The sequence below is a fragment of the Eumetopias jubatus genome, unplaced genomic scaffold (assembly GCF_037043125.1).
Source record: "Eumetopias jubatus isolate StellerSeaLion01/CBP00866 unplaced genomic scaffold, mEumJub1_p1.0 scaffold_11, whole genome shotgun sequence".
Lineage (NCBI taxonomy): Eukaryota > Metazoa > Chordata > Mammalia > Carnivora > Otariidae > Eumetopias > Eumetopias jubatus.
In genome coordinates this window covers 42,777,115-42,848,894 of record NW_028274817.1, presented here as the reverse complement: position 1 = coordinate 42,848,894, position 71,780 = coordinate 42,777,115, and the positions used below count along the sequence as shown (strand labels likewise).

Sequence of the window (71,780 nt, the reverse complement as noted above, 5' to 3'; positions counted from 1 at the left end):
TCAAGAAAAGGTTGGATTGCTGTAGTTTACCTAGCTTTTGTCTCACTCTTCGGCTCAGAGTGACACCATTAACCGGCTTCTACATTAAAATCAAAGGTCATTTAAAATTTAAGAGTGCACATGGAACACAAACCAAACATAACAAAATAGTGGGATTTCGTACAACCTGTAACAAATTTCAAAGGATTGAAGACCCCCCACCCCAGCCCTACAGTGTGTTCTCCCTTCACAAATATATAGGACGCTAGAAATCAATAAAATGGAAAGCACTTGGATAATCACCAACCACTTTGAAATTCAGCATGTACCTATAGGAAGAGGAAACAATCAAAGGAAAAAAGTCCATGCGCCAAGAAAAAAAACACAATGAGTGTTAAAGGGCATTACCGTTATCCTATGTCCTCCTAACCATCAAATCACTTGAGGTAGAGGAATGAGTCGCCTTAGTTCTCTTAATTGCCAAGCAGCCTCCGCTTATTTTGATGCAAAAAGATAGGGACAGGTCCCACTGTGACATCTGCATGTTGACACTTCCACCACCCTGGTTCAAAGGAAGCACTTCAACAGAAACCCACAGGCAGACATGTCAACGATCACGTCACCTTGCCCGTCAATCTCTAGGCACAGGAAGGCTATTATTGGTTCAACCCTGGTCACCCCACCACACATTGGGCTAAAGGCCGTGGATGCTGCGCTGCCAGTTGCTTATTGGCGGCTGCCAGCGGAGGCTGGGAGCACAGCTGCTCTCATTGGACGACCCCGTCATCCAGGCGTAATTGCCGGGCAAGAAGGCTTTTGTGACAAAATGGAAAGATGGTAAGCTACCAAGGCAGAGAATCAGATAAATTTGAATGAAATAAATTATGCCTTTCTTTTTTTATTTCATTTTATTTATTTATTTATTTATTTTTATTTTATTATGTTAGGTTAATCACCTAAAGTAGGGCATTCACAAGGTCGGGAGCTTGAGTAGGGCACGTGTCTAGATAGGTTGAGTTTTCTGCACGGTGTTTGTGTCCTCTTTTATGTATTTAAGTGAAATAGGATGAGGGGATACTTTGAGGGAATGTGAATGGGGTAAGGGTGAGTTTTGTATCTGCTACAGTGCTTCACTTGTTGCATTATAAGCACACTCGGAAATTCTCTATAAGACATTACTCGACACAAGTTGGAGAAGGAGAATACAAAAGGCAAGTAAAATTATTGTGGACCCACCTGTGACCGTAAAGATTTCCGAAGGCGCTGACCTGAAGGAATGGGCCATTTAGGAATGTGATAAAATGCGACAGGGTCAAGGGAAATCATAAAAGACTGCCCAAACACATATATTAAAGGGACTTTCTCATGGTAAAGGTGTTTTCACGATGGGCAGAATGGCACAGGTCCAAATGCTAGAGTAGGTGACACTCTGGAGGTATACAGGTCTCTTGTGCCAAGTGAGGTGGCTCTGAAAAGAACCTTTGTTTTGCGAGGTGGTCAGGCGGTCCAGAGGCAGCTCATTCGCGTCTGCTGAACATGATGACGGCCTTGGTGGCCTCGGACACAGCGTGCTTGCCAATCTCCCCGAGCAGCAGCAGGCACACGGCTGTCTGGATATCCCTAGTGGTGATGGTGGAGCGCTTGGTGGAGCAGGCCAGACGAGAGGCCTCCTCGGCGATGTGCTCAAACATGTCCTTGACGAACGAATCCATGACGCTCACGGCCTCCTGCAAGAGGCTCAAGCCGTCGTGAACATGCCTCTCAGAACACTGGCGAAGTAGGTGGCTTAACTGTCGGGGCAGCGGCAGCGGCGGCAGCAATGGGGGCGACCTCCGCGCCTCAGCTGCTTCTGCTTTGGGCTCTTTGGGTCTGCTGCCGTGGGCTCCTCGGTGCCGAGGCTTTTCTCAGAAGAGGTCTCACAGCCAGGTTCAGCCATGTGAGACTCCCTTTCCCGTCAGCTCAGAAGGAAGGGCACTGACGGCGGCTTGAGGGGTGCCGCCCATTTATAGTCGCTGCATTTCCTGAAGTCACTGGCAAGTCCTATCTGATTGGACGAAATGCAAAGACAAGAAGCGAGTCACTGAGCCAAGTCTTGTCAGATCTAATTGCTTCCCTCAAGCTTGACATCGAAATCAGGCGGCTTCTAATTTTCTTGTGGCGGCCGCCAGAAATAGGTTCAAACATTCCATGTAAAGGTGTAGTTTACCTCCAGATGTTGGGTCACGTTCTTAGGGTTGTGAAATACAGAGCAACAGCAAGCTCTGTGCTGAGGTTGGACCCCGCTTGGGAATCACTCCCTCTCCCCCTGCCCATTCCCCTATTCCCCTCCCTGTCTCTCTGACTCACCTTGGAAAAAACATTTCCATATTGAAAATCTGGAGGAAACTACACCTTTACATGCAATGTTTGAACATTTTTCTAGTGGCCGTCACAAGAAAATTAGAGGACGCCTGATTCCGACTCTGACTGAAGAGACGTCAAGCTCGACGAGGGCAAGCAGTCAGATCTGACAAGACCTGGCTCAGTGACCTGCTTCTTAGAGTTGCATGCTGTCCAATCAGATAAGACTTGCCGGTGATGTCAGGAAATGCAGCGACTATAAATGGGCCCTCGCTGCTCAAGCTGCCGTCAGTGCCCTTCCTTCTGAGCTGTTGGGAAGGTGAGACCCACATGGCTGAACCTTGCTGTGAGACCTCTTCTGAGGAAAGCCTTAGCACCAAGGAGCCCACAGCAGCGGACCCGATGAGCCCGAAGCAGAAACAGCCCAGGCACGGAGGCTGCTGCCAGGGTAGTAGCCGCGGCTGCCACCGCCTTGTCTGCCGCCGGCGCTGCCACTGCCCCGACAGTTTTGCCACCTGCTTCTCCAGGCTTCTGAAGCATGTTCACGAGGGCCTGAGCCTCTCACAGGAGGCTGTGAGCGTCATGGATTCGTTCGTCAAGGACATCTTCGATCGCATCGCCGAGGAGGCCTGTCGCCTGGCCCGCTTCACCAAGCGGTCCACCATCACCACCAGGGATATCCAGACAGCTATGCGCCTAGTGCTGCCTGGGGAGATTGGCAAGCACGCCGTATCCGAGGCTATGAAAGCCGTCATCAGGTTCTACGGACGCAAATGAGCTGCCTCCGGACCGCCAGACCACCTCGCAAACCAACGGCTCTTTTCAGAGCCACCTCACTTGGCACAAGAGACCTGTAACTCTCCAGAGACCCATCTATTCTAGCATTGGATCTGTGCCATTCTGCCCGTTCTTTTTTTTTTTTAAAGACTTTTTTATTTATTGAGAGAGCAATAATGAGAGAGAGAGAGCATGAGGGGGGGACGGTCAGAGGGAGAAGCAGGCTCATTGCTGAGCAGGGAGCCCGATGTGGGACTCGATCCCAGGACTCCAGGTCATGACCTGAGCCAAAGGCAGTCGCTTAACCAACTGAGCCATCCAGGCACCCCTGCCCGTTCTTAAAACACCTTTGCCGTGAGGAAGTCCACTTTAATATATGTGTGTGGTGCAGTCTGTTATGATTTTCCTTGACCATGTTACATTTCATCACATTCCTAAGTGGCCCATTCCTTCAGGTCAGCGTCTTCAGGATTCTTTACAGTCACAGCTGGGTCCACAATAATTTTAATTGCCTTTTGTATTCTCCTTCTCCCACATGTGCCAAATACTATCCTATAGAGAATTTCCGAGTGTGTTGATACAGCAACAAGTGAAGCACTGTAGCAGATACAAAACGCTCACTTACCCCATGCACATGCCCTCAAAGTATCCCCTTATTCTAATTCAGTTAAATACATAAAAGTGGACCCAAACACCGTGCAGAAAACTTAATCTATCGAGAATCATTACCCTATTCCATCTCCTGACCTTGTGAAAGGTGATTAATGTAACAAAAAATAAATATAAATAAATAAATAGATAGATAGATAGATAAATAAATTAGTAAATAAATAAAATAAAATAGTAAGACATACTTCACTTCCTTCAAATTTATCTGATTCTGTGCCTTGGTAGCCTACCATCATTCCCTTTTGACACAAAAGGCTTCCTTCCCTGCAATTATGCCTGGATGATGGGTTAGTCCAAAGAGAGCAGCTGTGCTCCCAGCCTCCACTGGCAGCAGCCAATAAGTAACTGGCAGCTCAGGATCCACGGCCATTGGCCCAAAGTTTGGTGGGGTGACCAGGGCTGCACAAATAATAGCCTTCCTGTGCCTGGAGATTGAGGGGTAAGGTGGTGAGATCGTTGACATATCTGCCTGTGGGTTTCTGTTGAAGCGTTTCCATTTAACGAGGGTGGTTGATGTTTCAACATGCAGATGTCACAGTGGGACAAATTAATGATATCAGGAAAACAATTCAAGAACAAATCTGAGAAGTTCAACAAAGAGACAGAAAAAGAACTAAGCTGAAAATTTGAAACTGAAGAACAAAATAAACTGAAAAATTCAATAGAGAATGTCAACAGCAGACTTGAATGAGCAAAAGGGAGACTCAGTGAGCTCGAAGACATATCAATTGAAATTATACAACTAGAAATGAAAAAAGAAAAAAAACAATGAAAAGAAATGAAGAAAGCCTATGTGAATTATGGGATACCATCAAAAATAATAATGTAGGAATCATTGGCACCCCAGAAGGAGAAGAGAGGGAAAAAGAGTACAAAGCTTACTGAAAGAAGTCATGACTGAAAACTCCACAAACATGGGGTGAGATGTGGACATCCAAGTTCAAGATGCTAATAGGTCACCTCAAAATTACAATCCAAAACATGCTTCACCGAGACACATAACAATCAAATTGTCTAAATCCAAAATCAAAGAGAGAGTTCTAAAAGCAGCAAGAGAAAAAAATTTTTTCTCTCATACAAAGGAAGCCCCATAAGGGTATCGGTGCATTTTTCAGCAGAAGCCTTAAAAGCCAGGAGAGGATGGGATGATTGATATATTCAAACAGCTAAAAGAAAGAAACTGCCCGCCAAAAATACTTGACCCAGCAATGCTGTCCTTCAGAATTGAGGTGAAATAAAGACTTTCCTTAATAAATAAGAGCTGAGGGAACCTGTCGTGACTAAACCTGGATCACAAGAAATGCCAAAAGGAGTTCTTCAAGCTGAAACAAAAGGACACTAAATGGTAACACCAAATATATGAAAATATACAACACACTGGTAAAGGTAAGCATATAGTCAGATTCAGAACACCCTAATACTGTGAATGCGGAGAGGGGCTGACCGGGTAACCTGAGAATAAAGGATAAAAGATAAAGGTATTGAAATCTGCCATAATATCAACAAATTGTTAATCGATATGCACACAAACACACATAGACACACACGTAAACGATGATATAAGAAAAGAAAAAGGATGGGCAATAACAGAATGGAGTTGGGGTTGTGACCAAAGTTAAGCTGTTGTCAGTGTAAAAGAGAATATTATACCTACAGGATGTTGTATGTAAACCTCACGGGAGTCACAAAGCAAGGATCTACCATAGATACACAAAAGATAAAGAGAGAGGAATCAAAGCACACCAGTATGGAAAATGGTCAATTTACAAAGGAAGTCAACAAGAAAGGAAGAAGTGAAAAGTAGAATTACAAAACAGCCAAGAAACAAATAATAAGGTGGCATTACTAAGTATATCAATAATTACTCTCTTAATGGAGTGAATTTTCCAATCAAAAGACCTGCAGTGGCTTAGTGATCAAAAAGCTAGATCTAACCAAAGGCTGTCTACAAGAGACTCACCTCAGCTCTAAGGACACACAGAGGTACAAAGTGAAGGGATGGCAAAAGATATTCCATGCAGGTGGAAACCAGAGAGAGCAGGGTTAGCTATACTAATGTCGGACAAAATAGACTTTAAGCCAAAATGGTAATAGGAGACAGAGATGGTCATCAGGCAATGACGAGGGGGTCAATTTTTCAGGAAGATATAACAATCATAAATATGCACTCCACACTGGAGCACCGAAATATATTAAGCAAATTCTTAAAAAACCGAAAGAAGAAATAGACAATAATATGATAAAACAAGGAGACTACAATACCCCAATTTCTTAAGATGTTATTTATTTATTGGACAGAGAGAGTGAGCAGAAGCAGGGAGAGTGGCAGGTAGAGGGAGAGGGAGAAGCAGGCTCCCCACTGAGTAGGGAGCCCAACATGGGGCTCTATCCCAGGACCCTGGGATCATGACCTGAGCTAAGACAGACACTTAACCGACTAAGCCACTCAGGCAAATCCAAAAGCCCACTCTCAATATTGGATGGGTCCTCCAGACAGAATATCAACAAGGAAATATTGGACTTGAGCCATACTGTACGCAAAATGGTCTTAAATGGATATATATCGAACATTTCATACAATAGCAGCAGAATACACATTCTTCGCAGGTTCACACAGAGAATTCACCAAGGTAGATCACAAAAAAACCCTTAGCAAACATAAGAACATTAAAATCATACTATCTTTTCCGACTACAAGCCTATGAAATATCACTAACAGGCAAAAAGTTAGAACATTCACCAGTATGTGGAAATTAAACAACAGGCTTCTTGATAAGAGTTGGGTCAAAATGAAATCAAAAGGGGAAATCCAGAAGCAAATGCAAATGGAATCACAGCATATCAAAGCATATAGGTTACTGCTAAAGCCGTTCTAAGAGGGAAACTTACAGTGACAAACACCTACATTAAGAAGCAAGAATGACATCAACCTAACTTTTCACCTCAAGGAGCTAGGAAAAAGAAGAACAAACTAAACACAAAGTCAAGAGAAGGGAGAAAGTAACAAAGATGCGAGAGGAAATAAATGTACCAGAGACCAGAGGAAAGGATGGACAAGATAAGTGAAACTAAGAGCTGTTTATTTGAAAAGAGAAATAAATCGGTGAAACTTTAACTAGGTTAACTCTGAAAAACAGAGAGAGGACTCAAATGAATAAAATCAGTAATCAAAGAGGAGACATTACAACTGACACCACGGAAATACAAAGGACCATGAAAGATTACTACAAATGGTTATATGCCAACAAATGGATCACCTAAAAGAAATGGATAAATTCGCAAAACACACAACCCACTAAGACTGAATCATGAAGAAACAGAATGTGACAGGCCAATATCAAGTACAGAGATTGAATCATTACACAAAACCTGCCAGAGCAGAAAATCCCAGGAACATATGTGTCCCTGGTGACTTCTACCTAAACATTTAAAGAACCAGCACCAACACTCTTTCTCTATAAGAAAGAGAAATCAAGAAACCAATCCATTTACACTCGTATCATAAGGAAGAAAATAACCAGGATTAAATTTAACCAAGGAGGCAAAAGACCTGTGAACTGAAAACTATAAGACGGTGAAGAAAAAAATTGAAGAAGACACAAATAAATGGAAAGATATTCCATCCTCGGGGACGGGAAGAGTTGGTATCGTTAAATGTCTATCCTACCCAAAGCAATCTAGAGAGGCAGTGCAATCTCTACCGAAATTCAATGGCATTTTTCACAAGAATAGAACAAACAATCCTAAACTTAGTATGGAACCACAAACAATTGAGCAATCAAACAAACACAAACCTGAAAATTTGCAGCGAAGTCTTGAGAAAGAAGAACAAAGCTGGAGGCCTCACACTCCTGGGTTTCAAACACTTTTACAAAGCTATAACAATCAAAACCGTATGGTATCAGCATAAAAAAGAGATGCCCAGATCACCCGAAGAGACTATAGAGAGCTCAGAAAGAAAGCCATATATATACAGTCAATTAATTTACAAAAGGAGCCAAGAATATACAACGGGGGAAAGAACAGTCCCTTCAGTGGTATTGGGAAACCTGGACAGCCACATGCAAAAGAATGGAATGGGATCACCGTCTTACACCATGGGCTAAAGATGAAACGTAAGACGCGAAACCATAAAACGCCTGGAAGAAATCATAGGTGGTAAGCTTCTTGACACCAGTCTTGGTAATTTATTCATTTATTTATTTTTGGATCCGACACCTAGGTGAAGGACAACGGCAACAAATATAAACACATGGGGCTACATCAAACTAAAATGCCTCTGGACAGCAAAGGAAATTGTCAACAAAATGAAAAGGCAACCTGGCCAACGGGAGAAAATACTTGCAAATCATGCATCTGATAAAGGGTTAATACCCAAAATACAAAATGATGTCCAAAAACTCAAGAGCAGAAAAAAGAAAAATCAAACAACTTGATTAAAAACCGGGCAAAAGATCCGAATAGACATTTTTCCACCGAAGCCTTACTGATGCCCAACAGATACGTGAGAAGGTCTTCTTTTCACTAATCAGGGAAAGACAAATCAAAGCCACAACAAAGTAAAACTTCCGACCAGTTAGAAGAGCTAAAACCAAAAAGACTGGGAATAACAAATGCTTGTGACCGGGACGGATGGAAAAAGGAAGTCTTGTGAACTGTCGGTAATGTCTGGAATGTAATTGGTGCACCAATGAAGAAAACAGCATGGAGGTTCCTCAAAAAATGAGAAGTACCATATGATGCAACCATTCCACTTTGGGGGTATTTACCGGAGAAACGGGTACAATGAATGGGCACTAAAATGTTCATTGCAGCATCATTTATGACAGCCAAGATATGGAAACATTTTAAGTATCCATTTCAGTCCGCAGGATATGGCATGGTTTTACATGATTTGAAGTCAGACCGTCCTGGGTACAAATCCCAGCTTTAGTATTTACCAGTTGTGTGCCATTAGGCAAGTTCCCTGTGCCTGTGTTGTCTCATCTGTAAAAAAGGGAATGAAAGTAGTACCCACATCAGAGGGTGGTTATGAGCATTAAATGAGATGGTGGAAGTAAAATGCTTAGCCCAAGAGAGGTAATGAGCACTCAATAAATTTGGTCTGTATCATTTCCTCTCACATGGCACAGGAAGGCAGCCCATTCAACCAGCCCTGAACTTCCTCTCCACAGTCTGGTTAATTTCCTTCAACGAGGTGCCTGGGAAGGGGGTATAAGGAGGGCTTTGTTGGCCGCTAAGCACCCTCCCACACTCCCTTCTCCTGTGAGGTTTTAGCTTTGGCAGAAAAGGTGTACATGGCATGCTTTTGCACTCCTCGCCACACGTGTTTTACTGACAACTGTGGTGGGTTGAGATCTCTGACATGTCTTTTGAGCACCATCAAAGGCTATCCTGCCAACTCCGGCAGGCCTTTAACCAGTTGGCACCTCCTGTTCTTCAGCACATGTTTTAATAGAGAGCCCACTCTGCTACTCTTCTCCTTCCTAAGACAGCAGTGTTTTGCCACAAAACTAAAACGATCTAAAAGAGTTGATCAGTGTTTTCCTTAGCTCTGCTGTGTACAGTGAATGATTCCCTGGAACTAGCCGTCCACCTCCACTCACCAAACATCACTGGAATGTAAGTAATGTTCTGACCAGTGGGTTGTGAGCAGCCTAGGAACTCCACTCAATGTACGTCTCTCTGAGTCCAAGAAGGAAATCAACATCCCCTGTGGTTTTTAGGAAAAGGGGTTGAACAGAACTTTGGGGATGAAGGGTGGGCCGTGGGTGAAAAGTATTATGGAATGCAATACATCCCAACGTGTGGTATACGTGCCTCTGCAGGCACACGAGATGTTTTTAAGTGACACACAGATATTTTTTCTTACACTTAAGCAGTTTAGTTAGTGTGAATTTAAAATATATGAACACCATGTTATCCTGTGATGTTGCAGATATTATGGCTTAGGAAAATGTTTTCAAAAACCTTGAAAATAAGTTCCTTAAAATAGCTCTATTCAATAAACAATTGGATTGGTGGTATGCACATGTAGCAAAAAGCTTGAAACTGTTAGAGGAAGGACTTTGCCTGCAATCCAAATGGTTATAAGCTTCCAAGTCAGAGAAACCTCATTCAAACCTGGTCTACCACTTACCAGCTGTGTGACTTTAGGAAAGTAACCTAATTTCTCTGAGCATCAGGGGAAATGGAGGAGAATAATAGTAGCAGCTTCACTGGACTGTTGTCAAGCTGAAGCCAGGAGCTTTACAATGTAGTGGTGTGAGGGCCAAAAACCTAGCACCGGGTGTTCTGGTTTCCAATGCTACCTCTTCTGCTGACTAGCGCATTGACATTGAGCAACTTACTTCATCTTTCTGTGCTATGTCTCCCCGTCTGGAACATGGGACTCTTAGAGGGTTAAATGAGTTACCACATTCGAAGTGCTTAGAAATATTTCTAGTATATATGAGGCATTATGTGTTTCTTAGATTAAAAATACCTGCATATAAAAATGCCTGACACCTGACTCCTAGTAAGTTCTCGTGAAATGTTCCCCATTGGTGGTGCTTTGTGTTGCCACCGCCTGGAACAAAGAAGTCTACAGTCAGAGTTTGATTAAGAAGCAGCATTTAATTGCCCAGGACTCATGCAGAATTGACAGGGTCCAGCAGCTCTCTGCAGTAAAAATCAAAACACAGGGCCATGGCCATGGAGGCTGGGCCTTCTTAAACGACTGCCAGGAGTGGGGTTGGAAAGAGGCCCCAAGCCAGCTTTCTTTATCCTGTTAAAATAGGTGTGGGTCATTCCAATGAAGAGAAAAGGAAATTAAGTTTCTGAAAAATTAAGCAAGCCGCCTAATGCCACACAGCCTATAAATGATAGAACTCGGAAGGGTGCTATCTTGATGCAGAACTCACAGCCCAAGTGGAGGAATAGAGAACTGGTCCACTGGGGTTCTGATGAAAGGGGTATTTTACGGAAATTCCTATGGTAGAGGTATGGTGATGATGATAGTAATGTAACAGCAATACCAGTAACTGAGATTCAGCCACTATTACTACCTCTAGACATTGTCCTATCTCCCAATCTAAAATAAAAACCCTCCTCTATGATACCATTAACACTCTCTTCCTACATCCTGACCGGTATCCCTTTTCTTTGAAAGAGTACCCGATTTCTATCTCCATTCCTCATCTACCTCATCTCACTCCTCAACCCACTGCGGTTTGCCTTTTCTTTCCCAACCCATCACCGCCTCTTCTGGAACTCTAGAACATCTGCTCTCATCTGTCTTCCCGTATTTATTCAACGACTACTGAGTCCCTACGAAGCGCCATACATAATACTCCCTCCTGATATATGACAGCAAAGGAGACAAGGTCTCTCTTCTCAGGAAGTTCACATTCCTGGTAAAAACAAAAAATTGGATCTGCTGACTGAGTGCTCTCTACAGCAGTTCACTCGATGATGGAGACGATCACTAACAGCGGGGCACATAATGGTCATACCCTCAGAATAGATAATGTCATCAGGGCGAACCTGTTTGCACACCTTCTAAAGGTAGGTAGAGCAGAAAACTCCAGGCAGCACACTGACATTCATAATCTTAGGGCATCTTGGAGCCCTTCCTGTGAGAAAATGCAAAATCACTCACTCAGGGATTGTGAAAACTCCTTTTGAAGAAAGAGGAATGATTTGGAGAATGAAGTAGGGCGATTAGTGTCGGGCTTGCATTTCAATGAGGTTAAGAAAGAGATGTGAATGCTCATGAAATTGGGAGGAATGAAAGAGCTCAGATGAACTTACAGCTTTCAGATCACTTCTGATTGGGGAAGGTAGGCCTAAACGACATCAGCAAACAAACCACACAATACGTATCTCCGGGCTACAAACTTCTCCGAAGTGCCTCCGATGAAGGGGTTCCCTTCCATAAATTTAAGGAAATTTTAATATTGGAACATCGATAACTTACTTAAATAAACCAAGAGAAAAGAGTGTTTGCAATGGCTGCTGAAACTACTGGAAGGGCATGTTTGATATCTAATAAGTTACATGAAATGGCTTAGAAAACCAAAATTGTCATTCTGAGCACATAGATCTCAACAAAATCTTCATACCACCTTTGCTGATGAAATGCTACTATCATTCTTATTAGAGCCAGAAAGTGACAAGAAATCTCTTTATCAGCATTACAGTCAAAAGGTATCTGTGAATATTTGCAAATTAAATTTTAAGAAGATATAAATGGTAAAAAAAAAAAAGAGAACCTAAATAGCTTTAGTTGATCTGATTGCCCTGCAAATGAGTAAATACCTAGGATAGCTTTATCTTGGGAAACTTTACACTCTTAGAAAGAAACAGGAACCTTAGCCAACTCTAAGCAAATGCAACTTGAAGTCAGGCATGGCTTTTGTTTGTTTGTTTACACATAGACATATTTGCAGTGTCTAGTCCAGGTATAGTAGATACAAAGGATTCTGTTAAGTGAATGAATGAGCCATATTTTCAATCTTTAGGTAGTAGGAATGGTGGGGGTGGGGTGTGAAGATAAAGGAGATGACGAATTTAAATGAGAGGTGGTAAGAAGTAACCGAATACACTTTTCTTCAGCACCAGGAACATTACTTCAATTGTATGACTTTTCTCCATATTTTCTTATGGACCCTGGTGGAGCGTGTCGATCTCCTGCGTTCAAGAACTGATCTTGCACTTATGAGTTTTGGGACTCTGTGCTCTCTAGATCTGAGTTGCTTCTGTAATAAACTAGTTATGATAGCATTGTTTTAAACACCAGATAAAATAGTACCTGTAAATATATGCTGTAAACTAACAAACATTGTATAGTGCTACGGTGATATTATCACAAATAGGACAGTACTGCTTTCTCTGCTATTGAAATAAAAGACCTGATTAAAAAAACACACAAAACAAAAACAAGTAAATGAATAAAGAGGAACCACTGAAGCTGTACTGTCAATAATATATGCCAATATTTACTGTACAAAATATTAAGACAGAAATGTTCATATGTATTCCAGAATCCATTTAAAATTTTAATACGAATCCATTATGTCACGTTAACATAAATTTCAAATGCATATGAAAAATATCTTTTCTATAAGAGCATAAAGGAGATTGACGTTGCTTCAGCTACTTAAAAATCCCTTCAATAACCCGCCTAACAGAAGTCAGACGGATTCTGATATCAGCTTCTGCACTTCATCTGTTGCCATATCACCCATAAAGAACCTCTGGAAAATTCACCACACGCTCATGAGAGAATGAGAGAGAAAAAGGTAAACATCATTATAACAAAAATAACCCGCATTGAGGCGGACCTACAGAAATATCGAACAGAAATGACCGTGTAGGAAAGCCAAGAAAAGCGGCATGTTTAAGCAGAGTCCACAGTTGTCCAAGGGAAAAACTGCACACAAATATAGATGAAAGCAGTGCCGATCATGTTTGGTTCAAAGTAAAACTACTTTAAATATCCACAGAATGCCACAACGAGAACAAAAACTCTAGAGTTTGTCCCACTTTTTAAAGCCTACAGGCCTTTTCCCGCCAAGTGAGGTGGCTCTAAAAAGAGCCTTTGGTTTGCAAGGTGGTCAGGTGGTCTGGAGGCAGCTCATCGGCAGACGGTGTACCTGATGATGGCTTTGGTGGCCTTGGACTCGGCGTGCTTGCCAATCTCCCCGGGCAGAAGCAGGTGCACGGCTGTCTGGATCTCCCTGGTGGTGATGGTGGAGCACTTGGTGGAGGGGGCCAGGCGAGAGGCTTCGTCGGTGATGCGCTCGAAGATGTCCTTAACGAACGAATCCAAGATGCTCACGGTCTTCTGCGAGAGGCTCAGGCCCTCGTGAACCTGCTTCAGAACCCTGGGGAAGTAGGCGGCAAAACTGTTAGGGCGGCGGCAGCAGTGGCATTGGCGCCTTGGCTGCTCGTGCTTCGGGCTCTTTGGGTCCACTGCTGTGGGTTCTTCCGTGCCCGGGCATTCCCCAGAAGAAGTCTCACAGCCAGGCTCAGCCATGTGGCACTCGCCTTCTCGACAGCTCAGAAGGAAGGAAGATGGTGGCTTCGGAGGGGGCGCTGGTCCATTTACAGTCGCTACATTTCCTGACGTCACGGGCAACCTCCATATCTGATTGGACAAAATGCAACGTAGGGAAGCGGGGCTCTTTGCCAGGCCCTGTCCCCTGTGATGGCACACCCTCGAGCTTCACATCACATCGGACAATCGGAGAAGGAAATCCGGTGCCCTCTAAACTTGTTGGGACCTCGGTCACAAAATCTTTCAAACATTCCATTTCATTGTGGATTTAGTCAGCTGATTTTCAACATCGAAACAGTAACAGACCTTAAGAGAGTCCTGATTTATTGGAATACTTTATATTGCACATATTACCTTATTTCTGATAAGCAGTAAGTGCCATTGGATCAGCACATGCTAGAAACCAGGATGCTCTGGAGACCCAGCTTCAGTGTGTCCATCTCTTAAAATGACACCAAAGGTAAAGTGGTGGTGATGGAAACGCATGAATACATAGGGAGAGAGGAAGAAAATGATGCCTGGGATTACACAGGCATGTGTAACAGGAGGTAGCAATATTGGAGTACCTTCCTTTCTATTCAATTGCTTTGTGTGTGTTGGGGGGCAAATTTTTGGCAGGTCGGGAGCAGCACACAAGAAACAGAGACATAAATTGGACCAGTCCATTTTCATTTATCTACACAAAGATAGTATATTAAGTTACAATTAAGAGGTTGGGGGGGATTTCAACTGGTCATAAGTAATTACACATCTCATAATAGCTCCTGGTGGTGCCTGTTTCTAAACGCTGTAAGGAAAGGCCAGCAGAATGGGATAAACCAGAGCTGAATCTTATTTCCCTGTGTTTTCTGCACAAAGCGAGAGGTGAGTATGTGAGATTGGGGTGGCTGCCTGTCGAAATGCTGAAATGCCTGGGGCCCTGGGATCCTTCAGGTGTGTCCACAAGAGTTAACCGGAGATCCCAGAAATTCTCAAGCAGAGCACTCCTGTGCATTCCTGGCATGCCCCAGTGGGGCAAGACCTAGTGCCCACTAGTGCCCAGAGTAGAATGGAGAGAAAGTCAAGCAGCCACGAATCCCCAGCGAGCCTCCATTCTGTCACAGTCACTGGCACACCCTATCTTTTTTCTTGCCAAGCAACCAGATGCTGATCTTCACAGATGGCAAAACCACTACTCACAAATAAATCAGAACAGGCCTGGACACGCAGGCCAGTTTGTCAGGACCGGTTTACGTACCTTTCCAAGTCACTACTATCATTGTCAGCTGCTCAGCCTAACCCAACAGGTGCCACTACAGGAGAGGAGAGGGAGAGGACGAGTCCCAGAGGGCCCATTCCCAGTGTACTGCAAAGTCCTCTTCCTCCTGACAGCCTGGAACTTGCAGCTAGCACAGATGGGTCCCCCTGAAGATCCTTTCCCCTCTTCTGGCTTTCCAGGCATCGTATCAACTAATCAGAGTTGGTATTAACCTTCCTGTTGCCTCTCTCAGAAATACTATAAAAACACGCCAGTGAGAAGAAAGGTCAACCAACAACACGTGTTCACTGATGCCCCAGCAGGGGAGATTCGGGAAGACTTCACCAGAAGCACCAAAATTGTAGGCTTTTCAGCTTTGACTTACTGAGAGAGTCTGACCTCCATATCCCATGCCCCTAGATCCAGAGGAATGACTGGCCAATTTGGGGCCATTTCTCCTACCATTCAGAATGGACTGTTGTCCTGGGCTAAGCCACCATGGCTTGGGCAGGATGTCTCGCATGGCCAGCAGAGTGCTGGCGCAAATCAAGAGACATAATTGATGAGCCCCTGCCCCGAGTTGTGACCGAGACCCTCAGGAGAAATGGCAAAGACCATAGTCTCCAAACACAGCACACAAAGAGGTAGTCATACAGATAAAAACACCAGAACGGTTTTTAGTGTTTTTATCAGAATTTGCCAAGTTTAAAATTGTTTTCTTAACAGTAGTTAGGTTGAAAAAACAATACCCGCACACTAGAATTGCTGACCAAATATAAGTGTTCTTGGCTGGAAAACAAAACAAAACTAAACTAAACTAAACACCAATTTACCCAAATTGTCTAGGAAACCACCAGAGGGACCTATATTACTCAACTTTTGTTGATCAGACATTGGATGTGGCCATCAGGGGAAGTCCCAGAGCTCGGACACGGCAGCTCTCTGTAGTTGAGGGAGCCCCTAAAAGGACTAAAGTCTGAGGACTGCCAGCTGACTGCACTCTCAGCAGCTGAAGCATAGTCTGTCTCTGAGGAGAGTGCTGGTTGGAACATCTCAATGTCTATGATAGCCTCATTATGAAATGATACTCTGGCCACCCAGGCAAACGTAGTTTGACAGTGGTTTTCTCTCAGCACTAGCTTTGGCCTCCATTTCTTGGTGAAAAGAGGTATGTTATCACATTATTTGGTATTCCATTTTAGGCACCGTGCCCTGTGTCTGCTATCTTGCTCTCTATGCTTAAATCCTGGCTTTACTACAATGGATCCACGTGTGCTTCCTGAATCCGGGATGTCATGGCTGCCTTAAATTTGGGGAAATTACCAGACATTTGTCTTTGAATATTATTCTTCCAAAATTCATCCAAGTTTCTGCTTCTGGAATGCTGCTGAGATGCACTTAATAACTACTTACCCCATTCCTTAAGTCTCTTTGCCTCACTTCCATCCCATTTTTGTCTTTATCCTTCTATGAGGCATTCTGTCTTATTCCTTTCACCTCTCTTCTAGTTCACCCATTATCTCTCTCTGGTATGTGTCCTTTGCTCTGTAAACTTTGGTGAATCTTTTACTCTAGCAGTTACTATTTTCAAGCCTAGGAAACCATTGAAGACATTTTTGATAACGAGTCGCTTCCTACTCTCATTTTACATGTCTTGTAATTATTTTTTAAAGATGTTACTTATTCATGTGTCAGAGAGAGAGAGCGAACCAGCAGGGGGAGCGGCAGGCAGAGGGACAAGCAGGCTCCTCGCTCAGCAGGGAGCGCGATGTGGGACTCCATCCTAGGAAAGAGGGATCATGATTGGAGTTGAAGGCAGATGCTTAACCGACGGAGCCACCCAGGCGTCCCTCTTGTAATTATTTATATAAACGTTTTAACCGTGTTTGGAAGTTGGCATTTGGTAATAATACTTTGGAACCTTCCAGTTTGGTTTCTTGTTTGCTTTTGAGAGGGGCAGCTTGTTTTGGGATTGTGTGCTTGTGTAGGAGGACTTTATCTGCAGGAATCCTGTAACAACCTCAATTAAGGTTACTCCCCTAGGAAGGATTAGAAGTGCATTTGCCATGTGTCTGGGTTTCTGACCACTAACTGTTGGCATCAGGCTGGCAGTGCTAACCTGAAACCCAGAGCTACACCAGGACACTCATGTGAATGCACATTCTCAGGGAATTTTTTTTCCCCCTGACTCAGAAATAAGGACCGGGAATAGAAGTTTCATTAGCATCTCCTTTTCTCAGTAGGAAACAGTCCAGTTTTCTCACAGTCTGTAGTCATTAAAGCACCACTTCACACAAAGCCGAGTATGTAATGTGATGGGTCTTACTTGCTCAGGCCCATGTAGCAAGAGGTAAACAACAACAACAACAACAACAACAACAAAGTGTATATTCAAATAGCCTGAGTTCAGATACATGGTCGGCATCAAGGAAAATCGTTTTACTACTATTAATCTGAGCAATTCTCCTCTGAGCTGATGCAAGTGGTGAGAAAGTCATCCATGCACAGGCCTGGATTCATATCCTTCTCCTCATGGTTAAAAGCATACAATTAGTCAAACAAAGAAACAAACAACAGGTAAAGTATAATTCCAATTTCCCACTCAATCGCAGAGGCTGAGTACCCAGTAAGACTCTTACTGGTTCAGCCTGAGACACCTGACCGCACCCTAGGCCCTATGCTGAGGGTCAGGGGCTCCACATCCCTGATTGGCTAACTCACAGCTGACTGAGGCTTGAGTTGCCTTGACTAGAAGCCTCCATCATCCTCATGAAGCCGATCTGCAAGTCCTGAAGGTTTGTGATTTCCACAAGAAAAGATTACAGGCTTGGGAAGAATAGAATCAGCTAAATCTGGCCTACTTAAAGAGTTAGCTCCAGTTACTAGGGAGCCTGGAATAGGAATTGTTTCCTGAACTTTCTCATTTAGCGATTTCTGTACTGAGTTTGGGTCCTGTCTTCTGTTTTTCCATGAATTCCATAACAAAAGTAATGTTGAGAAAGTTGGATTGGGGGGCACGTGGGGGCTGCGGTGTTTAAGCAGCTGCCTTTGGCTCATGTCATGATCCCAGGGTCCTGTAATTGGGCCCCTCATCAGGCTCTCTGCTCAGTGGGGAGCCTGCTTGTCCTCTCCCTCTGCCTTCCGCTCTGCCTACTTGTCCTCATTCTCGCAATCTCGCTCTCCATCAAATAAATAAATAAAACCTTTTTTAAAAAGTTTGATTGGGGATGGTCGACTTATTAGTACTAGTTTCCCAGGGTTGTTGCTTATAATTTGTTACTTAAGTGACAAATCCACTTCTCTCAATCAGTCTTTACCATTAACCACACTATTAGAGAATGAATGCTCACTGGATGCCCTGTGTCCTCAGTTGCCCTCAGAAGTCATCAGGGGTACTCATTTCCATATTGTCTAGGCTTCAACATCCATTTTCCCTCACTGCATCTTGAGTTTGTATCTGTCACACACCTTCACACTCCCAGTCTTCATGGTCTATGTGGTGCATTCAGTGTTGTTTTACTCATGCTCCTATTTGATTTCTGAAACTACGGAGCAGAACACCCAAAGGAGTGTCAAACTGTCCTAACAGATTCTATTTCTTAATATGACTTCTCACATAAAACGATACATATGAGAGCGGTACGTAAGAGCAAGATGGAAAACCTTCGTGTGTCACATGGACAAACAGATGGACTTTGAAACAGCAGCAGTGAGCATGACAGAAAGGAAGTCCCTCAGTGGAATGCTGTTTATGCAAAGAGGCTCACCGTTGTATCTCTGAAAACGGGCATGGTGGTGAAGAGCCTTTAGCTCCCCAGATATTTTTCCCCATCTTGGGGCACTACCAAGGACAATTTACTGGTTGTTGAATTCCCGGGAATGTTTCCCACTGGCCTTACAGAATAAATTCCGTACTTTTCCAAATGCTCTGATTAGATTTTTCAAATATTCCAGAGAAACAATAAGCAATAAACCTTACGAGGGTGGCCACTGATCCTAAATTCTTACTGTAATGATCCCAAGGAGAGCCCTGGAGTTATAATGGCTCATCCGAGTTCTTCTACATTGGACCTAACAAACAACAAAACAACAACAAAAAACCCAGACTTGACACCTAGTGATGGAAGAGGCATTGCACCCCTTCACGTCTTTGCTACACACAAAAGCCTTCTCTGGTATCCTTCGTTTTCTGGAACTGCCCGCCCTATTTTTCTGGAAGTCATATTGTTCTGCTATAGCTAAATAAGTTTTGTGATGTGACACTCCAGGAGGTTCCTGGGGCACTTCTGATGGGCTAAGGAAAGTTTTTGGATTTTTGTAGATTATCCAGATTTGTTTGGCAGGGAATGTCATCGTTCACATGGGCATTTACAAAGTATTTCAAGAGTACAAATGCCATTCTCAAAATATCGACCAAATATGCATTGCCAAAAATACCGTAATCAATTTCTAAAAATTGAAATCAGAGTATATTCACTTTTGCAGAGATAGGAAGCTAAAAAAGTAAAAAAATATGATAAAATTAAGGAACATTAATACCGTCTTGAAGAAAAGGGTGGTGAATGAGGCCACCTCACTTCTCTAACGGGACAACTAGTAATCGATATGATGGAAGAAGCAGTGCATGTGCCCAAGTACAGCTCAGGTTTCGTATCTCACATGGGTTGTTCTATCCCCCACCCCACCCCCACCTGCACCAAAATCATATGAAGACATCCTTAACCCCCAGGACCTCCAATGGGATCATATTTGGAGATAGAATCATTAATGAGGCAATCAAGCTAAAATCCCCTCTTTTGTTCGGACACTAATCCAAAATGACTTTTGCCTGTATAAAAGGGGGAAATGTTAACACAGAGACATGCACATAGAGAAGAAAATGTGGAAAAAAAAAAACAAAACAAAACAATGGGAAAAGTCAGTAATGTAAGAGTCCGAGAGAGAGGGACCAGGATCTGATTCTTGCCTCACACATCTCAGAAGGAAGTAACGTGGCCCATAACCCTTGATTTGGACTTCTAATCTCCAGAACTGTGAGACAATACATTTCTGTTAAGCTTCCCAGTCTGTGGTACTTTGTAAGGATAGACTTAGCACACTCATGCAGATTTTGATGCCAGAAGTGGTATGATGTTGTAACAAAGACTTAGGGAGTTGGGAGTGGCTCTGAAACTGGGTGATGTGGGGGGGGGGGAGAAACTGGGTAATGGGTAAGGATGGTAGCGTTTTGAGATACATGACAAAACAAGCTGAGATTGCTTTGAGGGACTGTTGGATGAAATATGGACATGAAGTGTATTTCCGGTGAGGGCTCATACAGAAAAGAGGAGAGCTATGGGGAAAGACTTTATCATCTTAGAGAATACATAGAGCATCATGAAAATTATGTTGCTAGAAATGTGAGTGAGAAGGGTGTTTCTGCTGAGATAGCAGATGGAAATTAGAGGCATGTTATTGGAAACTTGAGAAATGGCCATCCTTGTTATCAGGTGACAGAGCATTTGCCCACACCATGTGCCAGTGTTTTGTGTTTGGTGAAGACTAGAAAGTTCACATGATGAGCTGGGACAGATAAGCTGAGGGGATTTGTAAGCACAGGGTTGAAGGCATGGCCTGGTCTCCCCTTGCTGCTCATAGTAAATGCCAGAGGAGAGACCTAAATTGAAGAAGGTAGCGTGAAATGAGAAGAAACTAACACGCTATGATTTGCACCCTTCTCAGCCTAACCAGGTAGCCTGCTTTGGAAAAAGGGCCAAGGGTGTGCCTGGAAAGCCATCAGTTGGGAGCTTAGGCATGTGACACGTGGGTCCAATCGACCATCTCAGCAGGAGCCAGGAATGGAGATACTGTTATGCAAGACAAACGTGTGGAGGACCCTACTGTGCAATAGCTTGGACCCTTTGGAATGTAGGGAAAGCCAACAGGTGTCTTATTCTGAGAATTTGATGCTGGCTGAAAGGTGGCTAGCCGGAACTCAAGGGAAAGAGATGGGACAGACAACACGAAGGAAGACTGTTGGGACTGCTGGGATTCGGCAGGCGAGAAAAGGGCCCACAGCTATATCTCACTGGGAACATGGGCTATTCTTCAGGAAAGGGGGCAAATGACCCCACAGAAGGTTCAGTGGCTGGCAGGGCTGCCACTGTCACTATAGACCCAGAGGTGCAATGCCAGGATCTGTAGAGCCATCTTCACCTTGATTCCTGAGACCGGGGCCGCCTCCTGGGTTCCAAAGGTTAGGAAAACCTGGCCTTCAGAAGAAGGTACTGCAGCAGCCCTGGATGGGTGGGAGGCCACCACTTCCCATGGCAGAAAGTGTGGGGCTGCCACCCCTTGTGGGAGCAGAGCTCAGGGCCTAGAGCCAGAGAGGATTCTTTTCCATCCTTATGATCTAATATAATGTTTCCTACTAGCACCCAAACTTGCTCTGGGCCCACGAACCCTTGTTTCCCTTTCCAATACCATGAGTTTGGAATAGTAACGACTCTCCTGTGGCTGTCCGTCCATTGTGTTTTGGCAGCAGGTAACTTCTTGTCTCCTGTCACATGTTCTCAGCTGGGCAGCAATTATGCGTCAGCATTAATCAGAGCTGGAAATGCACCCTCATCTGGTGTAGAGGATATTTAGATGAAATTTGGCCTTTGCATTGATGCTGGAATGGGCGAAGTCTTTTGGTGACATTCACATAAGATGAATGCAGTGTGGTCTTGAAGACATGAATTTTGGGGGCGAGAGGCCTGACTCTTATGGGTTGAACTTTGTGCTCCCATAATTGATATGTTGTATTCCTGATCCCTCGTTCTTCTAAATGTGACCTTAGTTGATGGTAGACTACTACCCTGGCATTACCCTGGTGGTCGTGTGCAGATGAAATCATTAAGGTAGGCCTCACCCAATAGGAGAGTTGTCCTTATGAAAAGGAGAGATTTGGAGTCACAGACACTCACAGAGGGAAGACCATGTGAGTAGATATTGTTTTCGTGCAACCTGTAACAAATTTCAAGGGATTGAGGCCCCCCCGCCCCAGCCCTACAGTGTGTTCTCCCTTCACAGATATATAGGAAGCTGGAAATCAATTAAATGGAAAGCACTTGGAAAATCACCATCCACTTTGAAATTCAGCATGTACCTATAGGAAAAGGAAACAAAGAAAGGAAAAAAGCCCATACGCCAAGAAGAAAAACACAATGAGTGTTAGAGTGCATTACCTTTATTCTAAGTCCTCCTCCCCAACAAATCAGTTGAGGTAGAGGAAGGAGTCACCTTAGTTCCCTTAATTGCCAAGCAGCCTCCTCTTATTTTGATGCAAAAGGATAGGGACAGGTCCCACTGTAACGTCTGCATGTTGACACTTCCACCACCCTGATTAAAAGGAAACGCTTCAACAGAAACCCACAGGCAGACATGTCGACGATCACACCACCTTACCACTCAATCTCCAGGCACAGGAAGGCTATTATCGGTTCAGCCCTGGTCACCCCACCACCCTTTGGGCCAATGGCCGTGGATCCTGAGCTGCCAGTTGCTTATTGGCTGCTGCCAGCGGGGGCTGGGAGCACAGCTGCTCTCATTGGACTAACCCGTCATCCAGGCATAATTGCAGGGCAGGAAGCCTTTTGTGTCAAAAGGGAAAGATGGTAGGCTACCAAGGCACAGAATCAGATAAATTTGAAGGAAGTGAAGTATGCCTTACTATTTTATTTAATTTATTTACTTCTTTCTTTTTTTCTTTCTTTCTTTCTTTCTTTCTTTCTTTCTTTCTTTCTTTCTTTCTTTCTTTCTTTCTTTCTTTATTTTTATTTTATCGTGATATGTTAATCACCTAAAGTAGGCCTTTCACAATGTCGGGCTCTTTAGTAGGGCACGGTTCTAGATAGTTTGAGTTTTCTGCTCGGTGTTTGTGTCCTCTTTTATGTATTTAACTGAACTAGGATGAGGGGATACGTTGAGGGAATGTGAATGGAGTAAGGGTGAGTTTTGTATCTGGTACAGTGCTTCACTTGTTGCTGTTTCAACACACTCGGAAATTCTCTATTGGACACTACTCGACACAAGTGGGAGAAGGAGAATACAAAAGGCAAGTAATATTATTGTGGACCGAGCTGTGACCGTAAAGAGTCCCAAAGACGCTGACCTGAAGGAAGGAACCATTTAAGAAAGGTATGAAATGCGACATGGTGAAGGAAAATCATAACAGCCTGCACCACACACATATATTAAGTGGACTTGCGAGGGTTTGAAACATGGCAGACGAAGAGGACCAGCAACAAACTACCAACACTGTAGAAGAGCCCCTGGATCTCATCAGGCTCAGCCTGGATGAGCAAATTTATGTGAAAATGAGAAATGACAGAGAGCTTCGAGGCAGATTACATGCTTATGATCAGCATTTAAATATGATATTGGGAGATGTGGAAGAAACTGTGACTACTATCGAAATTGATGAGGAAACATACTAAGAGATATATAAATCAACAAAACGGAATATTCCAATGCTTTTTGTCCGGGGAGATGCTGTTGTACTAGTTGCCCCTCCTTTAAGAGTTGGCTGAAACAAAGAATTTATCATGTATGGAATATAGAAGCTTTTGTATGATTGCCTCTTTAAATGTAGAAGATATTCAAAAGAGAAACCTGCGTAAATTTTGATATTAAGAAATGACCAAGGATTCTTCCACTCCTGAAATGAGTTGATTTGCGGATAACTAAAAAATTCTTAAGCTAAAGGACATTTTAATTTTTTTCCAACCCTTTCAATAAATGTGATCACCAAGATGCAGAACTCTTTTTTTCAGGAATTGATTTGTTCTGTTTTTTCTCAATTTCTGATTTCTTTCCTTTAAATTAAATTTGATGTTTCCTTTTTTGATATTTAAAAGAAATAAATAAATAAAGTGGACTTGCTCACGGTAAAGGTGTTTTAAGAACGGGGAGAATGGCACAGGTCGAAATGCTAGAGTAGGTGGGTGTCTGGAGAGTTACAAGTCTCTTGTGCCAAGTTAGGTGGCTCTGAAAAGAGCCTTTGGTTTCCGAGGTGGTCAGGCTGTGTGGAGGCAGCTCATTGGCGGAAGGTGAACCTGATGATGGCCTTGGTGGCCTCGGACATGGCATGTTTGCCAATCTCCCCGGGCAGCAGCAGGCGCACGGCTGTCTGGATCTCCCTGGTGGTGATGGTGGAGCGCTTGGTGGGGCGGCCCAGGGGAGCGGCCTCCTCCGCAATGCGCTCAAAGATGTCCTTGACGAACGAATCCATGACGCTCGTGGCCTCCTGCGAGAGGCTCAGGCCCTCGTGAACCTGCCTCAGAACCCTGGGGAAGTAGGTGGCGAAACTGTCCGGGCTGCAGCGGTGGAGACGGACAAAGCGGCGGCCGCGGCAGCCACCGCGGCAGCCTCTGCGCCTCGGGTGCTTCTGCTTCGGGCTCTTCCGGTCCGCTGCCCTGGGCTCCTCGGTGCCGACGCTTTTCTCAGAAGAGGTGTCACAGTCAGGTTCAGCCATGTGGGGCTCGCCTTCCCGACAGCTCAGAAGGAAGGGCACTGGTGGCAGCTTGAGCAGCAAGGGCCCATTTATAGTCGCTGCATTTCCTGACGTCACTAGCAAGTCCTATCTGATTGGACAAAATGCAAAGACAAGAAGCGAGTCACTGAGCCAAGTCTTGTCAGATCGGATTGCTTCCCTCAAGCTTGACATTGAAATCAGGCGGCTTCTAATTTTCTTGTGGCGGCCGCCAGAAATACGTTCAAACATTCCATGTAAACTTGTAGTTTACCTCCAGATGTCGGGTCACGGTCTCAGGTTTGTGAAATACAGAGTAACATCAGGCTTTGTGCTGAGCTTGGATCCCGCTTGGGAGTCACTCCCTCTCCCCCTGCCCATTCCCCTACTCCCCTCCCTCTCTCTCTGACTCTCCTTGAAAAAAAAATTTCATATTGGAAATCTGGAGGAAACTACACCTTTACATGGAACGTTTGAACATTTTTCTAGTGGCCGTCACAAGAAAATTAGAGGACGCCTGATTCCGACTCTGACGGAAGAGACATCAAGCTCGAGGGCAAGCAGTCGGATCTGACAAGACCTGGCTCGTGAACTGCTTCTTAGCTTTGCATGTTGTCCAATCAGATAGGACTTGCCGGTGACGTCAGGAAATGCAGCGACTATATATGGGCCCTTGCTGCTCAAGCTGCCGCCAGTGCCCTTCCTTCTGAGCTGTCGGGAAGGTGAACCCCACATGGCTGAACCTGGCTCTGAGACCTATTCTGAGGAAAACCTCAGCACCGAGGAGCCCACAGCAGCGGACCCGATGAGCTCGAAGCAGAAGTAGTAGCCCAGGCGTGGAGGCTGCCGCCCTAGCCCTGGCTGCGGCTGCCACCGCCTTGTCTGCCGCCGCTGCCCCGACAATTTCGCCACCTACTTTGCCAGGGTTCTGAAGCATGTGCACCAGGGCCTCAGCCTCTCACAGGAGGCCGTGAGCGTCATGGATTCGTTCGTCAAGGATATCTTCGAGCTCATCGCCGAGGAGGCCTCTCGCCTTGCCCGCTTCACCAAGCACTCTACCATCACCACCAGGGAGATCCAGACAGCTGTGCGCCTGCTGCAGCCTGGGGAGATTGGCAAGCACGCCGTGTCCGAGGCCGTGAAGGCCGTCATCAGGTTCTACGGATGCAAATGAGCTGCCTCCAGACCGCCTGACCACCTCGCAAACCAAAGGCTCTTTTCAGAGCCACGTCACTTGGCACAAGAGACCTGTAACTCTCCAGAGACCCGCCTACTCTAGTGTTTGGACCTGTGCCATTTTGCCTGCTCTTAAAACACCTTTACCGTGAGCAAGTCCACTTTAATATATGTGTGTGGTGCAGTCAGTTATGTTTTCCTTGACCATGTCACATTTCATCACGTTCCTACGTGGCCCAGTCCTTCAGGTCAGCATCTCCGCGACTCTTTAGGGTCACAGCTGGGTACACAATAATTTTACTTGCCTTTTGTATTCTCCTTCTCCCACTTGTTTCGAATAGTATCCTATAGAGAATTTCCGAGTGTGTTGATACAGCAAGAAGTGAAGCACTGTAGCAGATACAAAACTCACCCTTAGCCCATTCACATTCCCTCAACGTATCCCCTCATCCTAATTCAGTTAAATACATAAAAGTGGACCCAAACACCGTGCAGAAAACTCAACATATCTAGAACTGTGCCCTAGTCAAGCTCCCGACCTTGTGAAAGCCTACTTTAGGTGATTAACCTAACAAAAATAAATAAAATTTAAAAAATGGCCTACCTTAATTCAATAAAATTTTATCTGAATCTGTGCCTTGGTAGCATGCCATCTTTCCCTTTGACACAAAAGGCTTCCTGCCCTGCAATTATGCCTGGATGACAGGGTCATCCAATGAGAGCAGCTGTGCTCCAAGCCTCCGCTGGCAGCAGCCAATAAGCAACTGGCAACGCAGGATCCATGGCGATTGGCCCAAAGGGTGGTGGGGTGACCAGGGCTGAACCAATAATAGCCTTCCTGTGCCTGGAGATTGAGGGGCAAGGTGGTGTGATCGTCAACATGTCTGCCTGTGGGTTTCTGTTGAAGAGCTTCCTTTGAACCAGGGTGGTTGAAGTGTCAACATGTAGATGTCACAGTGGGACCTGTCCCTATCACGCTGCATCAAAATAAGAGGATCCATGGCAATTAAGAGAACTAAGGTGACTCCTTCCTCTATCTCCAGTGATTTAATGGGGAGGAGGACTTAGGGTAATGGTAATGCACTCTAACACTAATTGTGATTTTCTTCTTGGTGCATGGGCTTTTTCCCTTCTTTGTTTCCTTTTCCTATAGGTACATGCTGAATTTGAAAGTGGTTGGTGATTATCCAAGTGCTTTCCATTTAATTGATTTCCAGCTTCCTATATATCTGTGAAGGGAGAACACACTGTAGGACTGGGGTAGGAGGACTTCAATCCCTTGATATTTGTTACAGGTTGCATGAAAACAATATCTACTCACATGGTCTTCCCTGTGTGAGTGTCTATGACTCCAATTGTCTCCTTTTCCTAAGGACAACAATCCTATTGGGTGAGGCCTAACTTAATGACTTCACCTGCCCACGACCACCAGGGTAATGCCAGGGTAGTAGTCTACCATCAACTAAGGTCACATTTAGAAGAACGAGGGATCAGGAATACAACATATCAATTATGGGAGCACAAAGTTCAACCCATAAGAGTCAGGCCTCTCGCCCCCAAAATTCATGTCTTCAAGACCACACTGCATTCATCCTATGTGAATGTCACCAAAAGTCTTCACCCATTCCAGCATCAATGCAAATGCCAAATTTCATCTAAATATCCTCTACACCAGATGAGGGTGCATTTCCATCTGTGATTAATGCTGAGGCGTAATTCCTGCCCAGCTGAGAATGTGTGACAGGAGACAAGAAGTTACCTGCTTCCAAAGCACAATGGACGGACAGGCACAGGACAGTCATTACTATTCCAAAATCAAGGTATTGGAAAGGGAAATAACGGTTCGTGGGCCCAGAGCAAGTTTGGGTCCTAGTAGGAAACATTATATTAGATCATGAGGATGGAAAAGAATCCTCTCTGGCTCTAGGCCCCGAGCTCTACTCCCACAAGGGGTGGCAGCCCCACACTCTCTGCCATGGGAAGTGGTGGCCTCCCACCCATCCAGGGCTCCTGCAGTACCTTCTTCTGAAGGCCAGGTGTTCCTAAACCTTGGAACCCAGGAGCCAGCCTTTGTCTCAGGAATCAAAGTGAAGATGACTCTACAAATCCTGGCATTGCGCCTCTGGGTCTGTAGTGGCAGTGGCAGCCCTGCCAGTCACTGAACCTTCTGTGGGGTCATTTGCCCGCTTTCCTGAAGAATAGTCAATGTTCCCAATGAGATATAGCTGTGGGCCCTTTTCTCGCCTGCCAAATCCCAGTAGTCCCAACAGTCTTCCTTCGTGTTGTCTGTCCCATCTCTTTCCCTTGAGTTCTGGCGAGCCACCTTTCAGCCAGCATCAAATTCTCAGAATAAGTCACCTGTTGGCATTTCCTACATTCCAAAGGGTTCAAGCTATCGCACAGTGGGGTTCTCCACACGTTTCTCCTGCATAACCATATCTCCATTCCTGGCTTCTGTTGAGATGGTCGATTGGACCGAAGTGTCACATCCCTAAGCTCTCAACTGATGGTTTTCCAGGCACACCCTTGGCTCTTTTTCCAAAGTAGGCTATCTGGTTAGGCTGAGAAGGTTGCAAATCATAGCGTGCTTGTTTCTTCTCATTTCACGCTACCTTCTTCAATTTACGTCTCTCCTCTGGCATTTACTATGAGCAGCAAGGGGAGACCAGGCCATGCCTTCAACCCTGTGCTTCCATATCTCCTCAGCTTATCTGTCCCAGCTAATCATGTGAACATTCTAGTCTTCACCAAACACAAAACACTGGCACATGCTGTCGGCAAATGCTCTGTCACCTGATAACAAGGATGGCCATTTCTCAAGTTTCCAATAACATGCCTCTAATTTCCATCTGCTATCTCAGGAGAAGCACCCTTCTCACTCACATTTCTAACAACATAATTTTCATGATGCTCTATGTATTCTCTAAGATGATAAAGTCTTTCCCATAGCTCTCCTCTTTTCTGTATGAGCTCTCACCTGAAGTACACTTCATGTCCATATTTCATCCAACAGTCCCTCAAAGCAATCTCAGCTTGTTCTGTCATGTATCTCAAAACGCTACCATCCTTACCCATTACCCAGTTTCTTCCCCTGCCCCCACATTACCCAGTTTCAGAGCCACTCCCAACTCCCTAAGTCTTTGTTACAACATTATCCCACTTCCGGGATAAAAATCTGCATGAGTGTGCTCAATCTATCCTTACAAAGTACCACAGACTGCAGAGCTTAACAGAAATGTGTTGTCTCACAGTTCTGGAGGTTAGAATTCCAAATCAAGTGTTATGGGCCAGGTTACTTCCTTCTGAGATGTGTGAGGCAAGAATAAGATCCTGGTCCCTCTCTCTCGGACTCTTACTGACTTTTCCCATTGTTTTGTTTTGGTTTTTTTTCCACATTTTCTTCTCTATGTGCATGTCTCTGTGTTAACATTCCCCCCTTTTATACAGGCAAAAGTCATTTTGGATTAGTGTCCGAACAAAAGAGGGGATTTTAGCTTGATTGCCTCATTAATGATTTTATCTCCAAATATGATCCCATTGGAGGTCCTGGGGGTTAAGGATGTCTTCATATGATTTTGGTGCAGGTGGGGGGTGGGGTGGGGGATAGAACAACCCATGTGAGATACGAAACCCGAGCTGTATATGGGCACATGCACTGTTTCTTCCATCATATCGATTACTAGTTGTCCCGTTAGAGAAGTGAGGTGACCTCATTCACCACCCTTTTCTTCAAGACGGTATTAATGTTCCTTAATTTTATTGTATTTTTTACATTTCTAGGTTCCTATCTCTGCAAAAGTGAATATACTCTGATTTCAATTTTTAGAAATTGATTACGGTATTTTTGGCAATCCACATTTGGTCGATAGTTTGAGAATGGCATTTTTACTCTTGAAATACTTTGTAAATGCCCATGTGAATGATGACATTCCCTGCCAAACAAATCTGGATAATCTCCAAAATCCAAAAACTTTCCTTAGCCCAACAGAAGTGCCCCAGGAACCTCCTGGAGTGTCACATCACAAAACTTATTTAGCTATGGCAGAACAATATGACTTCCAGAAAAATAGGGTGAGCAGTTCCAGAAAACGAAGGATACCAGAGAAGGCTTTTGTGTGTAGCAAAGACGTGAAGGGGTGCAATGCCTCTTCCATCACTAGGTGCCAATCTGGGTTTTCTGTTGTTGTTTTGTTGTTTGTTAGGTCCAATGTAGAAGAACTCGGATGAGCCATTATAACTCCAGGGCTCTCCTTGGGATCATTACAGTAAGAATTTAGGATCAGTGGCCACCCTCGTAAGGTTTATTGCTTATTGTTTCTCTGGAATATTTGAAAAATCTAAACAGAGGATTTGGAAAAGTACAGAATTTATTCTGTAAGGCCAATGGGAAACGTTACCGGGAAATCAACAACCAGTAAAAATTGTCCTTGGTAGTGCCTCAAGATGGGGAAAAATATTTGGGGAGCTAAAGGCTCTTCACCACCATGGCCCTTTTCAAAGATACAGCGGTGAGCCTCTTTGCATAAACAGCATTCCACTGAGGCACTACCTTTCTGTCATGCTCACTGCTGCTGTTTCAAAGTCCCCGTGTCTGTCCATGTGACACACAAAGGTTTTGTGTCTTGCTCTTAAGTACCGGTCTCATTAATCGTTTTATGTGAGGAGTCATATTAAGAAATAGACTCCGTTAGGACAGTTTGGCACTCCCTTCGGTGCTTTGTTCTGTAGTTTCAGAAATCAAACAGGAACATGAGTAAAACAACACTGAATGCACCACACAGACCGTGAAGAGTGGAAGTGTGAAGGTGAGGGACAGATACAAACTCCAAGATACAGTGAGGGAAAATGGATGTTGAAGCTTAGCCAAAATGGAAATGAGTACCCCTGATCACATCTGTCGGCAACTGAGGACACAGGGCATCCGGTGAGCATTCATTCTCTAATAGTGTGGTTAATGGTAAAGACTGATTGAGTGAAGTGGATTTGTCACTTAAGTAACAAATTATAAGCAACAACCATGGGAAACAAGTACTAGTAAGCCTACCATCCCCAATCAAACTTTTTTTTAAAGGTTTTATTTATTTATTTGATGGAGAGTGAGAGTGCGAGAATGAGGACAAGTAGGCAGAGCGGCAGACAGAGGGAGAGGAGAAGCAGGCTCCCCACTGAGCAGAGAGCCTGATGAGGGGCCCGATCCCAGGACCCTGGGATCATGACGTGAGCCAAAGGCAGCTGCTTAAACACCGCAGCCCCCACGTGCCCCCCAATCCAACTTTCTCAACATTACTTTTGTTATGGAATTCATGGAAAAACAGAAGACAGGACCCAAACTCAGTACAGAAATCGCTATATCAAAAAGTTCAGGAAACAATTCCTATTCCAGGCTCCCTAGTAACTGGAGCTAACAATTTAAGTACGCCAGATTTAGCTGATTCTATTCTTCCCAAGCCTGTAATCTATTCTTGTGGAAATCACAAACCTTCAGGACTTGCAGATCGGCTTCATGAGGATGATGGAGGCTTCTAGTCAAGGAAACTCAAGCCTCAGTCAGCTGTGATTCAACCAGTCAGAGATGTGGAGCTGCTGACCCACAGCATTGGGCCTAGGGTACAGTCAGGTGTCTCAGGCTGAACCAGTAAGAGTCTTACTGGGTACTCAGCCTCTGCGATTGAGTGGGAAATTGGAATTATACTTTACCTGCTGTTTGTTTCTTTGTTTGACTACTTGTATGCTTTTAACCATCTGGAGAAGTGTATGAATCCAGGCCTGTGTGTGGACGTCTCTCTCACCACATCCATCAGGTCAGAGGAGAATTGCTCAGATTAATAGTAGTAAAACGATATCACTTGATGCCGACCGTGTATCTGAACTCAGCGTATTTGAATGTACACTTTGTTGTTGTTGTTGTTGTTGTTTACCTCTTGCTACATGCGCCTGAGCAAGTAAGATCCATCACATTACATACTCGACTTTGCGTGAAGTGGTGCTTGAATGACTACAGACTTTGAAAAAACTGGACTGTTTCCTACTGGGAAAAGGAGATTCCAAGGAAAATTCTATTCCCGGTCCTTAGTTCTGAGTGAGGGGGAAAAAAATTCCCTGAGAATGTGCATTCACAAGAGTGTCCTGATGTAGCTCTGGGGTCCAGGTTAGCACTGCCAGCATGATGCCAACAGTTCGTGGTCAGAAACCCAGACACATGGCAAATGCACTTCTAATCCTTCCTGGAGGGGAGTAACCTTAATTGACGTTTTTACAGGATTCCTGTAGATAAAGTCCTCCTACACAAGCACACAATCCCAAAACAAGCCACCCCTCTCAAAATCAAACAAGAAACCAAAGTGGAAAGTTCCAAAGTATTATTACCAAATGCCAACTTCCAAACATGGTTAAAACGTTTATATAAATAATTACAAGAGGGACGCCTGGGTGGCTCCATCGGTTAAGCATCTGCCTTCAGCTTCAGTCATGATCCCAGGGTCCTGGGATCGAGTCCCACATCGCGCTCCCTGCTCAGCGGGGAGCCTGCTTCTCCCTCTGCCTGCCGCTCCCCCTGCTTGTGTGCTCTCTCTCTCTGACACATGAATAAGTAACATCTTTAAAAAATAATTACAAGACAAGTAAAATGTGAGTAGGAAGCGACTCGTTAACAAAAATGTCTTAAATGGTTTTCTAGTCTTGAAAATACTAACCTCTAGGTTAAAAGATCCACCAAAGTTTACACAGCAAAGGACACATACCAGATAGAGAGAATGGGTGAGCTAGAAGAGAGGTGAAAGAAATAAGACAGAACATCTCATAGAAGGATAAAGACAAAAATGGAATGGAAGTGAGGCAAAGAGACTTAAGGAATGGGGTAAGTAGTTCCTAAGTGCGTCTCAGTGGCATTCCAGAAGCAGAAACTTGGATGAATTTTGGAAGAATAATATTCAAAGACAAATGTCTGGTAATTTCCCCAAATTTAAGGCAGCCATGACATCCCGGATTCAGGAAGCACACGTGGATGCATTGTAGTAAAGCCAGGATATAAGCATAGAGAGCAAGATAGCAGACAACAGGGCACGGTGCCTAAAAATGGAATACCAAATAATGTGATAACATACCTCTTTTCACCAAGAAATGGAAGCCAAAAGCTAGTGCTGAGAGAAAGCCACTGTCAAACTACAGTTGCCTGGGTGGCCAGAGTATCATTTGATAATGAGGCTATCATAGATATGAAGATGTTCCAACCAGAACTCTCCTCAAAGACAGACTCCGCTTCAGCTGCTGAGAGTGCAGTCAGCTGACAGTCCTTGGCCATTAGCCCTTTTAGGCGCTCCCTCGACTACAGAGAGCTGCCTTGTCCGAGCTCTGGGACTTCCCCTGATGGCCACATCCAATGTCTGATCAACAAGAGTTGAGTAATATAGGTCCCTCTGGTGGTTTCTTAGACAACTTGGGTAAATTTGTGTTTTGTTTTGTTTTGTTTTCCAGCCAACAACACTTATATTTGGTCAGCACTTCTAGTGTGCGGGTATTGTTTTTACAACCTAACTACTGTTAAGAAAACAATTTTAAAACTTGGCAAATGCTAATAAAAACACTAAAAACCTTTCTAGTGTTTTTATCTGTGTGACTACCTCTTGGTGTGCTGTGTTTGGAGACTATGGTCTTTGCCATTTCTCCTGAGGGTCTCGGTCAGAACTCGGGGCAGGGGCTTGTCAATTATGTCTCTTGATTTGCACCAGCACTCTGCTGGCCATGCGAGAGTTCCTGCCCAAGACATGGTGGCTTAGCACAGGACAACAGTCCATTCTGAGTGGTAGGAGAAATGGCCCCAAATTTGCCAGTCATTCCTCTGGAACTTGGGGCATGGGATATGGAGGTCAGACTCTCTCAGTAAGCCAAAGCTGAAAAGCCTACAATCTTTGGTGCTTCTGGTGAAGTCTTCCCGAAGCTCCCCTGCTGGGGCATCAGGGAACACGTGTTGTTGGTTGACCTTTCTTCTCACTGGCGTGTTTTTGTAGTATATCTGAGAGAGGCAACAGGAAGCTTAATACCAGCTCTGATTAGTTGATACGATGCCTGGAAAGCCAGACGAGGGGAAAGGATCTTCAGGGGGACCCATCTGTGCTAGCTGCAGGTTCCAGGCTGTCAGGAGGAAGAGGACTTTGCAGTACACTGGGAATGCGCCCTCTGGGACTCGTCCTTCCTCTCCTCTCCTATAGTGGCACCTGTTGGGTTAGGCTGAGCAGCTGACAATGATAGTAGTGACTTGGAAAGTTAAGTAAACCGGTCCTGACAAACTGGCCTGCATGCCCAGGCCTGTTCTGATTTATTTGTGAGTATTGGTTTTGCCATCTGTGAAGATCAGCATCTGGTTGCATGGCAAGAAAAAAGAAAAGGTGTGCCAGTGACTGTGACAGAATGGAGGCTCGCTGGGGATTCGTGGCTGCTTGACTTTCTCTCCATTCTACTCTGGGCACTACTGGGCACTACGCTGGTCTTGCCCCACCGGGGCAGGCCAGGCACGCACAGGAGAGCTCTGCTTGAGAATTTCTGGGATCTCCGGTTATCTCTTGTGGACACACCTGAAAGATCCCAGGGCCCCAGGCATTTCAGCAGTTCCACAGACAGCCACCCCAGTCTCATATCCTTACCTCTCACTTTATGCAGAAAACATGGGGAAATAAATTCGGCTCTGGTTTATCCCATTCTGCTGGCCCTTCCTTACAGCGTTTACAAACTACCACCACCAGGAGCTATTATGAGATGTGTAATTACTTATAAGCAGTTGAAATTCCCCCACCTCTTAATTGTGCCATCTTAATATACTGTCTTTGGGTAGATAAATGAAAAGGTACTGCTCCAATTTATGCCTGTCTTTCTTGTGTGCTGCTCCCGACCTGCCAAAAAATTTGCCCCCCCCCCCCCACACAAAGCAATTGAATAGAAAGGGAAGGTGCTCCAATATTGCTAACTCCTGTTACACATGCCTGTTTAAACCCAGGCATCATTTTCTTCCTCTCTCCCTATGTACTCATGTGTTTCCATCACCACCACTTTATCTTTGGTGTCATTTTAAGAGATGGACACATTGACTCTGGGTCTCCAGAGCATCCTCGCTTCTAGCATGTCCTGATCCAATGGCAGTTAATGCTTATCAGAAATAAGGTAAAGATGTGCAATATAAAGTGTTCCAATCAAAACAGGACTCTCCTAAGATCTGTTACTGTTTTGATGTTCAATATCAGCAGACAAAATGCACAATGAAATGGAATGTTGAAAGATTTTCTGACCGAGGTCCCAACAAATTTAGAGAGCACCGGAATTCCTTCTCCGATTGTCTGATGTGATTTTAAGCTCGAGGGTGTGCCATCACAGGGTACACGGCCAGGCATAGAGCCCCGCTTCCCTGCGTTGCACTTTATCCAATCAGTTATGGAGGTTGCCCATGACGTCAGGAAATGCAGCGACTGTAAATGGACCAGCGCTACCTTGGCAGCCCCCATCGTCCTTCCTTCCGAGCTGTTGGGAAGGCGAGCGCCACATGGCTAAGCCTGGCTGTGAGACTTCTTCTGGGGAATGCCCGGGCACGGAGGAACCCACAGCAGCGGACCCGAAGATCCCGAAGCAGGAGCAGCCAAGGCGCCAATGCTGGCGCCGCAGCCGCCACCGCCGCCCTAACAGTTTCGCCGCCTACTTCCCCAGGGTTCTGAAGCAGGTTCACGAGGGCCTGAGCCTCTCGCAGAAGACCGTGAGCATCTTGGATTCGTTCGTTAAGGACATCTTCGAGCGCATCACCGACGAAGCCTCTCGCCTGGCCCGCTCCACCAAGTGCTCCACCATCACCACCAGGGAGATCCAGACAGCCGTGCGCCTGCTGCTGCCCGGGGAGATTGGCAAGCACGCCGAGTCCGAGGCCACCAAAGCCATCATCAGGTACACCGTCTGCCGATGAGCTGCCTCCAGACCACCTGACCACCTTGCAAACCAAAGGCTCTTTTCAGAGCCACCTCACTTGGCGGGAAAAGGCCTGTAGGCTTTAAAAAGTGGGACAAACTCTAGAGTTTTTGTTCTCGTTGTGGTATTCTGTGGATGTTTAAAGTAGTTTTACTTTGAACCAAACATAATCGGCACTGCTTACATCTATATTTGAGTGTAGTTTTTCCCTTGGACAACTGTGGACTCTGCTTAACCATGCCGCTTTTCTTGGCTTTCCTAAGCGGTCATTTCTGTTCGATATTTCTGTAGGTCCGCCTCAATGGGGGTTATTTTTGTTATAATGATGTTTACCTTTTTCTCTCTTATTCTCTCATGAGCATGTGGTGAATTTTCCAGAGGTTCGTTATGGGTCATATGGCAACAGATAAAGTGCACAAGCTGATATAAGAGTCCGTCTGACTTCTGTTAGGCGGGTTATTGAAGGGATTTTTAAGTATCTGAAGCAATGTCAATCTCCTTTATGCTTTTATAGAAAAGATATTTTTCATATGCATTTGAAATTTATGTTAACCCGATATAATGGGTTCCTATTAAATTTTTAAATGGATTCTGGAATACATATGAACATTTCTGTCTTAATATTTTGTACAGTAAATATTGGCAGATATTATTGACAGTACAGTTTCAGTGGTTAATCTTTATTTATTTACTTGTTTTTGTTTTGTGTGTTTTTTTAACCCGGTCTTTTATTTCAACAGCAGAGAAAGCAGTACTGTCCTATTTGTGATAATATCAAGGTAGCACTATACAATGTTTGTTAGTTTACAGCATAATTGTACAGGTACTATTTTATCTGGTGTTTACAACAATGCTATCATAACTAGTTTATTAGAGAAGCAACTCATATCCAGAGAGCACAGAGTCCCAAAACTCGTAAGTGCAAGATCAGTTCTTGAACACAAGAGATCCACACGCTCCACCAAGGTCCATAAGAAAATGTGGAGAAAAGACATACAATTAAAGTAATGTTCCTGGTTCTGAAGAAAACTGTATTGTTACCCTTACCACCTCTCATTTAAATTCCTCATCTCCTTTATCTTCTCACCCCACCCACACCATTCTTACTACCTAAGATTGAAAATATGGCTCATTCACTCACTCAACAGAATCCTTGGTATCCACTATATTTGGAATAGACACTGCAAATATGTCTATGTGTAACAAAAAAACAAACAAAATAACCATGCCTGACTTCAGGTTGCATTTGCTTAGAGTTGGCTAAGGTTCCTGTTTCTTTCTAAGAGTGTAAAGTTTCCCAAGATAAAGCTGTCCTAGGTATTTACACATTTGCAGGGCGATCAGATCAACTAAAACTATTTAGGTTCTTTTTTTTAGCGTTTACATCTTTTTAAAATTTAATTTCCAAATATTCACAGATACCTTTAGACTGTAATGCTGATAAAGAGATGTTTTGTCACTTTCTGGCTCTAACAAGAATGATAGTAGCATTTCATCAGCAAAGGTGGTATTAAGATTTTGTTTGAGATCTATGTGCTCAGAATGACAATTTTGGTTTTCTAAGCCATTTCAGGTAACTTATTAGATATCAAATATGCCCTTCCAGTAGCTTCAGCAGCCATTGCAAACACTCTTTTCTCTTGGTTTATTTAAGTAAGTTATCAATGTTCCAATATTAAAATTTCCTTAAATTTGTGGAAGGGAACCCCTTCATCGGAGGCACTTCGAAGAATTTTGTACCCCAGAGATAGGGATTGTGTGGTTTGTTTGCTGATGTCGTTTAGGCCTACTTTCCCCAATCAGAAGTGATCTAAAAGCTGTAAGTTCATCTGAGCTGTTTCATTACTCCCAATTTTATCAGCATTCACATCTCTTTCTTAACTTCATTGAAATGCAAGCCCGACACTAATCGCCCTACTTCATTCTCCAACTCATTCCTTTTTTTTCAAAAGGAGTTGTTGTCACAATCCCTGAGTGAGTGATTTTGCATTTTCTCACACGAAGGGCTCCAAGATGCCCTAAGATTAAGAATGTCAATGTGCTGCCTGGAGCTTTCTGCTCTACCTACCTTTAGAAGGTGCTCAAACAGGTTCGCCCTGATGACAATATCTATTCTGAGGGTATGACCATCATGTGCCCTGCTGTTAGTGATCGTCTCCATCATCGAGTGAACTGCTGTTGAGAGCACTCAGTCAGCAGATCCAAGTTTTGTTTTTACCGGGAATGTGAACTTCCTGAAAAGAGAGACCTTGTCTCCTTTGGTGTCATATATATCAGAAGGGAGTACCATGTATGGCGCTTGGTAGGGACTCAGTAGTTGTTGAATAAATACGGGAAGACGGATAAAAGCAGATGTTCTAGAGTCCCAGAAGAGCGGTGATGGGTTGGGAAAGAAAAGGCAAACCGCAGTGGGTTGAGGAGTGGGATGAGGTAGATGAGGAATGGAGATAGAAATCGGGTACTCTTCCAAAGAAAAGGGATACCGGTCAGGAAGTAGGAAGAGAGTGTTAATGGTATCACAGAAGAGGGTTTTTTTTTTAGGACTGGGAGATAGTACAATGTCTAGAGTTAGTCAGTAATAGTGGCTGAATCTCAGTTACGGGTATTGCTGTTACATTGCTATCATCATCACCATACCTCTACCATAGGAATTTCTGTAAAATACCCCTTTCATCAGAACCGCACTGCACCAGTTCTCTATTCCTCCACTTGGGCTGTGAGTTCTGCATCAAGATAGCATTCTACCGAACTCTGTCATTTATAGGCTGTGTGGCATTAGGCGGCTTGCTTAATTTCTCTGAAACTTAATTTCCTTTTCTCTTCATTGGAATGACCCACACCTATTTTAACAGGATAAAGAAAGGTAGCTTGGGGCCTCTCTCCAACCCCACTCCTGGCAGTCCTTTACGAAGGAACAGCCTCCATGGCCACGGCCCTGTGTTTTGATTTTTACTGCAGAGAGGTGCTGGGCCCTGTCAATTCTGCATGAGTCCTGAGCAATTAAATGCTGCTTCTTAATCAAACTCTGACTGTAGAGTTCTTTGTTTCAGGCGCTAGCAACACAAAGCACCACCAATGGGTAACATTTCACGAGGACTTACTAGGAGTCAGGTGTCAGGAGATTTATATGCAAGTATTTTTAATCTAAGAAACACATAATGCCTCATATATACTAGAAATATTTCTAAGCACTTCGAATGTGGTAACTCATTTAACCCTCTAAGAGTCCCATGTTCCAGACGGAGAGACTAAGGCCCAGAAAGATGAAGTAAGTTGCTCAATGTCAATGAGCTAGTCAGCAGAAGAGGTAGCATTGGAAAACGAACTCCCGGCGCTAGGTTTTGGGCCCTCACACCACTACAGTGTAAAGCTCCTGGCTTCAGCTTGACAACAGTCTAGTGAAGTTGCTGCTATTATTCTCCTCCATTTTCCCCTGAGGTTCAGAGAAATTAGGTTACTTTCCTAAAGTCACACAGCTGGTAAGTGGTAGACCAGGTTTGAATGAGGTTTCTCTGACTCGGAAGCTTATAACCATTTGGATGGCATGCAAAGTCCTTCCTCTAACAGTTTCAAGCTTTTTGCTACATGTGCATATCACCAATCCAATTGTATATTGAATAGAGCTATTTTAAGGAACTTATTTTCAAGATTTTTGAAAATATTTTCCTAAGCCATAATATATGCAATGTTACAGAATAACATGGTGTTCGTATATTTTAAATTCACACTAACTAAACTGCTTAAATGTACGAAAAAATATCTCTGTGCCACTTAAAACCATCTCGTGTGCCTGCAGAGGCACGTATACCACACTTGGGGATGTATTGCATTCCATAACAGTTTTCACCCACGACCCACCCTTCATCCCCAAAGTTCGGTTCAGACCCCTTTTCCTAAAAACCACAGGGGATGTTGGTTTCCTTCCTGGACTCAGAGAGACATACACTGAGTGGAGTTCCTAGGCTGCTCACAACCCACTGGTCAGAACATTACTTGCATTCCAGTGATGTTTGGTGAGTGGAGGTGGACGGCTAGTTCCAGGGAATCATTCACCATACAGAGCAGAGCTAACGAAAACACTGATCAACTCTTTTAGAACATTTTAGTTTTGTGGCAAAACACTGCTGTCTTAGGAAGGAGAAGAGTAGCAGAGTGGGCTCTCTATTAAAACATGTGCTGAAGAACAGGAGGTGCCAGCTGGTTAAGGGCCTGCCGGGGTTGGCAGGATAGCCTTGGATGGTGCTCAAAAGACATGTCAGAGATCTCAACCCACCACAGTTGTCAGTAAAACACGTGTGGCGAGGAGTGCAAAAGCAAGCCATGTACACGTTTTCTGCCAAGGCTAAAACCTCACAGGAGAAGGGAGTGTGGGAGGGTGCTTAGCGGCCAACAAAGCCCTTCTTATACCCCCTTCCCAGAGACCTGGTTGAGGGAAATTAACCAGACTGTGGAGAGGAAGGCCAGGGCTGGCTGAATGAGATGACTTCCTGTGCCATGTGGGAGGAAATGATGCAGACCAAATTTATTGTGTGCTCATTACCTCTCTTGGGTTAAGCATTTTACTTCCACCATCTCATTTAATGCTCATAACCACCCTCTGAGGTGGGTACTACTTTCATTCCCTTTTTTACAGATGAGACAACACAGGCTCAGGGACCTTCCCTAGTGGCACACAACTGGTAAATAGTAAAGCTGGGATTTGTACCCAGGATGGTCTGACTTCAAATCATGTAATACGAGGCCATATCCTGCGGACTGAAATGGATACTTAGGATGTTTCCATATCTTGGCTGTCGTAAATGATGCTGCAATGAACATGTTAGTACCCATTCATTGTACCCGTTTTCTCCATTAAATACCCCCAACATGGAATGGTTGCATCATACGGTACTTCTAATTTTTTGAGGAACCTCCATGCTGTTTTCAACATTAGTGCACCTTTTTACATTGCATAATTACCTACAGTGCACGAGACTTCTTTTTCCCTCCGTCCTCACAAGCATTTGTTATTCATAGTCTTTTGGGTTATAGCTATTCTAACTGGTGGGAAGTTATACCTTGTTGTGGCTTTGATTTGTCTTTCCCTGATTAGTGATATAGAAGACCTTTTCACGTACCTGTTGGGCATCTGTAGGTCTGCTGTGGAAAAATGTCTATTCGGATCTTTTGCCCAGTTTTTAATCAAGTTGTTTGATTTTTCTTTTTTCTGCTCTTGAGTTTTCGGAAGTCCTTTTGTATTCTGGATATTAACCCTTTATCGATACATGATTTGCAAGTATTTTCTCCCGTTGGACAGGTTGCCCTTTCATTTTGTTGACAATTTCCTTTGCTGTGCAGAAGCTTTTTAGTTTGATGTAGACCCATTTGTTTATATTTGTTGCCGTTGTGCTTCCTCTAGGTGTCAGCTCCATAAATAAATAAATGAGTAAATTATCAAGACTGGTATCAAGAAGCTTACCTCCTATGATTTCTTCCAGGCATTTTATTGTTTCGCGTCTTACGTTTAATCTTTAGCCCATGGTGTAAGACGGTGATCCCATTCCATTCTTTTGCATGCAGCTGTCCAGGTTTCCCAGTACCACTGAAGAGACTCTTCTTTCCCCCGTTGTATATTCTTCGCTCCTTTTGTAAATTAATTGACCGTATATGTATGGCTTTCTTACTGAGCTCTCTATAGTCTCATCGGTTGATCTGGGCATCTGTTTTTATCCCGATAGCATACTGTTTTGATTGTTATAGCTTTGTAAAAATGTTTGAAATCCAGGAGTGTGAGGCCTCCAGCTTTGTTCTTCTTTCTCAGGATTGTGCTGCCAATTCGGGGTTGTGTTTGTTTGATTGATTGATTGTTTGTGGTTCCATACAAAGTTTAGGATTGTTTGTTCTATTCTTGTGAACAATGCCATTGAATTTCGGTAGAGATTGCACTGCCTCTCTAGATTGCTTTGGGTAGGGTAGACATTTAACGATACCAACTCTTCCCATCCCCGAGGATGGAATATCTTTCCATTTATTTGTGTCTTCCTCAATTTTTTTCTTCACCGTCTTATAGTTTCAGTGCACAGGTCTTTTGCCTCCTTGGTTAAATTTAATCCCGGTTATTTTCTTCCTTATGATACGAGTGTAAATGGATTGGTTTCTTGATTTCTCTTTCTTATACGTCATTTGCAGTGTGCAGAAATGCAACAGATTTTTGCAGTTTGATTTTCCTGCAACTTTACTGAATGAATTTATTAGTTCTAACACTGTTTTGGTGGAGTCTCTAGTGTTTTCTATATGTGATATTAAGTCGTCTGCAAATAGTGACAGTTCTACTTCTTCCCTTACAATTTGAATGCCTTTTCATTTCTTTACTTGCCTAAATGCTCTGGCTAGAACTTTCAATATTTTGTAGAATAAAAGTGGCAAATTGGGCTTCCTGATCTTGTTTCTGATCTCGGAGAAATTGCTTTCAGCTTTTCACCATTGAGTATGATGTTGGCTGTGGGCTTGTCACACATGGCCTTTAATATGTTGAGGTGTGTCCCCTCTATCCCCACTTTCTGAGAGGTTTTATTTTTATTTTTTTAAATCAGAAAAGGGTATTAAGTTTTATCAAATACTTTTTGCTGCATCTACTAAGACGATTATATGATTTTATCCTTTGGATAATGCAGTATATCACAATTATTGATTTGCCTATCTTGCACCATCCTTGCATCACAAAGATAAATTCCACTTGATCCTGGTGAATGATTTTTTTTTAATGTGCTCTTGGATTCCGTTTTCTAATGGTTTTTCTTTTATTGAGGATATCTGTGTTTATATTCATCAGGGATATTAGTCTGTCATTTTATTTTCTTATAGTGGTCTGACCCAGTTTTGGGGTCAGAGTAATGCTGGCCTTTTAAAATGAGTTTGGGAGGATTCCTTCCTCTCCAGTTGTTGGGAAGAATTTGTAAAGTGTTGGTGCTGGTTCTTTAAATGTTTAGGCAGAATTCACCAGGGAAACACCTATTCCTGGGATTTTCTGCTTTGGCAAGTTTTGAGTAATGATTCAGTCTTGATACTTGATATTGGCCTGTGACATTCTCTGTTTCTTCATGATTCAGTCTTGGTGGTTGTGTGTTTTGGGAATTTATCCATTTCTTTTAGGTGATCCATTTGTTGGCATATAACCATTTGTAGCAATCTCTCGTGGTCCTTTGTATTTCCGGGGTGTCAGTTGTAATCTCTCCTCTTTGATTACTGATTTTATTCATTTGAGTCCTCTCTCTGTTTTTCAGAGTTAGCCTAGCAAAAGTTTCACCGATTTATTTCTCTTTTCAAATAAATAGCTCTTAGTTTCACTTATCTTGTTCATTCTTTCCTCTGGTCTCTGGTACATTTATTTCCTCTCGGATCTTTGTTACTTTCTCCCTTCTCTTGACTTTGTGTTTACTTTGTTCTTCTTTTCCCTAGCTCCTTGAGGTGAAAAGTTAGGTTGAGGTCATTCTTGTTTCTTAATGTAGGTGTTTGTCACTGTAAGTTTCCCTCTTAGAACGGCTTTAGCAGCAACCTATATGCTTTGATATGCTGTGATTCCATTTGCATTTGCTTCTGGATTTCCCCTTTTGATTTCATTTTGACCCAACTCTTATCAAGAAGCATGTTGTTTAATTTTCACATACTGGTGAATTTTCTACCTTTTTGTCCGTTAGTGATATCTCATTTCACACCCTTGTAGTCGGAAAAGATTATATGATTTTAATGTTCTTACTTTTGCTAAGTCCTGTTTTGCGAACTACCTTGGTGAATGCTCTGTGTGCACCTGAGAAGAATGTGTATTCTGCTGCTGTTGGATGAAACGTTCCATATATGTCTTTTAAGTCCATTTTGCCTACAGTATGGATCAAGTCCAATGTTTCCTTGTTGATGTTCTGTCTGGAGGACCCATCCAATATTGAGAGTGGGCTATTTGAGGCGCCCAGGTGGCTTAGTCAGTTAAGTGTCTGTCTTTGCTCAGGTCATGATCCCAGGGTCCTGGGATCGAGCCCCTCGTTGAGCTCCCTACTCAGTGGGGAGCCTGCTTCTCCCTCTCCCTCTACCTGCCACTCTCCCTGCTTCTGCTCACTCTCTCTGTCCAATAAATAAATAACATCTTAAGAAACTGGGGTATTAGAGTCTCCTTGTATTATCGTATTATTTTCTATTTCTCCTTTCGGTTTTTTAAGGATTTGCTTAATATATTTTGGTGCTGCAGTGTTGAGTGCATATTTATGATTGTTATATCTTCCTGAAGAATTGACCCCCTCAACATTACCTAATGACCATCTCTGTCTCCTGTTACAATTTTGGCTTAAAATCTATTTTGTCCGACATTAGTATAGCTAACCCTGCTCTCTCTGGTTTCCACCTGCATGGAATATCTTTGCCATCCCTTCACTTTGTACCTCTGTGTGTCCTTAGAGCTGAGGTGAGTCTCTTGTAGGCAGCCTTTGGTTAGATCTTGCTTTTTGATCACTAAGCCACTGTAAGTCTTTTGATTGGAGAATTCACTCCACTAAGAGAATAATTATTGATAGGACTTACTAATGCCACCTTATTATTTGTTTCTTGGCTGTTTTATAATTCTACTTTTCACTTCTTCCTTTCTTGTTGACTTCCTTTGTAAACTGACCATTTTCCATACTGGTGTGCTTTGATTCCTTTCTCTTTACCTTTTCTGTATCTATGGTAGATCCTTGCTTTTTGGCTCCCGTGAGGTTTACATACAACACCCTGTAGGTACAACAGTCTCTTTTACACTGACAACAGCTTAACCTTGGTCACACCCCAAGTCCATCCTGTTATTGCCAACCCTTTTACTTTTCTTATATCATCATTTACGTGTGTGTGTGTGTGTGTGTGTGTGTGTATCCATTAACAAATTGTTGAAATGTTGTCAAATTTCAATATCTTTATCTTTTATCTTTATTCTCAGGTTACCTGATCAGCACCTGTCCGCATTCACAGTATTAGGGTATTCTGAATCTGACTATATGCTTACCTTTACCGGTGTGTTGTATATTTTCATATGTTTTGGTGTTACCAAATAGTGTCCTTTTGTTTCAGCTCGAAGAACTCCTTTCGGCATTTCTTATGATCCAGGTTTAGTCATGACAGGTTCCCTCAGCTCTTATTTATTAGGGAAAGTCTTTATTTCACCTTCAATTCTGAAGGACAGCATTGCTGGGTCAAGTATTTTTGGTGGGTAGTTTCTTTCTTTTAGCTGTTTGAATATATCAGTCATCCAATCCTCTCCTGGCCTTTAAGGTTTCTGCTGAAAAATCCACTGATACCCTTATGGGGCTTTATTTGGATGAGAGAAAAAACTTTTTTTCTTGCTGCTTTTAAAACTCTCTTTGATTTTGGATTTAGACAATTTGATTGTTATGTGTCTCAGTGAAGCATGTTTTGGATTGTAATTTTGAGGTGACCTATTAACTTCGTGAACTTGGATGTCCGTATCTCTCCCCATGTTTGGCGAGTTTTCAGTCATGATTTCGTTCAGTAAGTTTTGTAGTCCTTTATCCCTCTCTTCTCCTTCTGGGGTGCCAGTGAGTCCTACATTAATATTTTTGATGGTATCCCATAACTCACATAGGCTTCTTCACTTCTTTTCATTGTTTTATTTTTCTTTTTTCATTTCTAGTTGTTTAATTTCAATTGATATGTCTTTGAGCTCACTGAGTCTCCCCTTTGCTCATTCAAGTCTGCTGTTGACATTCTCTATTGAATTATTCAGTTCATTGTGTTCTTCAGCTCCAAATCTTCAGGTTAGTTCTTTTCCTGTCTCTTTTTTGAGGTTCTCAGATTTGTTCTTGAATTGTTTTCCTGATATCATTAATTTGTTTATTTGTGTTCTCTTATACCCTGTGAGTCTTTGTAGAACAATTTGGGTTGAAATCTTTGTCAGAGGATTCCTGGATCTCCACTTCTTTGGGCCCAGTTACTGGAGGTTTACGGTATTCCTTTGGTAGACACAGGTTTCCCTCATTCTCATCACTGTTGCCTTGTGTAAGTGTCTGTGCATTTGAGGAAGCAGTCACCTCTTCCAGACTTTATGGAGTGATTATGCAGTATGGATGTGCAGCATCCTGGCTTGTTCTATGCCCCTGCATCTACTGGTGCAGGGTGCTATGTACAGGGGCACATGGCAGCAGCAGGACCAAGGGGGCTGTGATGTCTCTTCAGTTCAAGGCACTGAGGGTCCACAGTGTCAACATCTGTGTGTTTGTCGATGAGCATGGCAGAGAGAATGCAGTGGCTAGAAGCGCTGTTGGGCTCCTAAGTGGTGACTCCAGGACCCATAGCTAGGGACCAGGGCAGATAATAATGGTGTCCAGAGCCAGTGGTGTACACACACAAGGCTGTGAGGGTCTGCTGCTGGTGTCACCTGCAGACACATTTGTGGTGATGGGAGCTGGGGGAGGTAGCAAAGGCCAAGGCCAACTGTGCACTCACTGGCATCTGTAGAGGGCCTGGGTGCCAGTGTACTCTCCTATGGCTTCACACTCTACCCCCAGGTATGCAGACAGCAGTGGAGTCCAGTGATGGGGTCTGGCTGAGGGTCATGCAGGTCCATACCTGGAGGGACAAGCTACCTGTGGGCATGGTGATGCCAGCCAGTGACAGATGGCAGAGTCTGATCTGAGCCCACTGTCAGCTACATGGACCCTGAATGATGGTGGGCTCTGGCTGTCAGAGTGTTCACCCATCACTGCAGAGTCCCCTCTGTGTGCATACCTGCCATAGCAGGTGCCAATGACAGACACCAGGCCATGGCTTGCAGGTGCATCGATAGAGGGGCTAGCCACAAGAGCACGCAAGCTGGTGGGTATGCCAAGGGTACCTAAGATGTTGTCTTCCTCTTGCACGGCTGCTAGAACAATGGATTGTCTGTAAGGTTAACTCCTGGATTCTGGTTGAGGTGGGAAGGATCCAGGTGGCTACGGTTCTACACTTGTGCACCTGCAGAGGGTTTGGATGGTTACTCATGATGGGTCTGGGCTCTGGCAGGGTGGGCTCTGTGTAGGGGTTGGTTTGGTGAGAGGTCCGGGGCAAGGGGGGCGCAAATGCTGACATATGGTTGGCTTTAGGAACCCAAATATCACTGGGACCGTTGTCAGCATCTGTGCACCTAGCCAGTGACTCCATCAGTGGTGGAAGCTGCTGAGTTTCTCTGCACAAAATTCTCCATAAACTGCAGTCAGTCCAGCTGTGTATGTGCTCATAATACCTTCTGCTTTTATTCCTTGTTGCTAGCCAACTCTCTTTGCTGCCATGGGTGTGGTAAAACTGAAGGCAGACCTTCATGCAGTGCCAGGACAGTCTAGAGAAGCTGGTCACTCACTCCACTTTTCCTTCCCTGGTGATAGGAATTCTTACTAGCTGGGACATTTCTTCTTGGCCCAGAACAATGCTAGCTTGGGGGATGGAATGATGCATGGAAAGGAAGTTGACTTCCTTCACTTCTTGTGCAATTCTGCTCTGCTTGTTTGTTTGCTTGACACTATGGCTAGAGCCTCCTCAGTGGAATGGAGAGGTCTCCCGGATGGGTTTTGTTCATGAACCACCGTCTAATCTTTGATGCTGTCGAGGAATGGGGAAGCTGAGATCCCCATATCTCCATTTTTCTCCAATGTCTGAGATTACCCATGTGAGGAAGAACACTGAGTTCCTAAAACGGAAAGAATATTCATTATGCCAGTCCAATTATTATATTCAGCACAAAAATTATGCACATGATTTTTCCTTAAACAAAATTCCCAGGGGTGTGTGACAATATACCCGGGTCAGCCTCAAAGCCACCCAAAGTGATATGGACCCTGTCAAACTCCATTTCCCATGAGTTAACATTTTTCACCATTGCCTCTGTAGGAATATCACGTAAGAAGAGGTAGGGACATAATTGACACCTTTCAGGATTTCAGAAGATTAAATACCTATTTAATGCCCTGCACACCTTACCCCATCTCAATTCTGGTTACCTTAAGACTTTAACTCGGAAGTAAAGACATTTATTCAAAAATGATAACTCAGAGTATTTACACCAACTGACACCAAATGAACACAAATTGTAAAGAATGTAATTGAGGACGATAGAAAAAGATGTGGGATGTAAGAACAATTGATAATAGAAAGAATTGGCAAATAGAGGTAAAAGATACATTGATGGCATAAAATAATTATACTGATTATGGAAACTCAAAGAAAAAAGTTAACAAGATTGAACTAAATACAGGATTATGAATCACTTGGATAATGGGTTGTGTCCAAGGACAGCACCTCATACCACTATAGGAAGCACTCCACCATCACCACCAGAGAGATCCAGACAGCCGTGCTCCTGCTGCTGTGCAGGAAAACTGGCAAGCATGCCGTGTCTGAGGCCACTGAGGCCGTCATTAGGTACACGAGAGGCCAATGAGCTCCCTCAAGAGCACCTGAGCACAACGCAAACCAAAGGCTCTTTTCTGAGCCACCTCATATGGCTGAAAAAGACCTGTGGCCCTCCAAAGTGCCGTCTACTCTAATGTTGGACCTGTGCCGTTCTGCCGAGTTTTAAAAATTCTTATTGTGAAAGAAATGTTAAAAACATGATCAGCTCAACTTTATATATGTCTTTAGTGCAGTTTGTTATGATTTTTCTTAACCATACTGCATTTCATCACTTTTCTAAATGGTCATTTCTATTAGGTATTCCCCTAGGTCAGCCTCTTCAGGGATCTCTACGGTCAAAACTATTTGCACAAGAAGTTTATTTACCTCACGCATTGTCATTCTCCCACCTGTGTACAGTCGTATCATCGAGAGATTTTGTTTTCAAAAGGTGTTGTATAGCAATAATGAAAGTACAGTAGCAGGTATAACAATCACACTTACCCCATTCACACTCCTTTAACATATCCCATTATCTGAATTCACATAAATGCATAAAAGAGGACCCAAACACCGTGCAGAAAACTGATTCAAACCATCTAGGAAAATGCCATGCTCAAGCTCCTGCCCTTCTGAAAGGCCTACTTTGCTTCATTCAAATTTATCTGATTCTGTGACTTGGTAGCCTACCATATTTCCCTTTGGACACAAAAGGCTTCCTGACCTGCAATTATGACTGGATGACAGGGTTGTCCAGTGAGAGCAGCTGTGCTCCCAGCCTCCTCCCCTAGCAGCAGCCAATAAGCAACAGGCAGCGCAGGATACACTACCACTGGCCCCAAGGGTGGTGGGGTGACCAGGGCTGAACCAATAACAGCCTTCCTGTGTCATGCAGCCTGGAGATTGGAGGGGGAAGGTGGTGTGATTGCCTGCCTGTGGGTTTCTGTTGAAGCTCTTCCTTTTAACCAGGGTGGTGGAAGTGTAAACATGCAGATGTCACCGTGGGACCTGTCCCTATCATTTTGCATCAAAATAAGAGCAGGCTCTTTGGCAATTAAGAGAACTAAGGTGACTCCTTCCTCTACCTCAAGTGATTTGATGGGTAGGAGGGCTTAGGATAATGGTAATGCACTTTAATACCCATTGTGTTTTCCTTCTTAGTGCATGGCCTTTTTTTCTTCCTTTGTTTCCTTTTCATATAGATACATGCTGAATATCAAAGTAGTAGGTGATTATCCAAGAGCTTTCCATTCCAATGATTTCTAGCTTCCTATATATCTGTGAAGAGAGAACACAGTGGCAGGGCTGGGGTGGGAACTCCAATCCTCGGAAATTTCTTACAAGTTGCACGAAAACCCACTATTTTTTTATGTTTGCTATATGTTCCATGTGAACTTCTAAAATAAATTCTAAATAACCTTTGATTTGAATCTAGAAACCTGTAAAAGATGTCATTCTGAGCCAATCAGTGAGACAAAAGCTAGGTAAATTACAGCAATCCAACCTTTTCTGGAGCCCATTAGAAGAGAGAAAAAGCCAAAGGCATTTGAGGGGGGAGAAAAAGAGCTTGCTTCATAAAAACCCTAGAAAAGCCTCAACGAAATCCAGTGGAAGTAAATCCTTGTGGGTGGAACCTAGAAATTGCCATATATAGCGAGAAGAAAATTTTAGAAGCCTAAGGCTCCTTGTGGAGGCATTTGCCTTTTCAGAGAAAGAACTCTGGACCGTTTAGAAAAGGAGAACTGAATTTCACTAAGTCTCTTAAATTCTATCAAGCTAAATGCTACTGGTTCAAAATGCCTGTTTGGGAATATGACATGGATGTTTTTCAAAGTTACTCATGCATATCGGTGTCATACACGTTGCAGTATGTAAAACGTAATTTTCAGAACCTAAATCCATTAGAGTATGTGTGTGTGTGTGTGGGGGGGGTGTGTGTGTGGGGGGGGTGTGTGTGTGGGGGTGTGTGTGTGTGTGGGTATGTTGTGTTTGTAATTTCGGACATCAAATGGGAGGACGGGTAAAACAACATTAAAATGCACCATAATTGGACTGTGAATGGGACATTTCAAGTGGAAGTGTGAGAGATACACATGAAATCTGGAAGGAGAAAGGAAATTGGGGTTTGATGTCAAAGACCAGAGAGGGAAAGGAGTACATCCGATTATTCCTATGAGTGGATGATTGAAGTAAAAGGTACCTAGTGAGCAATCATGGTGTAATGCTGTGGTTACTGAGATGAAGTAGGGGAATGGCTACTGCTTCACTAACAAAGTATAAGCAACAACACGGGGGAAATAGCAGTAATAGGACAGGCATATACGAATCAGACTTTTTCAATGCTAGTCATAGTGTGAAATTCTTTGAAAAGCATAAGCAAGGACCCAAACTCAGTACGGAAATATCTAAATCCAAAAGTTCAAGAAACAACAAGTATTCAGGACCCCTCCCAACTGAGGCTGCTACTCTTAAGTCATTCAGATTTACCTGACTGTTCTTTTCAGGCTACAACCTTTTGTTCTTGAAAGGTCAGGCCTTAGTTACTTAGGGTATTGTGGGTATTGTGGAGCATCCGATTAGCGCAGCCCCACGCTTCTGAATCGGCCTCTGATGGACCTGCAGCCTCTGAGCCACCGCCATTGTTCCTATGCGTGAGGAGGTGTCTCAAGATGAGCCAATACGTGTCTTCCTTGGTCATTCCACCTGGGAGATTGAGAGGGAAGCACCGCCGAGTTTTTTTTTAATGAGCACAACCTGTTTATTCTTAAATTCAACATCCATAAAGCCACTCTGTCAGATTGCTGTCGAGGTTTGTAAATGCTGCTTTCAATTTCTGTGTTTACGCTGTTGTGGGAAGGTAACAGTTTGTGGATCAGCACCAGCCCAGGGGGCACATTTTGAGTAGCAATGTGATGGAAGTGTCTTGCCTGAAGGATGCTGGGTGTGAGCATCTGAGGAGGGGCTCAAACTCAGGTCTTCTCACTCCACGTGCAGAAAGACATGGTCCCCCGGCAAGCCTGCCACTGCATCCACCTGAAGCCTGTCTTCCCCTGTTAGCCATGGACAGAAGGAGGTCCCTGAGGTGGGTAGCAGTCCTTCAGACACAGCAACAGAGACATCACTCCCCATTCTCCTCATCTCCCCAACTATAGGCAACCGCTATTTCTGTTTTATGTCTCTGCGGTTTTGCCTGTTCCGGACATTTCATAAGAATGGAATCATACGATATGTAGCGTTTTCTGACTGGCTCCTTTCACTTACAAAATGACTTCAGTTTCGTCCAGGTTGCAGCATGTATCAGTACTCCATTCATTTCTATGGCTGAATAATATTCCCTTCATACCACATCTGTTTATCCATTCATCAGTTGCTGGACATTTGGGTTTCCCCCACTTTTTGGATATTATAAAAAATGCTGCTATAACTATTCTTTTATAAGATTTTATGTGGACATAGATTTTCATTTCTCTTAGGTATATACTTTGGGATGAAATTGCTGGGTTATACGTTATCTCTATGTTTAACGTTTTGAGGAACTGCCAGCCTGGTCACAAAGTGGCTGCGTGATTTTACTTTCCCACCGGCAACAAATGACAGTCCCACTTTCTCCTCATCCTCGATAACACTTTGTTATTATTATCTGTGTTTTTGATTGTAGCCATCCTGGTAGGTGTGAAGTGGTATCTCATTGTGGTTTTGATTTGTCTTTCCCCAGTGACTAATGATGTTGAACATCTTTTCATTTGCTTAGTGGACATTTGTGTATCTTCTTTGAAGAGATGTGCATTCAGATCCTTTGCCCATTTGTTAATGTGGTTATTTGTCACTTTATTACAGAGCTGTAAGTGTTCTTCCTATATTGTAGAGACAAGTCCCTTATCAGATATATGCACATATACTTGTAAATATTTTCTCCCCTTCTGTGGGTTTTCACTTTCTTGGTGATGTTTTTTTGAAGCATGGAATTTTTAAATTTTCATGAGGTTCACATTACCTATGTTTTTCTTTTATTGCTTGTGGTATCATATCTAAAATTCTGTTGCCAAATCTGAGGTCATGAAGATTTACCTCTATGTTTCCTCCTAATCGTTTTATATTTTAAACTCATATTTTGATCTTTGACCCATTTCTAGTTAATTTTAAATTTTTTTCTTGTTTTCTTTTAATATTAATTTCAGTGTAGTTAACATGCCGTGTAATATTAGTTTCAGGTGTACAATATAGTGATCCAACAGTTCAATGTATTACTCAGTGCTCATCAAGATAAGTGTACTCTTAATCCCCTTCACCTATTTCACCAATCCCCCCCCCCACCTCCCCTCTGGTAAGCATCGCTTTGTCTTCTACATTTAAGCGTCTGTTTCTTGGATTGTCTCTGTCTCTCTCTGTCTCTGTCTCTCTCTCTCTCTCTCGCATTTTTACCCCTCTGCTCATTTGTTTTGTTTCCTAAAATCCACATGTGAGTGAAATCATATGGCATTTGTCTTTCTCTGACTGCCTTATTTTGCTTTTCATACATTCTCTAGCTCCATCCGTGTTGTTGCAAATGGCAAGATTTAGTTATATTTTATGGCTGAATAATATTCCATTATCTATATCTGTACCACACTTCTTCTTTTTTAAAGATTTACTTATTTGAGACACACACACACACACACGCGAGACACAAGTGTGCACGAGCATGTGGGGGGGCAGTCAGAGGGAGAGGGAGAGAGGATCCTAAGCAGGCTCTGCGCTGAGCACAGAGCCCCACATGGGGCTCCATCCTACGACACTGAAATCAGAACCTGTACCGAAACCAAGAGTTGGATACTTAACCAACTGCACCATCCAGGTGCCCCCATATCACATCTTCTTTATCCATTCATCTCCTGATGGACTGTTGGGCTGCCTCCACAGTTTGGCAATTGTAAATAATGCTGCAATAAACATAGGGTTGCACACATCTTTTGAAATTAGTGGTTTTGGGTTTCTTTGGGTAAATACCCAGTAGTGAAATTACTGGATCATATGATAGTTCTACTTCTTAATTTTTTGAGGAACCTCCATACTGTTTTCCACGGTGTTTGTGCCAAGTCTTGTTCCTACCAACAGTGCATGAGGGCTCCCTTTTCATTATATCCTCATCAACACTTGTATTTTCTGGACTTTTTGATACTCGCCTTCTGATTGGTGTGTGGGGTGATATCACATTGTGGTTTGATTTGCATTTCTCTGATGAGTAATGAGGTGGAGCATCCTTTCATGGGTCTGTTGGTCATCTGTATGTGTTCTTTGGAAAAATGTCTCCTTAGGTCCTCTGTCCATTCTTTAATCAGATTGTGTTTTTCCTTTTTAGTTGTTTGAGTTCTTTATATATTTTGGATATTCACCACTTACCGAATATATCATTTGCAAATATCCTCTCCCATTCACTAGTTAGACTTTTTCTTGTGTTAATGGTTTCCTTTGCAGTGCAAAAGCTTTTTATTTTTGCTTTTGTTTTCCCTGCCCGAGGAGACATATCCATAAATATGTTGCTAAGGCCTATGTCCAAGAGATTACTGCTTATGTTTTCTTTTAGGAGTTCTATGATTTAAAGTCTCACACTTAGCTTTTCAATTAATTTTGAGTTTATTTCTGTGCATGGTATAAGAAAGTGGTCCAGTTTCATTCCTTTGCCTATAGCTGTCCAGTTTTCCCAATATCATTTACTGAAAATAGTGGAATATCATTTATACTGTTTTATGTATTTTGAAGAACATAAATGTTTCTTCAAAATACTTTGCTCTTGTAAGTAATTAGATATTTCTTCCTCATGTTTTAGGTATCTTATCGCTTACTTAAATAGGTTAAACACATTTTAATAATTTATATCTGATAATAAGCCTTTACTAGATACAGTGTGGCTTATTGATACTACTGACAGTGGCCTGCCTTTGGATTATGTCCTTGTTTAGGAGGACTTAATCTGTAGGTATATTGTTAAAGCCTCAACTAATGTTCAGCCACTCTAAAAAGAGGTAGAATTTGTTGTTCCATATGGCAGGCATGAACCAGTTTGTGGTCCAGATGACCTATAACTCTATGTGGCATGTTTCTGATAGAGGCAACACGAAGTTTAGAAGATGCCAGAATCCCACTGTGATTGGTGGATGGGACGCAGAAGGGTGTGCAATCAAATGCACATGTGACGTGGCCTGACATAGCGACGTGTTCCCTGCATTGCACTTTGTCCATTCAGATGTGGAGGTTGCCCGTGACGTCAGGAAATGCAGCGACTATAAATGGGCCAGTGCCCCCAGCCGCCGCCATTGTCCTTCCTTTCGAGCTGTCGGGAAGGTGAGCCCCACATGGCTGAGCCTGGCTGTGAGACCTCTTCTTAGGAAAGCCTGGGCACAGACGGAGGATCCCACGGCAGCCGACCCGAAGAGCCCGAAGCAGAAGGAGGCAACGCGCCAGTGCTGCCGCCGCTGCTGCCACCACCACCCTCTCAACATCACTGCACCCCACCCCCGCTACAGTTTCACCACCTATTCCCCAGGGTTCTGAGGCATGTTCACAAGGGCCTGAGCCCCTCGCAGAAGACCGTGAGCATCATGGATTCGTTCGTCAAGGACATCTTCGAGCACATTGCCTACGAGGCCTCTCGCCTGGCCCGCTCCACCAAGCGCTCCACCATCACCTCCAGGAGATCCAGACAGCCGTGCGCCTGCTGCTGCCCGGGGAGATTGGCAAGCACGCCGTGTCCGGGGCCACCAAGGCCATCATCAGGTACACCTTCCGCCAGTGAGCTGCCTCCGGACCGCCTGACCACCTCGCAAACCAAAGGCTCTTTTCAGAGCCACCTCACTTGGCACAAAAAGACCTGTAACTCTCCAGAGACCCACCTACTCTAGCGTTTGGACCTGTGCCATTCTGCCCATCCTTATAACACCTTTGTCGTTTATGAAACATTACCAATTGTATCAACCCCACCTTAATGTATGTCTTTAGTGCAATTTCTTCCAAGCAAAATCATCAATTTCCTTTAACCACGTTGCAATCGTTTGCTTGCGTAGAGTGCCATTTCTGTCAGTTATTGGACCTGTGCCATTCTGCCGGTTTTTATCCATTTGTACCATGAACGAAACAGTATGAAACATCACAGCTCGACTTTAATATATGACTGTAGTGCAGTTTGTTCCAAGGAAAATCAGAATTTTCCTTAACCATAATGATTTTCATGGCTTTCCTAAATGGCCATTTCTGTTAATTATTTCTCCAAGTCAACCTTATGGGGATATTTTCTTAATGGTCTTTACCCTTTCCCTTTTATTCTCTCACTAGTGCATGCTGGAATTTTCGAGAAGTTCATTATGTCTGATATGGCAACAGATAAAATGCAGAAGTAGACGTAAAGATACATCTGAGTTCTTTAGGCTAGATATTAAGGAGATATTCAGATATCTGAAACGATGTCAGTCTCCACTCTACTTTTTTAGAAAACATATTTTTCACATGCATTTATGTCATCATGATGTCACGGGTTTTTAAAAATTATTTTAAAATAAATTGACTAAAATTTCTATTCTAATGTTTTTGTTAAAGTAAACACTGTCAGATACAACTGGCACAAAAGTTCTTTGGCTTCCTGTTAATTTTGAGACGTGTAAAGTTGTCCTGAGACCAGAAATGGTTCTAGAGATTTACTCATTCTGGTGCAATCAGGTCAACTGAAAATAGCCTCTTCTCGGTGGTCAACTTTCAAAAACAATTCAATGCCTAATATCCATCAAAACTTCCAAATCATATTGTTACCTTAAACGTACTTTATACAATCTTCAGTTGACTTTGGCTCCTTGGACTAATGCAAAATGAAGGGAATTAGTAATCTTAGTTTATCTGGAGACTTCTGTTGAATTAAATCTCACAAGTACACCCAACACAAGGTGGGGGGGTGGTGAGGGACATTCAAATCATGATGTTGACGGAAACTTTCTTGTCACCTTCCTGACTGAAATAGGAACGACAGTAGCATTTCATCCGCAAACATGATATTAGGCTTTCGCTTGAGGTCTATGTGTTCACAATAACATCTTTGGTTTTCAAAGTGTTTTAGGTAACAGAATGGATCTAAAACATTCGCACGTGCTGTTTTACCACCTATCGAGATTAACATTTTTTAATATCGTTTGGCTTATTCCCATAAATCATATTATAGATTTTCCAATAGTCAATCCTGCTAGCATTCTTGGAAGTAAATCCCTTCCTCCTGGATGGCTTTTTCTCGACATTATTTGGGTCCTTTCCTGTGCTTGTTCCTGTGTGTAGTCAGCAACAGACTATAGAGCTCGGATTTCTCATGACTTCTGCACCCTTGGCCACTTGTTTTTCTCAACTGTCCCCAAGGTCTTACTGTGTCCTGGGGGCTTCAATTTCCCAGAAGCAGCCCCGACCCAAGGCTTAGTTGGGCTCCCTCTGCAGCAAGAACGTGGACTGTGATAGAAGGCAAACCGGGGGCTAGTGGAGTGGGCTTGACCCCTTAGTCTTTCCTTCACCTGTTTATGTCTGGGTGTCCAACTCTCCATGCTCCTCATATGTGAGGCACAGCTGTGCTTGAGAGAGCCAACTGTGCTCAGCCCTTCCTGCCCCCAACTAGGGCAAGTTCTGCATTCCAGGCCTTCCCCTACCTCTGTTCCTTGACCCTCCAGCCCCAAGAAGCTGGATTGTACTAGGAATCCCTTGAAAGCCACATTCTTGGTTTGTTTATCCCTTATTTCCTCCTCAAAGAGAGGCTGGCTACTCCTCCCAGGTCGGACCCCACCCTCACGCAGCAGATCATTGTCCAGCACATGTGTCAGGGTTGCCAACGGGCCTGAGGTGTGAGGTAGGGTGACCGTATAATTTCATGTCCAATTAATGCAGATGGTTTTGAGAGTAAAAGGGGTGCTCTACATAATTGTGCTGGGACAGCAGGCAAAATCAGGACACCAGGACTCCCTTCTAGGGAAAAGGTCTGGAGACAGAATAAGGGCATCTCTTGGGGCTTAGGGATTTGCAGAGCACAAAGTTTCGTAGGAAGATGAGAGTGCATCACCTTTTCCATAATCTGTTCTCTTTGAAGTGCGGGTGCCTTTGTTTTCTGGGGAAAAGTAGTGTGTTACGAGGCTGCATTGACAGGGAAAGGAGACACAACATGGTCAGCGCAGCTGTTTGAATCCTACAGCTGCTGGGAACTAGTGCGACTGGGCTCTACAGCAAGAGTGATTAAGGGCACAGGTTCTGGGGTCAGATTAGACCTGGGTTCAAACCCCAGCTGTGCCTCTCCCTAGCTGTGGTGTCTTGGGTAAGTGACTTGACCTCTTTGAACCTCAGTTTCCTCCTCTGGACAATAGGGTCTACAAGGTAGTTGAGAGGATTCAGTGGGATAATGCAGACAGAGGGCTCAGTGAATCGTGGCTATACTTAGTCTCAGTCCTGAGAGGCATGCCCTGAGGCAGTTGGAGGGGTGGGGGGCGATGTGATTTGATGCCAGGCAGCTGTAGGGACTTGCTCTCCTGGCTACCTTGGTCCCATCTGTTTGCTTAAGGCTGATGGTGAGATAAGGGAGGACGACTCTTGCTTTCCTGAGCCTCTGTTAGTAAAGTTGCAGAGATAATGCTGCTCTGAGTTGCAAGGGGAAGTTGCTAGGGAGCAGTTGGAAAGTGTGCCTTGTTACCTTGCTAGCTTTGGGCATTGCTGACTCAGGCTTTTGTTGGCAAGCTGTTCCTCCTCACTCCCACTCACCCTCTCCCACTCACCCTCTCCCTATCCAAGTGCCATTCACCTTGCAAGTCTTGGCTCAGATCCTACCTCCTCTGTGAAGACGACCTGACCATCCCAGCCTACAGTGACTTCTCCCTCCCTGAGCCTCAGTACCTCCAACTGCAAAAGCGGGTGTATTCTTTATAATGCCCCTCCGGAGGGGCCACGATTAGGGCTGAATGAGGGAACAGATGTCGCATGCCAGGTGCAGTGTCTGGTACAGGCCTATGGTGAGTTCCCTGCTCCTTCTCTTCATACGCGTTGAACCCCCCACAATGTGTGCATCCTGGTCTTGATCAGATGCAGCTTTCTATTGGTAGTCATTTGGGAGTATGCCTGTGGTAGGTCTCTGTTCAATTGCAATGTCCCAGAAGTTAGGGGGCCACATCCTACCCTTCCTCACCTTCCAGGATCTAGCACTACACAAATCTCCATAATAAACTTTTTATTTTTTTTTTTAAATTGAGCTCTGGAAGACTCTATGCGGCAGGCACTCTCCTGTGTCTGTTTTACACACAGGTCCAGTCTTTACCCTTTGCCCCCATATTTTCCTTACAGGACAGGCAGGCATAATTCCTTCTGTTGAGAAGAGGGAGCCCCAGAGAAGTTGGGTTATCCACTACCCCCAGCTCACCTACCTAACGCGTGGCCTAGCCAGGAATCAAATCCAGTTTTGACTCCTGTGCTAGACTGGGTCCAGTGAATGCCTGTGAATGTGGGGACGGGAGGATGGACAGAAGTAGAGGCCAGAATAGGAGTGCCTGCACCTTTACTTTTCCTTAGTAGAGGGAGGCTTGCTTGAGAAAAGCCTATAGGTAGTAAAGATTTAGGATTCAGAGGGTCCCCAAGCCCAGGTAAGGTCCCTCTTGGACAGGAAAAAGGAGGGCGGGGAGTGATGGGTCAAGCTAAGGCACAGGGAATTCCACAGTGGCTCCAAGATCCCAAAAATTAGCAGCGGAGGAGGTGAATAAGCAGGTGTCAAATGAGCCTCCTTTGAAGAGGCTTATTAACCCAGAAAGTTTTGAATTCCCTTGGAGTCAAGGCTGAGCATTTCACTCCAATAGAGTACCGATCATGGGACCTATGATTAGGTGTGGAGATAAGCTCTGCTGCACTCTGGCATCAGGGGTGATGATGGGGAAAGCAGAGGGGATAGGCCATTTAATTCAGCAGACCTCAAATCTGGTAGGACTTCAGACTGACCTGGGAACCCGTGGCTATAACCTCACACAGCAGGCTCGGAGGCTGGTAATCTGAGGCTAAAACACAGTCTGAGTCCTAAACCTCCAGCCCGCGGCCTGAGCACTTCAGGGCCATGGGACTGCTCAGCCAGGCTTCACCTAGATCTAGTAGAGCTAGGCCTCCTACGGGTAAGTGCCTCAGGGGTCCACGAGCTGTGTCTTTGGTCCCGTCACATCTTCCAGAGGCCTCACTCGGGTCAGAGGGAAAAGCTCTTCTCTGGCTGAGCTCCAGGGTTTCCAGCTCTATCCCTGCCCTGCCTCCCAGGGATTAGGATGCTGGCAGCCTCAGCGAGGGAGCCCGGGATATCCAGGCTCTCCCCCTGCCTCAACCGGCCTGCCACAGCAGCATCCAACTACACTACCTGCTTCCATTCACAGGACCCCTCCAGCCCCCACCCCAGTCCGGGAAGCAGCAAGCAGCAAGAAGCTAGGCTGCCTGTTAGGTAGAACAGAGGTCTAATCCTGGCTTACCTGCTTCCTGAACTGTGTGACGCATGGCAATTGACTCAACTTTCTAGTCCTAGGTTTATTCTTTGTCCATCGGGGATCTAGCCAGTCCTTACGTCATAGGGCTTTAGAGATCCATGAGGGACGTTATCATGCCCTCCCTCCCCACCTAACTTCCCAGAAGGGAGGAAAATCCACTGGCAGAAATGCAATAAAACTGTCACATCTGGGGGAGGTCAGCTATCTAAACTGTACAACTTGGGATAGTGTTTTTGTCGTTCCCTGCAACAGGATAAACATTCCCCTTTTCCCCTACGATCGGGGGGAAAAACAAAGGAAAACCTGGAATCGCCACTTTCAAGTAATTTTCAGCTCTCCACCCACCATAGTTTAGCCAGGCTATCCCCAAGAATGGTCGGGAAATCTCATGTTCGGGTTTACAGCGCAGCCTGCATTCATCTATTCATTTATGCAACAAACATTTGCTGAGTACCTACTACGTCAGGCACTGCTAGGTGCCGCGAATCACAGAAGGATAAGCTGAGAGCCCATAAACTGGTTAGAGTCTAGAGGGGGGAGGCAGATACTTTGGTCACAGAGATATAATATATTAAATGCTATGACAGAGACGTGCTCAGGTTATTTCGGGAGCCCAGAGGAAGGTCATCGAACACAGCCCAGGGGCTAGTCAGGAAACTCTTTCCGGAAGAGGTAAAGTATTAAGTTATGTGGGTTTTTTAGTGTTTTTCACGTTTCACGTCATATTTTGTTTGTTTTTTTGTTTTCAGTCCTGTTTTCAGAACGAGGAGGCAAGAGGAAAGGGAGACGTCTCAAGCGCAGAAACAGTATTTCCTCCCAATGTCATTTATCTGCAAATAGTGAAAGTTTGACGTCTTCCTTGCCAATTTGGATGCCTTTTATTTCTTTTCGTGGTCTGATTGCTGTGGCTAGGGCTTCCAGTACTATGTAGAGTAAAAGTGGTGAGAGTGGACATCCTTGTCTTGTTCCTGACCTTGGGGGGAAAGCTCTCAGTTGCTCTGCATTGAGGGTGATGCTAGCATGGGTTTTTTCATAGCTGTGGGGTTTTTTCATGGTAGCTGTGGGGTTTTTTTGAGATTTTATTTATTTACTCATGAGAGACAGAGAGAGAGAGAAGGCAGAGGCAGTGGGAGAAGCATGCTCCCGGGAGCCTGGGAACATGACCTGAGCCGAAGGCAGACGCTTAACGGAATGAGCCACCCTGGCGCCCTGAGCTGTGGGTTTTTATGGCTTTTCTTATGTTGAGGGATGTTCCCTCTAAACCTACTTTTGTTGAGGGTTTTTATCATGAGTGGATGTTGTACTCTGCCAAATGCTTCTTCTGCATCTATCGAAATGATCATAGGGTTCCTATCCTTTGTCTTATTGATGTGATGTATCATGTTGATCGATTTGCAAATATCGAGCCACCCTTGCATCCCGAGAATAAATCCCACTTGATCGTGGTGAATGATTTTTGTGGATGTGTTGTTGGATCCGGTTTGCTAGTATGTTATGGAGGAATTTGTGCGTCTATGCTCTGCAGGGATCTGGGATACTGGCCTGGAGTGCTCTTTTTTCGTGGTGTCTGTATCTGGTTTTGGTATCAGGATAATGTTGGCCTCATAGAATGAATTTGGAAGTTTTCCTTCCTTTTCTATTTTTTGGAGTAGTTTGAGAAGAATAGGTATTAACTCTTCTTGAAATGTTTGGTAGAATTCACCTGTGAAGCCATCTGGTCCTGGACTTGTGATTGTTGGGAGTTTTTTGATTACTGATCCAATTACTTTGCTGGTTATTGGTCAGTTCAAAGTTTCCACTTCTCCCCATTTCACCTTTGGTAGTTTATATGTTTCCCTCGGAATTTAGCCATTTCTTCTAGATCATTCAATTTGTTGGCAGAGTTTTTCATAATATTCTCTTATAATTGTTTGTATTTCTATGGTGTTGGTTGTTATTTCTCCTCTCTCTTGTGTGATTTTATCTATTTGGGTCCTTTCTCCTTTTCTCTTGATAAGTGTGGCTAGAGGTTTGGCAATTTTACTGGTTTCCCACCACCCAAAGGACCAGCTCCTGGTTTCATTAATCGGTTTCATTGTTTTCTTCGTTTCTATATCATTTATTTCTGCTGTGATCTTTATTATGTCCTTCCTTCTGCTTGTTTTAGGTTTTGTTTGTTGTTCTTTTTCTACCTCATTTAGGTTTTATTTGAGATTTTTCTTGCTTCTTGAGGTAGGCCTGTAATTGTTATACACTTCCCTCTGAAATGCTTTTGCTGCATCCCAGAGGTATTGGAGCATTAGGTTCTCATTTTCATGTGTTTCCATGTACCTTTTTAATTTCCTCTTTTATTTCCTGGTTGAACCATTCATTGTATAGTAGCATGTTATTTAACCTCCCCGTATCTGTGGTCTTTCCAGGTATTTTCTTGTGGTGGACTTCTAGTTTCATAGAGTTGTGGTCAGAAAAGATGCAGGGTATGACTTTGACTTCTTGAATTTGTTGAGGCTGGCTTTGTGGGCTAAGATGTGATCTATTCTGGAAAACGTTCCCTGTGTACTTGAAAAGAATGTGTATTCTGCTGCTTTAGGATGGAATGTTCTGATTATATCTGTTAAACCTATCTGGTCCAGTGTGTCATTCAATGCCCTTCTTTTCTTGTTGATATTCTCTTTAGATCATCTGTCCATTGATGTAAGTCAGACGTTAAAGTCCCCTTCTACTATTGTATTATCATCGATTACTTCCTTTGTGCTTGTTATTCACTGTTTTATGCATTTGGGTGCTCCCATGTTGGGTTCATAAACATTTAGAATAGTTATATCTTCTTATTGGAGTGTCCTCTTTATTATTATATAGTGTCCTTCTTTGTCCCTTGTTGCAGGCTTTTTTTTTTAAATTGTGCTATGATAGTCTCCATACAGTACCTCATTAGTTTTTGATGTAGTGTTCATGATTCATTATTTGCATATAACACTCAGTGCTCATCACAACACATGCCTTCCTTAATACACATCACCCGGCTCCCACATCCCCCTCTCCCCTCCCCTCTGAAACCCTCAGATTGTTTCCCAGAGACCATAGTGCCTCATGGTTCTTCTCCCCCTCTGATTCCCCCCTTCAATCTTCCTTTCCTTTCCCTAATGTCCTCCATGATATTCCTTATGTTCCACATGTGAGTGAAACCGTAAAGTTTAGTTCGTCTGGTACACGTATTGGTACTCCAGCTTTATTTTGACATGCATGGGCATGATAGATGTTTCTCCATCGCCTCACTTCCAACTGCAGGTGTTTTTAGGTCTAAAATGAGTCTCTTATAGGTAGCATATAGATGAGCCTTTTATTCTCTAATCCATCCTATCGCCCTATGTCTTTTGGGATTGGAGCTTTGAGTCCATGTACATTCAAAGTAATCATTGATAGATATGTATTTATTGCCATTTTATTACCTGATCTGTGGTTGTTTCGGAAGATTTTCTCTGATCTTTTCTTCTCTTTCTCTCTTTCGTGTTTTGCTGATTTTCTTTAATGATGTGTTTGGATTCCTTTCTCTTTATTCCTTGCCTATTTATTAGTGGTTTTTGATTTGTGGTTACCATTACGTTTGTATATAACCTCTTCTGTATATAGCAATCTATATTAAGTTGATGTTCCCTTAAGTTTGAACCCATTCTTGACTCCTCTCCTCCCCATGTTTTAGGTATATGGTGTTACATTTTAGTTTTTATTTATTTTTAGTTTTATTTATCTTACAGAGGGAAAGATTGGGGGGGAAGAAGTAGGAGGAGAGAATTGTAAGTGGGTTCCATGCTGGCCATGTAGCCCAACGTGGGGCTCAAAACCACAACCCCAAGATCATGACCCGAGCTGAAATCAAGAGTCAGAGGCTCAACCGACTGAGCCACCCAGGCGCCCCTATGTTGCTATATTTTAAATCCTTTTATTTTGTGATTACCTTGACTGACTTTATAGAGAAATACTCAAATTTTAGTGGTTTTGTGTTCTTTCTACCTTTATACCATCTCTTTTCGTCTCTCCTTTCCACTCAAAGAGTCCCCTTTAATATTTCTTGCACGGCTGGGATGGGGGTCACAAACTCCTTTCGTTTGGGTTTGTCTGGGAAACTCTCTACCTCTCCTTCTATTCTGAATGGTAGCCTTGCCGGACAGCATCTTCTTGGCTGTAGGTTCTTTCCTTTCAGCACTCTGCATATATCATGCCACTCCCATCGGGCGTGCAAGCTTTCCCTTGCAAAGTCTCCTGCTCAGCTTATGGGTTTTGGTTTTCCCTTGTAAATACTGTCTTCTTTTGTCTTTCTGCTTTCCAAATTTTCTTTATCACTATATTTTGCCGATTTAATTACATATGTCTTGGCGTGGGTCTGTTTCTGTTGATTTTAATGGGAGTTCTCTGTGCCTCGTGGATCTGGATGTCTGCCTCCTTCCCCAGGTTAGGGAAGTTTTCAGCTATTATTTCTTCAAATAAATTTTTGCCTCCTTTTCTCTCGATTCTTCTTCTGGGACTCCAATAATGTGAATGTCATTACATTTGATGGAGTCCCTGAGGTCCCTAAGTCTATTCTCGTTTTGCGTAATTGCTTTTTATCTCTGTTGTTCAGCTTGATTCATTTCCATTACTCTGTCTTTGGGGTCACCAATTCATTCCTCTGCTTCTTCCATCCTGCTGTTCACTCCATCAAACCTGTTTCTCATTTCTTTTCCTGAGCCTTTTATCTCTGCTATGTTACTCCTTATCTCTCTGTTAGTCCTTATCACGTGTCTCACTCATGTCTTCACTCTTTTCCTAAGTTATGTGAGTATCGTTATTGATCATTGCTTTAAATTCTCTATCAGGCCTGTTACTTACATCTGTTTTGCCTAGATCTCTGGCCATGGCCTGGTCCCCTTTTTCGTATGGGATAAAGTTCTCTGTCTCCTCATTTTGTCTGCCTCTCGGTATCTGTTCCTGCGTGTTACAAAAGTCAGCTATGTCTTCTACTCTTGAAAGTAGCGACTTTAGGAAGCAGTAGTCCCAGAGTGCCCTGCAGTGCAGTGTCCCCTGTTCACCAGCAGCTGGCACTTCAGGAGAATATCCTATGTGTGTTGCTTATGCCCCGCTCTTGTGTCTGAGTCACTTTCCTTTCAGTGCAGTCATCTGCACTGACTCTCTGCCTGTTGCGGGCTGTGCTGCTTCTCTGTGATTTTACTGGGACCCAAGCAGGCCAGCTCTGGGGACAGGGGGAATGTGCCCACCAGAAACCTTGGGATCAAAATTTGCATTGGGCCACCTGTCCTATGCCGGATTCCCCCAAGCACTGTGGCGGCTGGGTCTGTGCGTGGGGTTAGCCAGTGGCATGAGACTGGGCGTGGCTCGAGGCACTGCCTGGGTGTAGCTGGGCCCCGCCCACAATGGTGCCTGTGGGTGCATGGCTGGGTGAGGCATGACACCTGGGCACGGATCTGCAGCTGGGTAGGGAAGCAGCTGTGCACCCTGTGTTTGGGTGGGGTATGAACCGCTTTAAATAAATTTGCCCTGAACCTACAGCTGAGCCCAGCAGGCCTGGAGTGGACAAGTCCTCGGGAGAACAGGTGGGCATGGCACACTGCTAGCAGGTTAGGTAGCAAGGCTCTATGCAGTGCTCAGATGGCCCCGTGTTTATGCAGGGGGGCAGGGGTGGAAAATGGCCCCGTGTTTATGCAGGGGGGCAGGGGTGGAAAATGGCCCCCGTAGCTCTTCCTTCTTCAGAGAGGTCCACCACCACGCTCCAAAATCAGTATGAACAGTTCCGTCTCCCATTTGCCCCTGACATGGTGCAAACTGCCGTTTTTATGTCACCCCTCCACACAGACTGCTCTTTCTTTAAGGGTGGCGACCCAGCTGTCACTTGCTCTCCTCTGGCTTGCCCAGTGTGAGCTCCCTGGTGCGAGCACCTATTTCTCGCCCCTCTCCCCATGCATAGCTCCCTCCTGCCTGCTGGCAGCCTCCTTCCACGTTTCTGACCTTCCTAACCTTTCAGATGCAGCTTCCTCCCTATATTTAGTTGTGGGGTTTCTTCTTCCAGTCCTTGCATTGCTCTCTGGTTTATTTAATTTTTCTGGATGATATCTAGTTTTAAATGTGGGATGGGATGAGCTCAGGCTCCTCCTACTCTGCCATCTTCCCAAGCTCCTCTGGAATCGCTTTCTTAAAATGACTTTTTAAATATTATGGTATGTATGAGACCAATGTGCATGAATAACTTTGAAAAACCACTGTAAGTCATGTGGACAAAAAGGGACTTTAGAACCAGCAGCAATCAGCATGATAGAAATTAAGTGACTTAGTGAAACAGGATTTCAATTTTCTAAATGGTCCACAGTCCATTCTCTGAAAAGGCATATGGCTCTAAAAAGAGCTTTTGGCTTCAAAAATTCAGTTCCCCAAGGAAATGGCAATTTCTAAGGACCACCAACAAGGATTTACTGACACTTCTTTTTATGGTAGCTTTCCTTGGGTATTTATGCAGCAAGTCCCTCATCCCTTTCCATACCCCTTTGGTTGTATCTTTCATCAAATGGGCTCAAGAAAAGTTTGGATTCCTGTAGTTTACCTAGCTTTTGTCTCACTGTTTGGCTCAGCGTGACACCATTCACAGGCTTCTACATTCAAATCAAAGGTCATTTAGAATTTATTTTAAGAGTTCACATGAAACATATAGAAAACATAACGAAATAGTCAGTTTTCGTACAATCTGTAACAAATTGAAGCCCCCCCCCCACACAACCCCGACAGTGTGTTCTCCCTTCACAGATATATAGGAAGCTAGAAATCAATTAAATGGAAAGCACTTGGATAATCACCAACCACTTTGAAATTCAGCATGTACCTATAGGAAAAAGAAACAAAGAAAAAAAAAAAGCCTCGAGTCACAGCCCGCCTCATGCCCCTGGCCAACCGCACGCACATACCCAGCCGCCACAGCGTTTGGGGGAAACCAGCATAGGAGTGGTGGCCTAATGCAAATTTTGCTCCCAAGTTCCCTGATGGGCACATGCCCCCTGTCTCACATACTCAGCTCCCGCTTTGTGCAGAAAACATGGGGAAATAAGATTCAGCTCCGGTTTATCCCATTCTGCTGGCCCTTCCTTACAGCATTTACAAACTAGCACCACCAGGAGCTATTATAAGATGTGTAATTACTTATGACCAGTTGAAATACCCCCCCCACCTCTTAATTGTAATTTCTTAATATACTGTCTTTGGGTAGATAAATGAAAATGGACTTGTCCAATTTATGCCTCTCTTTCTTGTGTGCTGCTCCCCACCTGCCAAAAAATTTGCCCCCCCAACACACAAACCAATTGAATAGAAAGGGAAGGTGCTCCAATATTGCTACCTCCTGTTACACATGCCTGTTTAAACCCAGGCATCATTTTCTTCCTCTCTCCCTATGTACTCATGTGTTTCCAACACCACCACTTTACCTTTGGTGTCATTTTAAGAGATGGACACATTGACTCTGGGTCTCCAGAGCGTCCTGGTTTCTAGCATGTCCTGATCCAATGGCACTTACTGCTTATCAGAAATATGGTAATGATGTGCAATATAACGTATTCCAATAAAAACAGGACTCTCCTAAGATCTGTTACTGTTTTGATGTTGAAAATGAGCAGACGAAAGGCACAATGAAATGGAATGTTTGAAAGATCTTCTAACCGAAGTCCCAACAAGTTAAGTGGGCACTGGATCCTTCTCTGATTGTCCGATGTGATGTGAAGCTCAAGGGTATGCCGTCACAGGGGACACGGCCTGGCATAGAGTCCCGCTCCCCTGCGTTGCATTTTGTCCAATCAGGTATGGAGGTTGCCCGTGACGTCAGGAAATGCAGCAACTGTAAATGGGCCAGCGCCCCCTCGGCAGCCGCCATTGTCCTTCCTTCCGAGTTGTCGAGAAGGCGAGCCCCACATGGCTGAGCCTGGCTGTGAGACCCCTTCTGGGGAATGCCCGGGCACGGAGGAACCCACAGCAGCGGACCCGAAGAGCCCGAAGCACGAGCAGCCAAGCCGCCAATGCCGCCGCCGCCGCCGCCGCCGCCGCCCCAACAGTTTCGCCGCCTACTTCCCCAGGGTTCTGAAGCAGGTTCACGAGGGCCTGAGCCTGTCGCAGAAGACCGTGAGCATCTTGGATTCGTTCGTGAAGGACATCTTCGATCGCATCGCCGACGAAGCCTCTCGCCTGGCCCGCTCCACCAAGTGCTCCACCATCACCACCAGGGAGATCCAGACAGCCGTGCGCCTGCTGCTGCCCGGGGAGATTGGCAAGCACGCCGAGTCCGAGGCCACCAAAGCCATCATCAGGTACACCGTCTGCCGATGAGCTGCCTCCAGACCACCTGACCACCTTGCAAACCAAAGGCTCTTTTCAGAGCCACCTCACTTGGCGGGAAAAGGCCTGTAGGCTTTAAAAAGTGGGACAAACTCTAGAGTTTTTGTTCTCGTTGTGGCATTCTGTGGATATTTAAAGTAGTTTTACTTTGAACCAAACATGATCGGCACTGCTTTCATCTATATTTGCGTGCAGTTTTTCCCTTGGACAACTGTGGACTCTGCTTAACCATGCCGCTTTTCTTGGCTTTCCTACACGGTCATTTCTGTTCGATATTTCTGTAGGTCCGCCTCAATGGGGGTTATTTTTGTTATAATGATGTTTACCTTTTTCTCTCTCATTCTCTCATGAGCGTGTGGAGAATTTTCCAGAGGTTCGTTATGGTAGATATGGCAACAGATGAAGTGCAGAAGCTGATATCAGAATCCATCTGACTTCTGTTAGGCGGGTTATTGAAGGGACCTTTAAGTATCTGAAGCAACGTCAATCTCCTTTATGCTCTTATAGAAAAGATATTTTTCATATGCATTTGAAATTTATGTTAACGTGATATAATGGGTTCCTAGTACAATTTTTAGATGGATTCTGGAATACATATGAACATTTCTGTCTTAATAATTTGTTCAGTAAATATTGGCAGATGTTATTGACAATACAGGTTTCGTGGTTCTCTTTATTTATTTACTTGTTTTTGTTTTGTGTGTTTGTTTCATCAGGTCTTTTATTTCAACAGCAGAGAAAGCAGTACTGTCCTATTTGTGATAATATCACTGTATTACTATACAATGTTAGTTTACAGCATAATTGTACAGGTACTATTTTATCTGGTAGTTACAACAATGCTATCATAACTAGTTTATTACAGAAGCAACTCAGATCCAGAGAGCACAGACTCCCAAAACTCGTAAGTGCAAGGTCAGTTCTTGAACGCAGGAGATCCACACGCTCCGCCAGGGTCCATAAGAAAATGTGGAGAAAAGACATACAATTGAAGTAATTTTCCTGGTGCTGAAGAAAACTGTATTCGGTTAATTCTTACCACCACTCATTTAAATTCGTCATCTCTTTTATCTTCTCACCCAACCCCCACCATTCTTACTACCTAAAGATTGAAAATATGGCTCATTCATTCACCCAACAGAATCCTTAGTATCTACTCTATCTGGAATAGACAGTGCAAATATGTCTATGTGTAAACAAACAAACAAACAAACATAAAAGCCATGCCTGACTTCAGGTTGCATTTGCTTAGAGTCTGCTAAGGTTCCTGTTTCTTTCTAAGAGTGTAAAGTTTCCCAAGATAAAGCTCTCCTAGGTATATACTCATTTGCAGGGCAATCAGATCAACTAAAACTATTTAGGTTCTCTTCTTTTTTAGCGTTTACATCTTTTTAAAATTTAATTTCCAAATATTCACAGATACCTTTCGACTGTAATGCTGATAAAGAGATTTCTTGTCACTTTCTGGCTCTAATAAGAAGGATAGGAGCATTTCATCAGCATAGGTGGTATTAAGATTTTGTTTGAGATCTATGTGCTCAGAATGACAATTTTGGTTTTCTAAGCCGTTTCTGGTAACTTACTAGATATCAAACATGCCCTTCCAGTAGCTTCAGCAGCCATTGCAAACAGTCTTTTCTCTTGGTTTATTTAAGTAAGTTATCGATGTTCCAATATTAAAATTTCCTTAAATTTGTGGAAGGGAACCCCTTCATCGGAGTCAATTTGAAGAAGTTTGTAGCCCGGAGATACGGATTGTGTGATTTGTTTGCTGATGTCGTTTAGGCCTACCTTCCCCAATCAGAAGTGATCTGAAAGCTGTAAGTTCATCTGAACTCTTTCATTACTCCCAATTTTATGAGCATTCACATCTATGTCTTAACCTCATTGAAATGCAAGCCCGACACTAATCGCCCTACTTCATTCTCCAACTGATTCCTCTTTCTTCAAAAGGAGTTGTTGTCACAATCCCTGAGTGAGTGATTTTGCATTTTCTCACTCGCAAGGCTCCAAGATGCCCTAAGATTAAGAATGTCAATGTGCTGCCTGAAGCTTTCTGCTGTACCTACCTTTAGAAGGTGCTCAAACAGGTTCTCCCTGATGACATTATCTATTCTGAGGGTATGACCATCATGTGCCCCGCTGTTAGTGATCGTCTCCATCATCGAGTGAACTGCTTTTGAGAGCACTCAGTCAGCAGATCCAAGTTTTGTTTTTACCGGGAATGTGAACTTCCTGAGAAGAGAGACCTTGTCTCCTTTGCTGTCATATATCAGGAGGGAGTACCATGTATGGCGCTTGGTAGGGACTCAGTAGTTTTTGAATAAATACGGAAAGACGGATAAGAGCAGATGTTCTAGAGTCCCAGAAGAGCGGTGATGGGTTGGGAAAGAAAAGGCAAACCGCATTGGGTTGAGGAGTGAGATGAGGAAGATGAGGAATGGAGATAGAAATCGGGTACTCTTTCAAAGAAAAGGGATACCGGTCAGGAAGTAGGAAGAGAGTGTTAATGGTATCACAGAAGAGGGGTTTTATTTTAGGATTGGGAGATAGGACAATGTCTAGAGGTAGTCAGTAATAGTGGCTGAATCTCAGTTACTGGTATTGCTGTTACATTACTGTCATCATCACCATACCTCTACCATAGGAATTTCCGTTATTTACCCCTTTCATCAGAATCCCAGTGCACCAGTTCTCTATTCCTCCACTTGGGCTGTGAGTTCTGCTTCAAGATAGCATTCTACCGAGCTCTGTCATTTATAGGCTGTGTGGCGTTCAGCGGCCTGCTTAATTTCTCTGAAACTTAATTTCCTTTTCTATTCATTGGAATAACCCACACCTATTTTAACAAGATAAAGAAAGCTAGCTTGGGGCCTCTCTCCAACCCCACTCCTGGCAGTCCTTTTAAGAAGGCCCACCCTCCATGGCCACGGCCCTGTGTTTTGATTTTTACTGCAGAAGGGTGCTGGGCCCTGTCAATTCTGCATGAGTCCTGGGCAATTAAATGCTGCTTCTTAATCAAACTCTGACTGTACATTTCTTTGTTCCAGGTGCTGGCAACACAAAGCACCACCAATGGGTAATGTTTCACGAGGACTTACTAGGAGTCAGGTGTCAGGAGCTTTACATGCAGGTATTTTTAATCTATGAAACACATAATGCCTCATATATACTAGAAATATTTCTAAGCACTTCGAATGTGGTAACTCATTTAACCCTCTAAGAGTCCCATCTTCCAGACAGGGAGACTAAGGCCCAGAAAGATGAAGTAAGTTGCTCAATGACAATGAGCTAGTCAGCAGAAGAGGTAGCATCGGAAACCAGAACACCCGGCGCTAGATTTTGGGCCCTCACACCACTACAGTGTAAAGCTCCTGGCTTCAGCTTGACAACAGTCCAGTGAAGCTGCTACTATTATTCTCCTCCATTTTCCCCTAAGGCTCAGAAAAATTAGGTTCCTTTCCTAAAGTCACACAGCTGCTAAGTGGTAGACCAGGTTTGAATGAGGTTTCTCTGACTCGGAAGCTTATAACCATTTGGATGGCATGTAAAATCCTTCCTCTAACAGTTTCAAGCTTTTTGCTACATGTGCATATCACCAATCCAATTGTTTATTGAATAGAGCTATTTTAAGGAACTTATTTTCAAGATTTTTGAAAACATTTTCCTAGCCATAATATCTACAACGTCTCAGGATAACATGGTGTTCGTATATTTTATATTCAAACTAACTACACTGCTTAACTGTAAGAAGAAAAATCTCTGTGCCACTAAAACCATCTCATGTGCCTGCAGAGGCAGGTGTACCAGACATAGGGATGTATTGCATTCCATAACAGTTTTCACCCACGGCCCACCCTTTATCCCCAAAGTTCTGTTCAGACCCCTTTTCCTAAAAACCACGGAGGATGTTGG

At 43.9% G+C, this 71,780-nt stretch overlaps 2 protein-coding genes and 7 pseudogenes across 2 annotated transcripts; 6 read left to right on the top strand and 3 right to left on the bottom strand.

The window, feature by feature from the left end:
• Nucleotides 1–1,496: 1,496 nt before the first annotated feature.
• On the bottom strand, nt 1,497–1,915 carry LOC114203573 (histone H2B pseudogene; annotated as a pseudogene).
• Nucleotides 1,916–2,649: 734 nt separating this feature from the next.
• LOC148163035 (histone H2B, sperm-like) lies at nt 2,650–3,096 on the top strand. The gene has a single exon (XM_088028963.1). The coding sequence runs from the start codon at nt 2,650–2,652 to the stop codon at nt 3,094–3,096; it is 447 nt and encodes a 148-aa protein (XP_087885089.1).
• Nucleotides 3,097–13,381: 10,285 nt separating this feature from the next.
• On the bottom strand, nt 13,382–13,783 carry LOC114203571 (histone H2B pseudogene; annotated as a pseudogene).
• Nucleotides 13,784–23,284: 9,501 nt separating this feature from the next.
• LOC114204227 (U6 snRNA-associated Sm-like protein LSm3 pseudogene) lies at nt 23,285–23,593 on the top strand (annotated as a pseudogene).
• Nucleotides 23,594–24,099: 506 nt separating this feature from the next.
• Nucleotides 24,100–24,537, bottom strand: LOC114204228 (histone H2B-like). Its single transcript, XM_028097385.1, has one exon. It carries the CDS (start codon nt 24,535–24,537, stop codon nt 24,100–24,102), a length of 438 nt encoding a protein of 145 aa, XP_027953186.1.
• A 730-nt stretch (nt 24,538–25,267) lies between these two features.
• LOC114204289 (histone H2B pseudogene) lies at nt 25,268–25,708 on the top strand (annotated as a pseudogene).
• Nucleotides 25,709–35,239: 9,531 nt separating this feature from the next.
• LOC148163034 (late histone H2B.L4 pseudogene) lies at nt 35,240–35,650 on the top strand (annotated as a pseudogene).
• An 18,712-nt stretch (nt 35,651–54,362) lies between these two features.
• LOC148163033 (histone H2B pseudogene) lies at nt 54,363–54,802 on the top strand (annotated as a pseudogene).
• Nucleotides 54,803–67,445: 12,643 nt separating this feature from the next.
• LOC148163032 (histone H2B pseudogene) lies at nt 67,446–67,856 on the top strand (annotated as a pseudogene).
• The last annotated feature ends 3,924 nt before the right edge of the window (nt 67,857–71,780 follow it).

Coding starts and splice junctions, on each gene's coding strand:
- LOC148163035 (XM_088028963.1), top strand. CDS start 2,650: ATGGCTGAACCTTGCTGTGAGACCTCTTCTGAGGAAAGCCTTAGCACC.
- LOC114204228 (XM_028097385.1), bottom strand. CDS start 24,537: ATGGCTGAACCTGACTGTGACACCTCTTCTGAGAAAAGCGTCGGCACC.